The sequence below is a fragment of the Nanorana parkeri genome, unplaced genomic scaffold, assembly GCF_000935625.1.
Source record: "Nanorana parkeri isolate BGI_ZX_2015 unplaced genomic scaffold, ASM93562v1 scaffold202, whole genome shotgun sequence".
NCBI lineage: Eukaryota > Metazoa > Chordata > Amphibia > Anura > Dicroglossidae > Nanorana > Nanorana parkeri.
In genome coordinates this window covers 1618973-1691061 of record NW_017306470.1, presented here as the reverse complement: position 1 = coordinate 1691061, position 72089 = coordinate 1618973, and the positions used below count along the sequence as shown (strand labels likewise).

At 40.9% G+C, this 72089-nt stretch overlaps 2 protein-coding genes across 2 annotated transcripts; both read left to right on the top strand.

Moving 5' to 3' along the window:
* The first annotated feature begins 26638 nt into the window (after window positions 1-26638).
* Window positions 26639-28858, top strand: LOC108786303 (C-reactive protein-like). The gene is made up of 2 exons (XM_018555563.1): window positions 26639-26656; window positions 28235-28858. The coding sequence occupies exon 2, from the start codon at window positions 28237-28239 to the stop codon at window positions 28855-28857; it is 621 nt and encodes a 206-aa protein (XP_018411065.1). The 5' UTR covers window positions 26639-26656; window positions 28235-28236; the 3' UTR covers window position 28858.
* A 10234-nt stretch (window positions 28859-39092) lies between these two features.
* On the top strand, window positions 39093-69804 carry ZC3H6 (zinc finger CCCH-type containing 6). The gene is made up of 12 exons (XM_018555561.1): window positions 39093-39380; window positions 51518-51698; window positions 52384-52488; window positions 52816-53023; window positions 55081-55214; window positions 56745-56861; window positions 57501-57612; window positions 59383-59492; window positions 61775-61857; window positions 64255-64628; window positions 66044-66142; window positions 67650-69804. The coding sequence occupies exons 1-12, from the start codon at window positions 39292-39294 to the stop codon at window positions 69158-69160; spliced, it is 3123 nt and encodes a 1040-aa protein (XP_018411063.1). The 5' UTR covers window positions 39093-39291; the 3' UTR covers window positions 69161-69804.
* Window positions 69805-72089: the final 2285 nt, after the last annotated feature.

Below are 72089 nucleotides of genomic sequence, written 5' to 3'. Positions count from 1 at the left end.
GGGTCTGGTATTAATTGTCAGGGGAACCACACGCTGTTTGTTTTTTTTGTTACATTGGGTCCCCCCTAACATTCCTACCAGACCTGAAGGGTCTGGTATAAGTGGTTGGGGGAACTCCAGACTATTTTGTTTTATTTATATAATTTCTGTGAACAGTTAAACACTTTTGTGTATTCTGTAGCAGCTGTCAGATTCTTTACATTCGGGATCAAGTGTCCGCAAAGAAGCAGAAGCTGTTACAGAATAACACAGATCTCTCATCTTCTTTCTTTATTTACATTTTGTAACAATATTGTGTTACTTTGTTTTCATTCGGGATACAAGTCAGAGAAATCAGAGAGTGGTAAATAACAGATCTCCCGCTTGTTGTGTTTCGTTCTGAATGGAATTTGCATGTATCCGAATTTCGTTATCAAACATTTGGGTTCGTTCGGATTAGTTATTTCTGTCATTCGGAAATTCAGATGCATCGGAATGTCTGAATTTACAGAAATTCGTACATATTTCAATTCTGATTGAAACGAATCGCACATGTCTATTGAAATCCAAGGAGCACTTTGATGCTTTTTCAAAGGGCATAAATTATTCACTGCGCCCACCCTACTCCTAAACAAAATTAATTAATGACAAATAAATGAGTATATAATGAACAAATAATTAACTGAATAAAAATATATATTAAAATATTAGAATAGATATACACAAATAATGAGTGTATAAATTAGGGATTCACCGATATATCGGCCGCCAAAGCATATCGGCCGAAAATGGCACTTTTGGCATAATGCTGAAAGTGCAATTTTCCTGCCGATACAGCGGCGCATCCCAGATTTCTTTCCTCCCCTCTGGGCGCTGCTCTATGTCCCAGCGGGAGGAGAGAAAGTGACAGCCGGCCGAGCGCTACCGGAAGGAAGCGATGTTAGCTGCTTGATTGGCCTCCTGTGACAGCGTGTCAGAGAGGAGAGCAAGATACAAACACTCAGTGATCAGTGATTGCTGAGTGTTTGTAGATAATTGAGGACATGGTATGTTAATTATATCCTCAATTATGAATGAATGGAAGTGATCTACGTCACCTCCTTTTCATTCATAGTTGTGGTTATAGTAATACTCATTGATTAAAAAGTTTATAAAAAATAAATACAAATAAAATATAAAAACAATTTGAAAAAATTAAAATAAAAAACATTTTCAGTATCGGTTTCGGCCAGGCAATTCTTTTTATTTTGGTTTTGTTCCGGTTTTAAAATTTCCATTTCGGTGCACCTCTAGTATAAATCCCTGTGACAAATCTCCTTCAAAGGATACACGAGTGCTAATCAACAAAAACGAACCAATAGAAACTAAATATCCAGCTTGTAATATATACTGTGTAAACAATCAAGTGACTAATTTTACTTTCACAGAGATATTGTGATTCGAACCAAGAAGAGATGTCCGGGAGTTCACACGTTATCCACAAAACTGTCTTAATCTTCAGACTTGTGATAAACATGTAAAAAAACTTGAAATAGTGACACTCTCCCACTTGCATGCAACTTCCAGATCACGTTAGAATTGTACCCCAAAACACATTCTGCTACTCCTCCCCATTATGGGGATACTGCACGTATGAGACTTTTTCACAGCCTAGCTGCATAGAGGTCTCCAAGGTCTAAGGAGCACCTTGAGGCTTTCAAAGGGTATAAATTACACTATCTATAAATGATCTAATTTTCTGACTACCTATCAACATTTTAGAGGCCCTTTTAGCAGAAACATTTCCATCTTCTGAATCAAAGGTGGTTAATAAAATGCTGCTTTCAACAGGTTTATACTCTGAATCAGAATATTGAGAATTTGAAAAGCCTCCTTATTAATGTAAATTTTTTTGACAATTTTTAGCAGTGGCTATACTTTTCTTGTACTTACAGAACTGGTTCTTGCTGGCACTGGATGACTCTGGTACTTGTTCTGGCTTGTGATAAGGACACTGGTTGTGGCTGTAATGATACCTACTGACACTTGTACTGGTATTGCTGGCAATCAGGACACTGGCTGTGGCATTAACTGTACCTGCAGGAAACCAAACTGGTATTCCTGGCAATCAAGGCAATGGTTGAGGCTGTCAATCAAGACACTAGTTGTGTTGCAACAGTAGCTGTTGACAATGCCAACAATCATGGTAACATAGTAGGTAAGGTTGAATGGGGACAAGGATCCATCCAGTTCAACCTATGTGTGTGTGTGTCTGTATTTATCTTGCTCTAACACTTCCCATAATCCTGTAGATTAAGCAAAAGAAGAAACTCATCAAGAGGTTTCTTGAATTTATCAACGCCATCAGCAGATACCACTGCCTGCGGAAGAGTATTACAAAATGTCACTACTCTCACAGTAAAAAAAACCCTAAGACTTCTAAAATTGAACCCCCTATCTTCTATCTCTAGGACACTGGTTGTGTTGTAACAGTACCTACTTACACCACACTGGTACTTTTGGCAATCAGGCCACTGGCTGTGGGTGTAACAGTACTTGCTTGAAACCCTAGTGGTACTGCTGGCAATCAGAGCACTGGTTAGGACAGTAACAGTACCTGCTGACACCATCCTGGCACTACTGGCAATCAGGACACTGGTTGGGGCTGACACTGTGCTGGTTACTTAAGCATTTCACACAACCATGGGCTTAATCATAAAGTATGCTTACTTCCTGCTGTTGGATGACAACTGTCTCCTTATCGTGTAGTCATTGTGTCAAACACACCCCTGATACTAAGAGCAGGCTGACTGCAACAAGCCTTCCATGCCTGCTTTCCAATACCCTGATAAAAAGGTGACCAGTGACCCCCTCAAAATGCGCTGGCTACTTTTTGACCTCTGCTGACATTAATAAAGATGACTGGACCTGTGTCGTGCCCTTGTCTTTTTACTTTATGGCATTCCGCAGTTCCACCTGGGCCAGGCGGCATCTAAAGAGCTACTTTTTCCTGTAATTTTGAAAACTACTCCCCTCAATCTTGAAAGTAACACCCTCAACTACAGTCCAGCACTCCACCATCACCTCTTTCCCAGTAATAAACTTTTTGTCAGGGTGACATCACTCACTCACTGTATCTATAGAGGTTCAGTGTTGTCACCTTAGGACTTAAAATCTCTTACGGCTACAGAATATCTTCCCTCTACTCATCTCCACAGCAAAGGAAGGGGTGTTCTATAGTTCTTAAGAACTGGGCAGAGCAGATATTGCTTCACATAACACTGCAAAGTGAACAGGAACATTGTTTTACACGTATCAAACAGATATAATAAAACAGTTTATATTTGAAAGTTAGCAGACCAGCGGGAAGCAAAGAAGAGAAGTCCATTGCTTGGGTTTGCATACACTTTATTGCTGTTGAAGTCAGGGTTTAACATAATTTTTGAAAATTACAGGAAAACCTTTTAACTGGAAGACCCAATGGTAATGCCTACCCTTTGTACCTTCTTTCTTTGCAACATCTTTGCAGTTTACTTTAAAGTTTGGACTAACAGATACTCAGATTGTGTGGGTGGATCAAATTATATAGGTGGTCAAGCTAATGGTGACAGTGAGATTTACATATGAATTTTCCTACAGTGAAGTCACCATCAGATCCCTTATAATTTAAAGCTCTCCAGTTGAGGATGTTTCCAACTATTGCTTTCCTATTATGAAAGTCTGCAATTTCTTGTGAGGTCAGCACCCTATCCCAAACATGGACATCTGTCACCTCCCCCACCTCCAACTTTGGTTTACCACCTAGGAAAATCTGACCAGGGCCTAAAAATATACTTGGATTTTTAAAGTACATTCCTCCTTTTGCGTATTCTCTCCTCTCAGAAATCTCTCCATTGACCCACAGACACATCACTCCATTAGGAGGGTCCCAACTCAAGCAGATGTTTCTTTGTTTTCTTTTGTCATTGGTAGGGAAGTAGACTTCCACCTTTTGTCCTTCAACCCAGACCAGACCAGCATTGGAGTCAGCACCACTTCCAAGAATGAGGAACAGATAGTTATATTGGAAACCGCTGATAAGGCTTAACATGGTGCTCTCAGTCAGGTTTGTGCAGGATCTTAGGCAAACCGTGAGCTTGGAGCGAGGACCATCTCCATCGTACAGAAGTTGTACAGGCAAGCTGTAATTCTTAGCGAAAACAAAAGACTTCCAAGCCATATCTGAAAAGGAAGAAGTTGATTATGGTGAATTGTAGATAGTAATCCTTAGTTAAAGATGGTGTAGATATAATAAGTCCCTGAAAGCTTTGTGACCACATAAGGGCCGGTAGCTACACATACTGTATGGGGACTGTTATAACTGCCCAAAAAAAACTGTAATTGTGTACAGCCTTGTGATCCAGGCACCCAACCCCAACACGACAGCACAGCCAGCTTGTTAACCTTCACTACAGAAGTACAATTTGGTAAAAAATACATCCAGAACCTGCTGATTGGAGAGTAAAGGAGCAGCACACTTATGAGGGCATTCTCATCTTGTGCCTGCCTGTTCCCAGTCAACACATGTACACTGATCCAAGACTGATTGGCTCTTACTGCTGGTCTGGTGGCTAACATACAGATAATTGCAGGATGCTGATTTAGGTACCTAAACTACAGTAGTTACATTTAGAAACACATTTGATGTATTTTAATGAATAGATATTGAAACTGATTCATGTTTTTTATCTGCCTGAAGTTCAGCTTTAACCTCCCTGGCGGTATGATTTTTTTTCTTTCCTTTTTTGGTTCTATTATTTTTCGTTTTTTATTCAGTTTTTTTAACTTTTAAATCTCCCGCTGGTTCCGCCCTCCTGCGATGCTCACAAGGGGCGGAACCCGGAAGGCCGGAGGACACAGCGCGGCTCGAGGAAGAAGGTAAGAGACGCGCTGTGTATGGCTCGGGGTTACCGCTTATGGTACAGAAAATTAACCCCGAGTCACGCTCGGGAATACCGCTAAGGAGGTTAAAGAACGTTTTAATAAAACTATCCCTTATAGTGTGGCTACCCCCATACTTCAAGGGTTAAGTGCTCGTTTTGGTCTAGGGGCTGATAAAGAAGATATACTCACCTGATTCTCGGTCCTGCTGCGGTTAATCTCACCTCTTTCCCTCTCTGCCCGGCTGCGTAATGTCCCTAGGTGTTCTCACATCCAATGCAAGTCAATAGATCTGCATTAGATGTGATAATGTCAGTGGTCCTTAGACTTCCCGAGCCCAACAGTCAACCAAGGTTTCCTTTGAACTTAACATTTGATTTTGGAATGAATGGCATTCTTCGTAGAAAAAAAAACACATTCATTGTTAAAAATTTGGGGAAATGTTTCCATCCTTTTCCTTAAATTGTTGTTGTCACTCTGGTGATGTGATGTGATAATGTCAGTGGTCCTTAGACTTCCATAGCCCAACAGTCAACCAATGTTTCCTTTTGATTTTAACATTTGATTTTGAAATTAATGGAATTCGCCGTAAAAAAACAAAACACATTCATTGTTAAACATTTGGGAAAATTTTCCATCCTTTTCCTTCAATTTTTGTTGTCACTATGGTAGACAATTATCACAAATTTGATCCCATTAACTATTAGAAAATCAAAGGAATGTTCCGAAAACATATTTTTGGAATTAAATTCTACTGGTGCATGGACAGCTTAGGTGTTAACACCTAAGTGACAATGAGCATGCTAAGCCTCAGATTTATCTTGCAGATTAATGGAAAAGGGAAAGATCTCTTCAGAAGTCATACCAGCTTTAGTGTTACACTTTCCATGAGGCTACGTACATGTAGGTAATTTGTAACTCTGACTTATAAATACAAATCTAAAGTGCATTATACTGAGCTGGCTTTCAGCAAACTTGTGCAGGCACTTACTAAGCAAATAGGAAGAATATGCAGCTCACAGACCAGTTGTCCTCCAGAGCTTGTGCCCCGTTACATCCTGCTTAATGCTTACTAAAGCTTTGTAAACGTCAGTTGATGCCTGATAAACCTACAGCCAACAATCCCATTTGGTTTTGAATTTTCTAAATGTATTTTTTAAATGTATGCAATTTTAAATTGTATATAGTAAAAAAAAATATATCTATCTCTCTCTCTCTCTCTCTCTCTATATATATATATACACTGTCATAAATATATACATACAATTTGCTTGCTTTATAATTAAACATTTAAGTCATGATTCCCAGAGCATTATCACTTAGCAAAACAAACATTACAGCAGACACTACTTGCTTTGAGGCACAATTTGTCTAACTGTAACTTCTGACTGAGCGATATGCTAAGGAATGAGCCACTGGGAAAGAGTCTCTACTTTAAAGCTTGAGTTATAGTTATTAAGCTTTAAAGAAGCAAATTAGGAGGCTTTAAAGCCCAGCTTCAGGCACAGTAATCTTACTGGCATACAGCAAGATGCACAGTGCCTTTTTAATAAACACACCTTTCATATTCAGTAGTTACTTCTCCCCCAAAAAATCATCAGTATACACACGGGTGAAAGTCCAGCTCCCGCGGAACCTCTGTGTCTTGGAGCATGTGGCAGTGGGGATTAGGTAAGTAAAACTGCTTTACTCGGCCAACCTAGACCGAAATGAGCAGTTAACCCTTGCAGCCCCACTGCAAGGTGATTTTTTTTTGTTTCCCTTGAGATAGGCTGTAAAACACATGATAGTCCAGTTTATTGATTGTTCTCATGTCTCCATTCCAAAGTGAGTGTAAGCATTGTAAATACATTATTGACTTTAAATGTCCCCGTGTCCTATGTGCACAGTAATGTTTCATTACCATATCTAATAAAAACAAAGTAAGATAAGATTTGATTTCTATATCAGCTTATAGCAGTTAAAAGGGATTGCAGTGTGAACCACTGCTTTTAAGAAGAAAGTCATGTGTTTCTATTGTGAATAGTGCTGGCACCCAAGTATTCCTACAGTGCTCAAAGATCTGAGAAGATCATTAGACTATCTAGATGATTTTTTTGGCTATTAAAACTTGATCTGTACAGTCTTCCTATAGCGGGGTATTAATCCTCAGAGCTGGTGTTTTTACTCACTAGAACAGGGGTGCCCACGATTTTTTGTGTTAAGATCTACTTTTCAAATGACGAGCTACATGAGATCTACCAACGAAAAAAAAAAAGCTCTCTCTCCTTGCTCATCCTCCTGGCTGTCTCTCCTCTCTCACCTGACTGTCTTTCCTCGCTCTCTCTCCTGGCTGTCTCTCCTTGCACTCTGCCCTGGTTGTCTCTCCTTGTTCTCTCTCTTTCCTGGTGTTCTCTCTCTTTCCTGGCTGTCTCTCCTTGTTCTCTCTCTTTCCTGGCTGTCTCTCCTTGTTCTCTCTCTTTCCTGGCTGTCTCTCCTCTCTCTCTCTTTCCTGGCTGTCTCTCCTTGCTCTCTCCCCTGGCTGTCTCTCTTCTCTCTATTTCCTGGCTGTCTCTCCTTGCTCTCTCTCCTGGCTCACCTTGCTTTATTTTGCAAACGGTGCAGTGCAACATGCTGGGTAAACTAATATTCTTTGATGTAGTACATAGCACTTCAACCACCAGTATCCACCAGAAAGGTGTCAGGGAGCTTGGCTCAGCAGACTCAGGCTAATAGGTGATCATGTGTGCACAGCTAAATAAATATACCAAAATTGAATAAAGGGGCCACCATTCACACCCTTCTTGATCTACCAGCATCAGCTTTGAGAGCTACTGGTAGATCACGATCTACCTAATGGGCACCCCTGCACTAGAACATGTGAAAATTAAATTTACCCCCAAAAAAGATACTGACCTCAAAGCTATCTCTAACCCTTAAAGTTGATCTTTACCCCCTTTCATTATCAATCTCATCAGCATACAGCTCTGCATCCTGATATTAAATCATCTTACATTCATTAGTTAACCCCTTCCCGACCAATGGCAGGATTATACTGTTATGATTGTTCAGTTAATTAAGGACCGGTGACGGGATAATACCGGCATGCGGTACAATGAGCGCTGGTCTGTGGAGGGACCAGCGCTCATTGAGTTACTGCTGTTGCTGGGTTCCTTAGGGTCCTAGGCAGACCCTCAACAGCAGAATAGGTGGTCCCAGCCCTGTGATCACAGCGATAAGTAATCACTGTGATCACAGAGCCGTGACAGTCACAGAGCCGGCAGTAGCTCACAGAGTTGTACAGCTGCGAGGTGGCTGTGTGTTACAAACTGATACACAGTATCTCTGAGGAGAATACTGTATTTTCCTCAGATACTAAGTAGCAAAGCCCCTGTAAATAAAAAAATAACCTCTTAGTGCCCCCTAGTTTTAAAACAAAACAATAAAATGTAAAAATAAAAATTAGTTTTTATTTATTTTTTAAAGGAAAAAAGTATTAAAGTTTAAAAAAAAATCAATTTAATAAACAAATTATAAGAAAATATAGCGCAGAGGAGACAGACAAACATACCCCATTCTAAAATTGTTTCAAACGAAAATTGTATTTGTATTTCTATAACTCCCAAAATAAACTTAAACCCCAGATATATGATATACCCTATAAATCAGGACAAATAAAATAATGTATTATGATTTACTTTCTGTTAGCTGCTCATCTGTTAACTGCAAAATCTCGCAAGATGTCAGGCTCTTTTTATTTGCCCCCTCAGATGATGTGCACTGTCACATGTTCCAGTAGGCAGACCCAGAGTTCCAGATAGATTAATTAAGCTGCCCTTTTTTAAAAACAATGGACACTTTGAGAAGAATGGGGATGAAAAGAAAAAAAGGTATGCAAGGAATAAAAAGCCTGCAATTATCTATCAATATCTGTTTGTAGATTGCCATTACTAAGCATTTCTAAAGATGCTTTTGTTGTCATTTTGAAAATAAGGCTAAGTATGCAGGGTTTGTACATATTTTCTTTATGTATTCAAGCTGTGGGGAGTAAAAAACATATTGTTTAATTAACTCATCATAGCAGTGACTTATCCTTTATCAGAGGCTTCAATAGAAGGTTGTAATCAAACAAATGAGCTGTAAAGCATGCTTTATCTGTTGTGCTGTTCCTTAGTACTTCAGGAATCCTTTGTCATGAATTAAAGGTTTATTTATAACAGTGAAATTGTGTATATACAATAACAGTTTAAAAATGTATAAACTGTATACAAAACTGTATAAAAAAGCAAAAAAGAAACAAAAAACATGTGTTTCTCTTTAAGGTAACCCTAATGCTTTAAGAGACTCTCCTCGCTAAGTTAAAAATGACCACGCAAGCAAGTACTTGTAAAGAAGAAACCAAATATTTACCTCTGCTGCTACTCATGCTGTTCCAATCAAGACAAATCACACCCCAGAAGTCCACAAAGAAACCAAAACTTCCAGAAGTGATGATCTATATGGTCTTCTGCAGCTCTCACAGGTCCATCCTGATGACCTTCATGTCACCACTCAATCTCCTATAGCAGGGGTGGGGAACCTCCGGCCCTCTAGCTGTGGTGAAACTACAAATTGCATGAGGAATTGAAAGATTCTCACAGCCACAGGCATGACTCTCAGAGACAGATGCAGTTTCACCACAGCTGGAGGGCAAGAGGTTTCCCACCCCTGTCCTATAGTGACATAGAGGTCAGCAGGGGTAACCAGTGGGAGCTGCAGGCGACCACGAAGATCAACACACAATGGAAGGTGTTGGTTTTGTTGCATACTTTAGGACACTTTTTCAGGATGTGAACAGCCATGAGCAACATGGGCAGCAGGAGAGGTAAGTATTCTGTTTTTTTGTTGTTGCAGGAAATTGATGGTTGGAGAATGTTTAATGTGACAGGGTCTCTGTATACCTCTTTGACACTCAAACGCTTACACTTGGCCTGATTTCTAAAATGAAGTATCATTGCTGAGAGATACCAGGCCTCTGCTGAGATCTCCTAGCACGGCAAAATATTGATTCACGCTCTGGCCAACTAATCTCAGAAGAAAAAAGATTGCTGTGAATTTTCCTGATCAATAGCTATTGTTTGCCTTAGATCACTTGCATCAAGGGTGCTGCATAGTACACACTTATGTCTCCAACTCTCAGGAAAAATCAATAGAAGCCCCTTCCAAAGAAAGATATGATACTTGGGGGCTTTGGATCCATACCAAAATGATATTATTGGTGCAGTGTGATTATGTTATCTTGCTGTAATGATTTCATCATTGTAGAATAGCCTACTGGAGCAAAATTGTTTTCTTGAACAATATAGTGTACCTTGTGTTGTGTTTTAAGGCTGAGGCTGCATGGAAGTTTATACTTACCAGTCTGACTCAGGACTCCAGAGACACTCGCAAGGATCAACAGTATCATTGTAGTCTCCATTACCTGTGGATAATGCATTTATAATAAGTAATTTAAATGTCATTAGTATATTTAATTTATACACTTCAATCAAATTCAGGGTATTACAATTGACAGCTCTCTACTCTGGTTGCCTTCCAGATCAATTGCTGTTCAGCGATCGCATTCTGGCTATGTAAAACTGCATCCAATAAATTTTTTTCAAATGATTAATTTATTTAACCAAAAAAGGAGCACAGACAAAAAAAGAAAACACACAATTTCAAGTGCAATGTACATAATGCATAAAAGTAACCCATACAATATAAATACGGATCCAATATACATAAGGCAGCATCAGTAAAGAGTAGCATTGACATATTCCAGAAAAGAAGGACCAATGTCAGTCTCCTAAACAATGACCACCTGAGAACTAACAATACTCCTTTTATTTTCCATTTTTCCAGCTTTTATATATCCCAACTAGGGATAAAAGCATTGAAAGACAAGGACACATGGTAGATAGAGAGGTAGCAAAAAGCCAGGTAAGAAGAAAAAGAGCAGGCAAAGAGAAAAGTAGGAAGGGGAGAAACAAAAGAAAAGGGGGACCAGGAAAAAGGAAAGAGCTAGAGGCATTAGGCTGCCCAAACCCCAAGGCATAGAGTAAATAAAGCATCTGGGGATCATGCTTGAGCAAGCAGAGATATACGGTTCCCAAACAAGGCAAAACAGCCGGGAGCTATGCAGAGCCAAGAAGGTCCCTATATTCGATAAAGAAGGTGAATTCCAACCAAAATTATCAGGCGGTCCTAAAGGTTTTTTCTTGAAGCTTGAGGGCTGAAGTCTTCCATAGCTCACAAAGCAATTGTGGGTGGAGAGGTCTGTTTCCAACACAGGGGGATGCATACCCTTGCTGAGTTATCCCATGACATTTTATGGCAACTGTGATGTGTGTATAATAAGGCTGATAGCAGAATCAGCCTTGCAGAAGCACAGGGAGTCAGCATTGGGGATTTAAAGTGTATTTTCACCTTTGCATTTAGAAAACACCACTGTATGTTTGTTATCTGTTACCCTTCACACAGCATACCTAAAATATATGTATAGTTTTAAACATTTCTGATCTTTTCAGTTGTCTTTTTGAGCAAGTTTATAGATAAGACATTATAGGCTTAGAATGTACGGCATGATGAAGCTAAGGTTTTTTTTAAAAGGAGATTAACATACAATCTACCACCCAAACCTTGAGATATTTAACCCTTTGTGAGGACAGACAGCCTTGCATATCTAATTAACAACTGGTAATGGTGATTTTCCAGCACAGTGTAGACAGGATTATTTATGGCAAACATTACAATCCCCACCTTAACATGACATAGAAAAGGAGCGTTAAATATTTTTCAGCAAGTAAATAGGTAAGCAGCATTTTTAAAGGAGAGTTATGACTGAAGGGCAAATAAAAATATGGCTTACCTTTACTGTATTTGCATTCTGCCTAATTTCTTAAGTCGCAGCACATCACAGATAAATTGATCAAAACTCACAAAAAAACGGCCACCTGCAGCCCTGCTCCAAACTCCCTTCCTCTTAGGGGCCTTAACAGTGGATCCAGCCCACCCTCAGCTTTTTTTTTTTATTGTCCCTCTGCTGTGGCTGTGTTTCCTCAGAGGCGGAGTCTCAAGTGAAAAGACTAGCAGCGGCAATAGATGGTAAGAACCGCTGACTCAGCCTCCCTGCACTCTCCCCGCTCTTGCCCCTCTCTCTTCACTGCTCTTTCTCTTCTCTCATCAGCGCTCTTTCCCTTCTCTCTCTTTGCTCTGTGTCACTCTGACATCCTAACCACTGCTGATCGGATGCTTGTCAGCCAGTAGGGATCCCCAGTGACATAATTCACCATATATGGACTTGCCCATATGTGGTAAATGATGCTATACAGCATCTCCAAGCCAGCTGATGCATACAGTCTTCTGTAAAAACAGCAGTAAACAAGATCCTACCTTATTTGAAGATTGAAGGGCAGAAGACCAGCAGGAAAAATTCTACTGAAGATAGAGCTTCTGAAGCGGGAGAAGAGCTTCCCAATGCACTGCTGCATGTGGAGAAGGCAAGTACAGATGAAGGAGAGGAGGAGACATGGAGGAAAACAAGAGCTACACAGCAGCGCGGGCCTGGAAGGTGGGTATAGAGGAAAGGGAAGAAGAGGTAGTGACAGAGCTGCTGCACATGCCCATATATTTGTGGACGCGCAGCAGCTCTCAAGAAGAAGATCAGTGGGGAGGATCCCGACAGTATTGCCAGGATCTCTCCTCATTGTGGCACTTAGCCTCACCCACCATCTTAAAGGAGTGATTAAAGGCTTATGCTGCATTTTTGCTTATAGGAGTAAATTACACTATTTACTCCTTTAGCCTAAGGAATGCAATAATGAAGAAAACATAGAACCCCATAGTTCTCCTTTAAACAAGCTGCAAAAGTAAACATATACTTTAATGGATCTACATCAACATGGTTGTTCCTTGGAAATGAATCAAACAAATACATATAGTAGGGCTGGTAATGATTAAAATGTTTGTGTTCGATTAATCGAACTTTTTAAAAATCGATTAATCGATTAATTTCGATTAATTATAACGCACATACAGATCCAACTACATTGGCCTATAAACATACAGCACAGCAATGAAGTAATAAAATTAACTAGGATCACACTAATCCAGCATGTTATTAATCGCACGTGCCCTACTCAATATGGCCGCCGCTTGAGTGGGGCAACTCAGAATAATAACACCGGACTCCTCCCCCTTCCTTTCGTTAGCCGACGGAGCCACTTAGGGAAGGGGGAGGAGTCCGGTGACGTTGATGTCCGTGACGTCACTGGATCGCCAACGGGACTCCCGCAAGCCGGCTGAGAGGTGAGTGTTTTCATTAGCGATCAAAATAATTTTAATCGATCAAAAAGTTTAACGATTAATCAAGAAATTAATCTTTAATTTCCACAGCCCTAACATATAGGTATTTAATTACCTGTAAACCATAACAATTAACTTATCTTATTTGCTCCATTTAGGTCTGTTGAATACACCATTGACAGTATTTTGTTTACAGTGTCTGTTTGATACGTGCACAAATATACCTGTTAATCTTGCCAGACGTCCAGAGATGTCTTGTATATTGGTCACGCTGCAGTGTTCGATAAAATGCTATAGGAAGTAGGTTCTTACTGCAGAACACCTGTATTATAGACAAGAAGAGAGGGAGATGTGTTCTGTAGTCCAAGCACACTTGCTCAACTAGGGTGACAATGCAGCTCCTCCCTAGATATAGTGCAGCAAGTGAGTGTTGTCACCCAAGGACAGGAGGTGTTTTATTAATTTAACTGCCAAGAACTGGTAAGCTGCAATATATAATATTTTTGTTCTTGGGTTTAGATACACTTTCAGTCTGTAATAGAGACTTTTGATAAAGACAGTTGTTTTGTATTTATTTTTAGCATGTACACTGTCCATGTACAATACACAGAATACGTTGTATACACAGAAGGACTTTAATTATACACATTTCCTACACCCGCTAAAGCATTGGTATAAATGGTACGTGCTATTTAAGCAGCCACAACATAAACCATTGCATGTTTCGTGAATCCTCTCTACAGAAACCACTGTTCTAGACTTTCTCTGATGCCGATCCTAGGTCTAGAGCAACATTTCTCAACTTTTTTTAACATGGCACTTTTTAACAGTATGCAAGTTCTTGAGACGCCCCTATCTAAAATGTAAAAAACATAAATGAAAATTGTAAAAACAACAGGAGTCATCCTCTCCAAAGTCAATGCTGAGGCGTTTTGTAGACATGGCTTGGAGCCAAACACAAGGAATCCTATTGTTTTCTATGGTTCCTGTTCACATCTGAGCATTCTATTGCCTGTACCAAAACGGATGTAGATCAAAAAGTATGAGCTATTGGGGGGGAGGCAATAAAACAAACTCCCTTTCATATCAGAAGCCCCCCTTAACATCAAAGTTCCCCCACCAAAAAAATTTGAAGGCACCCTTGACAAACCCAGAGGGCACCATTGTTTACAAAGCCTTGACTAGACTGCTGATAAGATGATCCTTGCCATATGGGCTTGGGGACTCATGTTCAAGCCAAGCCTGGTTGGCTTGATTTAAACATCGCTCCACCCAAGGTCAGTGACTCTGGCTGCAGTGTTTTCATACTCTCTAGGTAAGAGCATATGACCAGTGCCTATTAGCCAATAAGGGAAGACACTGGACAGGTGCTAGAAGGAGCCAAAATTGTGGATTCATCAGGAAAGGTAATTATTAAGAATCTGTTTAGGCAGCAAGATATGTGAAAGGGATAACATATATTTTACATTTTAGATCCACAGTTTAATATTGAAATGTCACTGCTACATCCCTAATTTTCAGCCAGTGGACAGAGAGCCAACACTTACCTTATCTTGTATGAGAGCTTTTAAAGTAGATCTGGACTCTCCCCAATCCCTCAGAAGAGTGCATATGTGAAAGATAATATCAGGGCATATTTTTTTTTTTTTTAAACAGCGTGTGAACAAAGATTTGGTGATTATTTAATTTAGCTTCCCTGTGTATTTTTAATGGTTCACACCCTCTGTAAAGAAACTAGGGATCTTCTCTAGTCCTTTGGCCTTAAGCAAACAGACAGAAATGTTTGCTTATTGAAAAAAAAAAAGGGACCTATTGACATTAGAAAAACATTGTGCAAATATGGCATGACTGGGTGATAATCACCTTAGGTATAGGTAATTTGTGACTTTCGGAGAAATCCCTTAGTTTAACATTAAAGTAAAACTAAAGCAAAAACTTTTTTATTTTATTCTTAAAAAGGGTAAGGGAGGTTTATAACCCCTGTCAGCTTTTTTGCCATCTGCGTCCCATTGGGGAGATATCCTTTCACTTCCTGTTTGATAACCATGACAGAAAGTGTGAGGAAATTCGTAAAAAAAGAGAGAGAAATCCTTGGTGATCAGGTAGCAGAAATAGTGTCCCCATTGGAAAACATATTTAAGTTCTGGTGACAAGATAACATTTAGGATTTTCTTTCACTTTTGCTTTTAGTGATGATGGTCACCAGGACAAATAGAGAGGGTGAATCTCCCTAATATGGAAACAGACAGCAATAAAACCTTGCCAGGTGGCCTAATTCCTTTTCACTTTATCTAAACCTAAACAAACGTTTTGGCTTTAGTTGCACTTTAAGCAACTGCCAATGTGTTTTAAACTGTTTAGAAACTATTAGCAGGGACTGGAATTTACTAAATTGAAGGAATCATTGTCGCAATAATAAATATATGCTTATGGTGCCCATAAACATTAGATGGAGATTGAATGTGCCGACACAAAATCTGATTACAAAAGGAATTTTTGTACAAAAGATCTTTTCATATGGAACATGGATGCTTGGATCAGCTTAGTGTCTATGTTCAGGGGAAAAAAGATAAAAAGGAAGAGGACACCCCTTACTCTCAAAGAAACAGTTGGTCAGGAGATTTCTAGAGAGGTCACAGAATGCACTCAAACATGCAATGGGTTCCTCATCTAACTATAACCAGCCACATTGGGAGAAAATCTTCTGATGTCTGTAGGCACCTTTATACTCACAACACAAATATTTTCTGTTAATTACTTTCTGCTGGGCTTTCCAAAAGATTGCACTGGCGCCTATAAACAGTTTCATCCTGGACCAGTAACATAGTGTTTGTTGACTCTCATTAAGAACAATGCCCTCAAAAAAGCAAATATATTTTTGATTTGAAAATATAACCCTTTATTAACATACAAGACTTTAGTTAGTGTTAGCATTCACCCACTGTAGGAGGATTAAGGGCATTAAAGTGGATATACAACCCAATCACAACCATTTTATATAAACTTTAATATGCCAATGGAATGTAAAAAAAGTTATTGTCAATAGTTTTATATTTATAGCCTTCCTTAAAAAGCTCCTGGTGATCCTGCCATGGAGGTACTTGTTCAGGTGCTTCCTGTTGTAAGGTGGCAAGGCTCTGTACCTGTCTCCCAATCAAGGGTAGAATGGCCTGCAATTGGGATAAGAGAAGTTACTGGTGGACTCTGAGGAAACAGAGCATACATGCTTAAAAAAGTACTTGGAGAGGGTCCTGTCCCATACCATTTACTAGCAACTAGGGGTGGAGCTGTAGGATCCATATTGTATGTGTACACATACAATTCATGCCATACAGCTCCATTTCCTAGTTGCTAGGATACTGTATGCAGCCAAGTGGCCCAGTGTCAGGCATTGCCATTATTATACCCCTAAACAGGAATTAGACAGGAACATCTATTCCCCAGCCTGTCTTTAAGTGTGGAATTGAAGGATCACCTGCAGCACCATTAGCCTGGAGACTGGCTCCTCTGCAATGGTATATCTCCAGTCCGTGGTTTAATGCTGCTTATCCCTTACACAAATGTGAGTGATTACTTTTCTATGAATAAATATTGTGAGTGATATTGCGCTGGATCAGTGCGCTGTTTGTGTGTCATGCCCAGTTGTTGCTGAGGCACTCCCAATTTTCCCTTCTCCCTTTCCCCTGTTGGCCCCAAAGTCCCAGTTGGCCCCTGCTCCTCACTGTGCTCCTTCATGAGTCAACCTGTGAAATGGACTGTCTATTTCAACAAAGATTACACAGGCATTGTCCACTGTTGTCCCCATCAGAAAACTTGCCCTGGAAAAAAAGCTAATGCATCTCTGTTGACAGGAAATTGCTTTAAGAGACTGCAGGAGGTCAGGAGCACTAAAATGAATGGAAGGATAAAAGAAAGGGGGAAGCAAGTGTTTTATTTAAAAAAAAAAATCATGAATCATTTATGATATAAAGTGCTTTAGCAAACTATTGTCATCCAGGTAGAGTTTGCATCTGCGTTAAAGTGTATTTCCACTTTTGCACTCAGTAAACACCCACTATACATTTGTTATGTGCTTCCATTCACATGCTATGCCAAAACTTAATTGTTACCTTTTAGATGTTTCTGTGGAGAAGGTCTTTGGGCAGACTGCAAGCTATTTTGAACAATTTGAAAGGGAGTCCGTCCCCGAAGATATACTGGGGACACACCACGTTTCCTCTCATTAACATACAATGCTTTAAGATGTATAAACCATTGTTTAAATCTAGTTTAAAACTGATAATGGAATGAGCCACAGTATAGAAAAAGTTTATTATGGTATCATGGCCCCCTTCTTAACATTACACATGGGGGAATTTAGGCAGGATTTCTAAGCAAATAAAAAGCACTTAAAATGGAAGTGGTCATTTTTAAACATTATTTTAAGTTACACTATGTGAATGGAAACATGTAACAAATATAAAGTAGGAGTTATCCCCATTTGGCTGCATGAGTAGAAATACATCTGTTTTAAATACATTTGTTTTACAACAGAACTCAAATCTACAGTGTACAAAAAAAAATGTTAAGTCTCATGAAGTATATGCTACTTTAAATATTGCTGTAATTTCTTTATTATATATTATATACACTTTAATTCAGTTTAGATATTACAGCTCTCGCTATACAGTAATTTGGGCCCACTGCGAGAGTTGTGGCTCTCATACACAGGAGCCGTACTGTCATTTGTTTGGATCTTTCCCCTTGTCCACTCACAAAATGCTTTGTATTCTGTGAACTGTCCAATCCTGAAGTGACAAATCAACGTGCAGATCAAGCCTTTAGCGTGCCACCATAAAGAAGGGACCCTGTCAGGGGCGTAACTAGGACTCACAGGGCCCCATAGCCAAATTTTGTATGGGGCCCCCCAAACCACCCCAACACCCTCCTCCGCAACCTACCCCCACGGCACTACCTGCCTCCAGAACATGTTACTGTGCCTGCGCCGTCTCTGTAGTTACGCCACTGGTCAGAGGGCACAGTGCTGGATATAGTTAGAGGGTACAGTGCTGGGTATAGTCAGAGGGCACAGTGCTGGGTATAGTCAGAGGGCACAGTGCTGGGTATAGTCAGAGGGTACAGTGCTGGGCATAGCCAGAGGGCACAGTGATGGGTATAGTCAGGAGGTACAGTGATTGGTATAGTCAGCGGGTATAGTGAGGTGTATAGTCAGAGGGCACAGTTCTGGGTATAGTCAGGGAGTACAGTTCTGGGTATAGTCAGCGCGTATAGTGAGGAGTGTAATAGAATTGGGTACAGGTAGAGTATGGGAATTCATCTTTTACAGTCAATAGAGGATTGATGAGAGTAGATGGCAAAAATGCAATGAAGATGTGACTGTCACAAGCAGATGGGATCGCTGTGCACACACACAGCCGGCTCTCCTACACACAGGCACACACTGTCACTCACCAATCTTAGCCAGGATGCCACCAGAATCCACACTGCCACCAGGTATGGGGTCTCCACCATGTGCCATTCGCAGTGCACCACCTGCAAGACCAGTGGCGGACCTAAGGAACAAAGGGCCCTGGTGCAAGATTTTTTTTGCCCCCACCCCCAAAAAAAAAACCCACAAACACAGCGCTCTCCTCCCGCAAAGCTCAGCCGGCTGTCACACTTTCTCTCCACCCCGCTGGGACACAGAGCAGCGCCCAGTGGGGAGGAAAGAAAGCAGGGATGCGTCGCTGTATCGGTCGAAAAATTGCACTTTCAGCATTTAGCCAAAAGTGCCAATTTCGGCCGATATATTTTGGCATCCGATATATCAGTGCATCCCTAATATTTACAGCAATGCAGAATGGCAAAGGCTACAGAGAACTACACATCCCAGCAATACTTTATATAACAATGGCATTTCTGTATAAAGTACTGCAGAGATTTGTAGTCCTCTATAGAGGGTGTCATTCTGCATTTCATCCCCCGCCATCCTCTTCCCGATCCTCATGATAAACGGCAGAGCTCTTGTCCCCGGTCTCTCCTCCGACTCCCGGCCGAGCCTATTTGCAGGGCAGACCAGAGCAGAACTCCACACGTCCCTATGTTAATCTGGCCCTGGACCGGGCCCACCTCTGCCCCAGCCCCATAGCGACCGCGTGGGGCCCCATGTGACTCTTTAATCTTTCCTTTAATTCACCCTTTTACTGTGATTTTGCATGGCACTATCCATTGCTGTACTACGAGCACCATCGAGCTACATCGGTCACAGTCCAGAGCTATATTGCTCCAAATGTAAAAGTGACAGCCCAGCCTCACAGATTATACCAGGAGAGCCGTTCTTCCAATGTAAATCGTCAGTCTGACATCGAGTCTTGCCTTGTGATTGGTACAACTCATAAAACTGGTTAAAATTTACATTTTGAGGATTCATAATTGCTCTTGAAATGCATGAATGGTCCAGCTGAATGGAGTTAGAACACTAGAGAAATTATGTGCTAAGCGGCACAAGGGTATTTTCTCAGGAACCTTAAAACAAACGTGAGGGCGCAAGGCTAGAGGGACTATGAAACTAATTAAAACAAAGTGAGGGAAGCAAGAGGAGATTGAACACTTACTTTTAAGTGGGTCTCGGGACCGGATGGATGTAGAACAGTGGAGGAGATTGTGGAGTCCAATGTGTACAATCAGTGAAGGCTGGTGTGTTGCATGTGGGGATAATTCAACAGACTGTGAATGAGGCATTTATGGGAAACGAAAAACAATAGTTTGTTATGAAACTAAAGTGTGAACAGTGAAACTCTGAGTGATTCATTAAGAGCGACATGATAGTCTGTGGTATGACGAACGATCTTTTGAGTCAAGCGGGGATGAGCAGGGCATTCAATAAAAAGGGTTAAAAAGTTCCGTGGTGATGTGCTGAGACTGTGGCTCCAGGTATTGCGTGTGGAATCTATTATATATTGATTCATAGCTTGGGGCTTGTATTGAGGATAATCTGTATAAGGAGAAGTCTATTTAGTATTCATAGTGTAAAGGTGAAGAATTTGGGGGTGAATTGGAGCTTAGATGGTAAAAAATATAAAATTATGAAAAAAATTTATTTCAATAGTTATAATTAAAATTTAAAAATTGTTGGATTTAAAAACATATGTCGATTATGAAAATGGTGGGAATTGAAATATATAGGGGGATTAGAAAAGAAATGGGAAGATGGGGCGGGAGCACTCAAGTGATCAGGTTTCTGTATAGGCATGCGGCTCGGGCTGATAGTAGATGCCTATGAGAGACCTGTGCTCGTGCTGATGGACACGAACATCTATAAGGGGGCGGAGCCAATTCGATCGTGTGTCCAGAGCCTTAGGTGGGCCTCAATGAATTATAAAACAGTTACAATTTCCAATTCCTCATTTAACCCTGTTGGAGCAAGAGTGTTGAGTTTGTAGATCCAAAAAGTTTCTAATTAATAATTTTATATTTTTTACCATCTAAGCTCGAGCATTCACCCACCACCTTACCAACCTGATCCCTCTTCACCTTACCACTATCCCGGCCGATTTACCATCCTACATCATCACCACGGCACGGACACTGGCCCAGTCACGTTCATCTCACAGCTCGAGTTTCTCCACCCGCTGCTGCAGCCCAGCCTGACGCCAGTCTTCACATCACCGGCACTTTACATTGCTTCAGCGGGGACACGGACACATTGTGTGTGCCATCACGTGCACCCCTGTCCACTCCTCTCTTCTCATTTCCCTGAGATGAGCCACCCGATGCAACACACCAGCCTTCACTGATTGTACACATTGGACTCCACGATCTCCTCCATTGTTCTACATCCATCCGGTCCCGAGACCCACTTAAAAGTAAGTGTTCCATCTCCTCTTCCCTCACTTTGTTTTAATTAGTTTCATAGTCCCTCTAGCCTTGCACCCTCACGTTTGTTTTTTGGTTCCACAAGTGCAGGCACTCCTCCTGTCTCCCAGGGCTGCAGGCGAGGTAGAGCTACAGTATCCCATTCCCCCGGCCCAATCCGAGAGCGCTGTCCGTACTATTCTTATGTGCTTTTTTCTCAGGAACCTTCTGGTCTTTGTGTTAAAAATGCTGCACAAAATAGCTATTAGGCTTAGACTGTTAGGTGTTTACCTATGATACTAATTACAGTTAGAAGTTTATCTAGGGCAATCATACAAAGGTGAGCGAACTTCTTTAGAAGAATGAAATCAGATAAAATAGTAACCGCATCCTATTTAATAAAAAAAGTAACTAAACAGAATGACCAATAAGAAAGGCCCTACTCCTATAAATACATGCCGTGACACACTCCAGATTATTCTGTACTGCAGAGACTGAGGTAAGGAACTTCCTGTCCTCTATCAAATTATTGGGCTTAAAGGTGCTCAGTAAACACATTTTTTGAGCCTGCATTTATTGCTCTGGGTGGTCATTTTCTTGCCTGCTGACACAAGTTTACACCCTCTGTGTTACCTAAACACTCACACTCTCCACAAGACCTTTGGCCATTTTTAGTTAAAGTAGATCCAAACCCACTAACCCACTAAACTCACTAACATCTCATATAAGCTCTATCATGTTCGTCCAATCTCAGAAGCTGTTTTCAATCTTTTGAAAGGGTAATTCCACTTTTCCAGGTGAATTTAGAAAAATGGAATTACCCCCTCCAATCTGGCTCCCTCTTCCCTCCCGCTATACTTACCTTTGGGCGAACACTCCTTCCCTTCTGCTGGTGCGGGTATACTATCCATACCATGTACTGCCATGTAGTGCAGCCTTGCAATCTGGATTATAAATTTTACTTGCAAATGGCGAGAACTCTTTGGTCATTGCTAAGAAGTGCTTCTCATTGGTCAGCGCACTCAAATGACCACGCTGACCAATGAGTGCTTGCCATTTGAGAGCGAAATTCAAAATAGAGAGCGCAGTGCTGCGCTACATGGCAGTTCGGGTTATGGATAGTACACCCGCACCAGCAGAGGGGAAGGAGCGTTTTCCCAAAAGTAAGTATTGCAGGGGGAGGGGGATAGGGGGACAGATTGGAGGGGGTAATTCCAGTTTCCAACATGCACCTGGGAAAGGGGAATTACCCTCTAAATATACAGCTTTGATTAAAAGCATACCTGTTAATTGTTCCGTGAAGGTCCTTTTTCAGGCACCTCCTATTATGGGGTGAAAATGATTTCTCAATTGTTCTCTTGCATTGTCACCCTGTCACATACAACCCCAGTGAAGACTGCAGGTGGCTAGGCATACATACATTACACATGCTGGTCAACAGTTGACGCTGGAGCAAATGCATGTATACAGGGAGGGAATAAGCGGGCTGTAGGTGATCTGTTGCACTGAGATGGAAAAAAAGGATGAAAAGAGGTGAAAACAGTATTTTATGAAATACTATGCAATTGTTTATGATCCACAGTGATTTTGCAAACTATATTTAATCAAATTAAGGTTTAGATCTATGTTAAAGGAAACCTTTAAGTTTAGATGTATGTTAAAGGTAATCTTTCAAATTTTGTTTCTAGGTATTCCTGTGCAAGAAATAAGATTAAAGTGAGTAACATTTTCTCTCTTGTTTTTATGTATAAATGGTAAAATATGAGTACAATCATATTACCTCATTACTTATGTCACCTCTGTTTCCTATTTAATAGCCCCGCACTGTAATTATGTAATGCTGATTTTTACATCTAACATCAAATCTACCAAACAGCGTCTGTTAAACGGGCCATACACTTTTCGTTTTTGGTAGGGGATTATCACTGCCACTGAGCATAAATGAAAGGTGGGGGAATTAATCATAACTGCTCATGACCACCATCAATGAAAGAGGTGGGGGGATCAATTATCACTGCTCTGACCACTAATGCAAGAGGTGGGGGGAATAATTATCTTTGCCACTGACCATTAATAAAAGGGGTGGGGGGATCAATTATCACAGTTCTGACCACCAATGAATGGGGTAGAGTGGATGAGGGTTAGTTTTCACTGCCACTGACCACCAATGAAAGGGTTGGAGGTGTTAATAATTACTGCCACTGGTCAACAATGAAGGGGTGATGGTGGGGGATTAATTATTACTACCATTGACTAACAATAAAAGGGGGAGGGATACTTTTTACTGTCACTGACCATCAATGAAAGAAAGGGTTAATTATTTATTACCACCAATGTCTACCAACTAAATATATATAACAAAACAAAATAAGAAATGTGCCACATTATAAGCCCACTTTGGCCACACCACATTTCTCTTATCTTTCCTTTTAAGGTGTTCCTTCTAATTATTTTCAAATGTTGTCAACTATGCTTTGGAGTGTAGTGAAAGGGGATGAAGGGGGTGCAAGGGCTACAGTTCACATTGAAGCAATGGTGGAGCTCCTAAAATGTACACTGCAGTAGCAGTGGTTGAGAAAGAGCCCACAATTTTTGAGGAGTATAGGGGAGGCGGGGATGCAGGGGTGGGAGAAGCAAAAAATTAACATTGGAGTGTAGGGTAGACATAATGAAGAAGCCTACAATCTACATTGGAGTACAGGGGAGTCTGATATTTGGGGATATTAGCACATATGGTGAACACTTTAAGGATGCAGTCCACTTTTTTTTTCTGTTTGAGGGCCTGGTAGCCAACTTTTTATTGAAACAAAAGATCATACATATCTTGGATACCCTTGCAAGGGTTGTTCAGTACAACATCCATGCACTGCTTGCAACATAACACAAGTATAGCCTCCTGGCTTCCACTATAAACATTACCAATTCTAAACCTACTGGCCCTCTTGGAAGTGCTATCCCACACTTGTACTGGTCGCCTCTAAGGCTCACGGCTCTCCTTGCCTCACCAGTTCTCCCCAGACTCCCTGGCTGTCTTCGTGTGCCTCCAGCACACACACCACCTGACTCCACTTTGATTTCTGGGGGAGTCCTCCTGACTCCTGAACACCAACTGTTCCTATGTTCACGATGATCTCACCTGACTCCTCTATGACTTATGGGGGAGTACTCCTGAACATGGTCTGGTCCTATTCTATAGGCGATTCCATAGTCTAGTCTCGGAGGGGCACTGCCAGAAAATAAGTCCCCCCACATCTCCCTCTCCCACCACCATCTCTGTGCCCACTCCCCCCCTGGCTCTTCCACTGCCACTGTGCCCATCTCTCTCCTCTCCCACTGCCACCTCTGTGTCCACTGCCCCCCCCTCCGGCTCTTCCACTGCTACTGTGCCCATCTCTCTCCCACCACCGCCTCTGTGTCCACTGCCACCCCACCTCTTCCACTGCCACCGTACCCATCTCTCTCCTCCCCCATTGCCACATCTGTGTCCCCCCCTCGGCTCTTCCACTGCCACTGTGCCCACCTTACTGCTCTCCCACCACCGGTGTGTCTACTGCCCCCCCCCCCCTCTGGCTCTTCCACTGCTACGGTGCCACCCCTTTCCTCTCCCACTGCTGCTGTTTCCACTGCCCCCCTCCACGGCTCTCCCCCCGGGGTGCATCGCACTCACCTGTCCTCTCCTTCTGGGATCTTTTCTCCGCTGCCAGCGTTGGGCGGTCTGTACTCACACAAATTAGGCAGCCGTGGGCTGAGGTGGCCACCTAATTTGCCTGACTACAGTGCAGCCACTACTTTGGGTCCCGATTGTTCGGTGCGGTTGGAGGGAGGGAGCGATGATGTTCTTGGGAAAAGGGGGGTGGGGTCTACTACTAGTACTGTGCCATTTTGTTTACAATGAACCGCAGTACACTGTGAGAGTGATAGCTGTATGCAGTGCCACTAGTACCGTGGGTGGATCCGCCACTGATTTCCCAGGAGCTAATTTCTCTAGCCACCATCATTTCCTTAAGGACTGTGCACACCTGTGCAATCATTGGGTGTTGGTTACTGCTAAACCCTGGACCCAGGACTGGAGCTTTCGTCCCTCGTGAATCTCTTTAAAACCTCCCAGTTCCAGGATACCAAGCAGAATCCAGACAAACCCTTGCTTCCTAAAACCTCTCAGCCCATGTGGCTGAGTGTCATGGGTGATCATAACATAATTTACATTGGAGAATAGGGGAGAAAGGATGCAGGAGGCAGAGTTAGCCTACAATCTGCCATGTAGTATTGGGGATGGAGGATGTAGATGGTGGAAGGAGCCTACAATCTACATTGGAGTATAGAGGATGGAGAATGCCGGGGTGGAAAGAGCCTATAATCTACTTTGGAGAATAGGGGAAAAGGGATGCAGGAGGTGGAGGCAGCCTACAATCTACCTTGTGGTATAGGAGAGGGCTGTGGCTGGGAAGTGGGAGTGAGTGGAAAGAGTCTACAATTTACTTTAGGGTTTAGGCAAAGAGGGAGTATGAGGGTTGAAGATCCTATCCAATCTATGCCGGGGTACATAAAAGGGGTGGTACAGGGGGTGGACGTAGTCTACAATCTTTGTTGAGGTATATGGGAAGGGGGTGGGAAGAGCCTACAGTCTACTTTGGGTTATAGGGCAAAGGGGAATGCAGAGCATGGGAGGTAGACTCTGGCATCATATAGTTTGGTGGAGAAGAGGTTGTACAAACCGATTGTACAAGATTTTAGAGCTGGTTCCATAATACAATTTTTTTTTTTACATTTACACCTATTTTTATACTTCAGGTTAAAGTTTACAAAAAGGAAATATTATACAAACTGGAGTGCATAGGTACATAGGCACATACATAGGTGATACTGAACCTGCATATTCAATATGTATTTTTATTAATGATATATTTTTATTGATGACATTATTTTGTACTTTATTTTTTGGTTCTAAATTATGTATACAACAATTTAGTGAATAAATGTTTTTCTAAGACTTTTATATACGAGGTCTGGACTGGTTTCTAAAAAGCCCCCTTTTTTCTCCCCACTGGGTCCTTGCGCAGCCCACTGCGGAAACAATCTGTTCCTTTGTACAAGTTGGGGTTTGCTGACACAGTAAAACTGGTCATACACTTTACTTTCTCATTGTGCAGTCAACTAAATTTAGGCTGAATGATGCAAACAAACAACATATCCCACAAAAGAGTAGATTACACAATCAGATTGTAAAGTGTCATTCCAAAGGGTTGGGGATGCTAGCTTTCCTTTCATCCTTAAATTGGGGTATCACTAAAATGGCTCTGTAAAATATCTGATTTGGTAAGCAGCTAATACACTGCAAAGGTATCCCAGAATCCCAGGGTTAGTTAAAGACACGGCCAACCTGCTTGAAAATGGAATTTGTCTAATTGAAAGTTTATACTCATTCACTTGTGTATGTTCATTTGGCTTTTAATAAAATCCATACAAATATGCATTTGGAATGAAACAACAAATGTCTAGATTGCAGGACATGTGTCATGGCTATTTGGATTATGCATGCCATACATGTATTTGTAAAAGTATTTCTTCTGCTTCTAGGCAATGAAGACTTTTAGCACTTTGGTTCTCTTGGCTACAGTCCCAGGAATTTTGGGTCAGATAGGTGAGTTGTGAAGAATATTATCATAAAAAACTGAAAATAATATCTATATGGAGGACAATCTGCCACTGCCATTAGCTTATAAAGATAAGACTTCAAGGATTACAGTAAACACATTCACCAAGTTGATTTCTAAAGTCCTTAATTTAGATATAAACTAGGGCTGATACTGATTAAAATTTTCGTGTTCGATTAATCAAATTTTTTTTAATCGATTAATTTAGTTCAATTATAACGCACATACAGATCCAACTACATTGGCCTATACCCATACAGCACAGCAATGAAGTAATAAAATGAACTACGTGTATGGCCGAGCGATGTGTACAAGCCACACAAAAGAGGCTAAGGACAGGTTCCTTTGAAGCCAGGTGGGGCTCACAGCCAAAATTCAATCCGGTGTGTAAACGAGTTTATTTCTGCATAGGATGCTGTGACTAAAGAGTGTATTTAGAGGCAAGAAGCCTACCTTATATTATGAAAGTAATGGCCCTTTAAGTTAACCTGTGGTTAGATCAATGAAACAGGTTCTCTTAAAAGTCACCCTTCCTACCTGCAGATACTCACCTACCTTTTGCTCCCCCACTGCTCCATTCAGTCACAGCAGGTGAAAAACAGAACTTTGAGCAGAAGCTCAAAGTCACAATTTGGAGCTTACACAGGGCTGGGGGCTCCCCCTCCTTCCCCATGTGTTAGCACTAGGTGCCTCAGGAGGCAATCAGACAAATCAGTACTGTCACATCTGGTGAAGGGGAGGGAGTCCCGTGCCCCCCCACCACCCAAAAGTACCATGTATTTAACTTATATTATGACATTAAATGGAGAAGCAGTGGATCAAAGGGAAGCTGTAGATGGATAGATGGGGAGGGTGGCAATAAAAGTGTAACTAAACCCAAGTTACAAAATGTGCATTCTAGTTGTTTTTCCAATGAGTGTTCCTTTTCCTTTCAAAATTTTGATCAAAATTTTCAGTATGGCACTTTCCGTTTAAGGATGACAACCCTGCCTTTGCAGGGTTCCCCAGCAGGGACTGTGTGGTCACCCCTGACGTGATTTTGCCCTGGAATACAATAGTATCTGGCACAGAGAGTGCTGGTACTAACACCCTCTTCCAATGATGTCAGTAAGTTGCAAGGTCAGCATAGAGACTGACATCCATGAGGCACACTTGCACATTGCATCATGTGAGGGATGGAGTGCACATAAGAAGGATGATACGTGCATTGCACCAGCCCCAGGTTGGAAGTTTGTGGATGCTTCCTTCAAGATTTGTTGGGCAATGAAAAAAACAGAATGAAAAATAAGATATTTCTACAGCACAACTCCCCCCAAAGAAAAAAGACAATGCACTGACTGTTACTTTGTCAATCGACACTTGATTTAATTACACGAACCTGTGCTTCACCCTGATTGGTCAAAGCACAGGTACACTTTTAACAAAGGTTATCCAACTATGCAGGTCATCATATGAAAATTTCTAATGGTACTTTGTAAGTAGACATCTGATCATTTTATTCAACTTTCTAATATTTTCCCTTCCACAGTCACCCATTTACTAGGTGTCATCTTCTTCTTACACAGATATGGATGGAAAAGCCTTCTCTTTCTACCGGAAAGACAGTGGACCTGTAGAAATATCACCCAAAACATTTAACACCTTCACTGCATTCACTCTGTGTCTGAAAACATGTACAAATCTCACAGAGAACATGCTAATGTTCAAACTGTTCGATATGGTCAACATGAATAAATTTGCCATGCTACTTGATGCCAACCCAAGCACCTTCACTGGAGCAGATTTACTGATCTTTTATGAAGATCTGCAACTGAGCTTCCACTTCCCAGACACTGACACTAACAAGTGGAGGAGCATATGTGTGGCGTTTGACTCAAACTCTGGAAGACTACTGTTCTGGCTCAATGGGAAACTGTATCAAAGTGAAGATGTACAGAAAGGGTTGACAGATTTCGTTCCTATGAGTATAATTATTGGGAGGAGTTTTGTTGGTGAAGAAAATTCAGCAGTAGCTCAAATAACAGATGTCAACATGTGGAGCACAGTGTTAATGTCACATGACATAGAGAGATTTATTACAAATAAAGTGACAGGTGATGTGATTAACTGGAGATTGTTAAATTACAAAACCAGGGGTGTAGAAATTATTGAGCCATGCCACTGTTCTGAAAATTCATGGAACCTCTAGAGGCACCTAGAGGGGAATTTATCAAAACTGGAGCAGACAAAAACTGGAGCAGCTGTGCATGACAACCAAGAGAGAAGCTGATTGGTTGCCATGCACAGCTGCTCCAGTTTTTGTCTGCTCCAGTTTTGATAAATTCCCTCCCATATGTTATTAAAATGTAGTGGGCTTGATGCACTCAAGTTCATTAAGGCTTGTGTTTATGAGAAAAAGCTGTCTCTAGAGGCCACGTCCTATGTTTCTTATGGTTTGTAAATTTTTTCCAAATCTCCTGCATGTGTTTTTCAGAACTGTTTGCATTCAACTGAAGAAGAGAGGTGTTTTTGCATGCAAAATAGGTGGTATGCACTGCAGAGAACTTCAGGAGGAACAGCGTAATTCAGTACATGTTAGAAACCAATTAAACCATTTATGTATGTATGCATGTCATTTAAAAACTAGTTGTAAGCAATGTAATATGTGATGATCTGAACTGCAAAATAGGACTTGAAGGCATCAAAAGACGTTTGGAAAAGAAGCTTCAACTGAAGAGATAGTATACATAAAGTCTTCTAAACTCAAAGTTCTCCACATTGAGGAGGTCAACTCTAATCCTTTGCTCCTTACACTTTCAGGTGTGCAGCTTTATCCTGGTTCTTCTTCTGATGGTGTCCTTGCACGACTTCCTCAAACAGCCCAATTTTTTTACCACAAACCATCCATTTTACCCTTCCTTTCACAGGTTAAACTGGAGAGACTTATTTTCACATAAAAAAACCCGTTCATGCAAATACAATCAATAAATCACTATAAAAAGGGAAGAAGACCAGTGGGTCAGGATGGGACAAAAATATGCTGCCTTATGGACAGCATGGTAAATGCATGCAGCTAGTGGTAAAAAGGCTTTGAGGTGTAGAAGTATATGAGTTTCATCAGTAGTGATGGGCCGAACAGGCCCGAGTTCGGTTCGAATTCGAACTTTCGAACATGGGAAAAGTTTGAACTCAAACTCAATCCAAGTCTATGGGGGTAGAACTTTCAAAAACAATTGTCCCCTTTAAGAGGGCTTAATTGCTTAATGAGGGTCCCCCCCAAACAATAGCAGACCGTTTAGGTCTGGTAGGAATGTTAGGGGGGACCCCATTTAAAAAAGAAAAAGCGTGGGGTTCCCCCCAAAAGACATACCAGACCCTTAAGTAGGGAAGCCCTGATACATTGGCTGCTTAAACATATTGGGCAAAACTTTAACTTTTGTCAAAATGCCGAAAGTGCCATTTTCTGGCTGATAGAGCGGTGCATCCATTCTTTCTCTCCTCCCCGCTGGGTGCTGCTCTGTGTCCCAGCGGGGAGGAGGGAAACTGTCACAGGCGGCCGAGTGCTGTGGGAGGAGAGCGCTATGAGCGGCCGCCGTCTCTCCTCCCCGCACCACTCAGCCTCCTGTGACAGCGTGCAAGGAAGGAGATCGAGTACAAACAATCAGTGATCAGTGATCGCTGCGTGTAAATAATTAAGGACATAGTATGTTTACTATATCCTCAATTATGAATGAATGGAAAGTGATCTACATTACCTCTTGTTCATTCATAATTATGGTTATAGTAAACACACTATGTGCACAAGTTATGAAAGAACAGGGACACTCAGTATAGAGGATTCCTGTTCATTTATAACAGGGGCTGCAGAAAAAGAGGACTCTGTTTCCTAAATCTCTTTTTCTATTTTAAAAGGGAAATATCAGGGATCTGTTTAGACCCCCAATATTTCCCCAAAGCCCCTAAATGTAAAGAAAAAAAATAAAAATATTTAATAAAAATGAATAAATAAATAAAAACAATTAAAACGTTTATAAAAAATAAATACATATCAAATTGAAAAACAAATTGAAAAAGTAAAAATAAAACACATTTTTGGTTTCGGCCTGATATTTGTTTACATTTCGGTTTTTGAAATTTTCATTTTGGTGCACCTCTACCCTTAAGGTCTGGTAGGCATATTTAGGAGGGACCCAGTGTATAATAAAACAAAACAAAAAGTGTGTAGGGTTCCCCATTAAAGTCATACCAGACCCTTAAGGTTTGGTAGGAATATTGAGGAGGGACACCATGTAAAAAAAGGCAAAAAAAACAGACTTTGCCCAATCAGGGCTCTTACAAGGGTCTGAGCCCTGATTGGGCAAAGGCTGACCTGTGGTCAGGTGCAAGCCTTTAGCCAATTAGGGCTTCACAAGGCACATTGTCTTGTGGGGCGTTCAGCGGTTGAACAGACCGCCAAACACCCTTAAAGTTCGTGTGTTTGGCGAACACACGAATTAGCGATGTTCGACTCGAACATCCAGCCCATCCCTAATCATCAGTAGAGTTACAGACCAGTGGTAGGAATAAGACCATTGAAAGCAAGCTCTAGGACCACATCTTTGGAAAATGGTAAGCAGACTCAATTGGTACAGACCCAGGCAACCCTACCTGCTCTGCACATAGATCCAGCTTCTCCCAGGGCACTAGGGACTTTATTGAGCAGGTTGGGCTGATGAAATAGACTCTGTAAAAACTTGACCTTTCATGCATCAGGCCCGAGGTATCAGTAGAATATGTGCTTAAGAAGTATGTATATATGAAAACTAAAACAGATTGTTTATAGAATGAAAGTGGATTGTTTGCTCTGGGCTGCAATGTTATGTTACCTCTCATAGTAAGAACTGTGTTTATAAAGGGAGAGCAGTCTATTGTTTTTCAATGGTTCAGTGTCCATATTATACAATGAAAGTGGAATGTTTGCTCTGGGCTGCAATGAATTGTGATTATAAAAGGAAGACAGTCTATGTTTCAGGTAGTTAAATGTCCAAATTAAAATTATTAAGAGATTTTCTGAATTGTTAGTTATTGCATTTTATAATGTTGATCATTTTTAACAGTATTAAGGTGTATCTAGACCTAAAAAGAAAACATAATATATTGCAGCGTATCAGTCCTACAATGTGGTGGCTGCATTTGTTTTCTTTTTTAGGCTAAGAATTTTTTTTGCAAATACAGAAAATATTTGTTGATCTTGCCATGAATGCTGTGTTCTTGTCACGTCCTGTGGACTGAATTGAAAGCACAAACAATGTTCTCTTGTCATCAATCATGCTTAAATACCATTTGGTACAAGATGAACAGCTGTAGAGCTTGTGTTGGTGGGCATCTATTCTACCTCATTGCCAAACAAGTCTATGGGATGGCAGAACCTGCTTCAAGCTGGTCAGATGTAGTTCAGAAGCATATAAAAAGAGAAGAGAAAGACGGGGCTTTATATGTGACTCATAAACAATGCGGTTAGACATAATGTCACATAACTCATTCCTGTATAGTAAAATTCATATTTAATAACATAATTCCATGATTGACAAAAGATACACGACATACCACACATCTAAAAACAGGACCATTCAACCTATAAACAGCATTTCACCTCTAGGAATCCGTACAGATTGATATTGTGCAAAATAGCAATAGTTAACACTCTTATTTTCATTGTAAATTCATAGTAAATTTGATCAGTCAATATATAATTTTTTAAGATCAGTCCACATATTCATGATATATAATTTCATATTGTTAAATGTTCCAATCAAAAATCTGTACGTTTTCATTCTTCGACGCGTTTCGCCGTAGCTTTTTCAAGAAGTTTATAGAGGTGGCCTGTAAAATCCATATAAATATTGTAATAAGCATTCAAATAGTTGAAAATAGCAATTTTGCCATACATAACATTAGCTGACATAAATCAATGAATGCGATAGATACATAAATACCATGTATAAAAGTTGCTGGGGACGAGCAGATTCGCGTCTTGGGGAGTCCCTCCACTCCGCCAGGAAAAGAGAAAAGGGATAACTCAGGGGATGTATGGAAGAGGAGGCATCTCTACCTGTCCTTGTGCGACCTATAAGATTGAATTATAAACCAGGTCCAGGTCTATATATACCAGGTCTATATATAACTTCAATAATTACAATGTATTGCACCTAGCATTGCAAAGCCACCTAAAGATCTATAGGATACACTGGAACGGCTTCTCTGAGCCTTACTGAATCAGTGATATAATGTATCCAAACTAAGTTCGATGCATTGGCCTTCACAATAGGTACAATTGTATCCATAAACAGCAACCACATCCATCAATGTATCTCAGATACCATCTCTGTCACTTGCAACCCTTCATTGAAGTATAGTAAAATAGTATATACAAATTGTCAAGGATCATCCTTATTATAGTTTAGAACTGGTTACTCCATTTAGAAAATCAACTTAAGGGAAAGTGACTAGACATGGTAATACATAAGAAGCACTGAATATATCCCATGACGTGATTAGGGTACCTTATGACTTTATCAAGCTCCTCAAGTGTCCAGGGCCAACCTCTACCATTCTCCCTGTCCCGAGTCTCCCTTGCTCTAGCTGTTATTCCCCGCAGACACACCGGCTGCCTTGATCAGTCGGCGTGTAATGTCTGCGGCCAGGGCGGGCTCTCGGTCCACACCTGAGTTTAGTAACTCACAGATGTTAAAGGGTAAGCTTACTTTCTCACAAATTGCCAAAATAGGAACTTACCCACAGCACCATGCCACCTCCCCTACCCCCTTTTGCACTTACATCATTAAAGTCCCCACCACCCAGTCTGTACACCATACACCAGACTTCCCAGCCCTGCAGTATGGAATACTTGCAAATGGCCAGTGCTCATTGATCAGCATGGTCACATGATCACGCTGATCAATGAGAAGTGCTTTTGAACTAGGGACCAGATCCCTGAGATAAGAAGTGCTTCTTATTGATCAGTGTGGTCCTGTGACTGTGCTGACCAATGAGCCCTTGCCATTTGGGAGCATGATGAACAATCCATACTGTGAGGTTGGGAAGTCTAGTGTATGTTCTGTTACACGCTGGTGGGCACTTCAGACATGTAAGTGCAGTGTGGGCTGGGGGAGGTGGCAGGGTGCTGTGGGTAAGATAATTTTGTCACATTTTGTGAACTTACCCTTCAACAATTTACCATTTGGACTCCTGAAGGCCTAAAAATGTGCAGACATCATCAATCGCTCTACAACATGCAGGCCATTTTAAATGCCTTGAAATATTTATAACTAAATCCCCAATCTATATCTACTCACAATCCCCTACTGGATGTGAAGGGAAATCTTCTAATGGATGTAGTAGAGTCATACTAATAAAAAAGATTTTACTACATTCATTTCTCTACATATTGCATCATTCTATGACTCCATGGGAGATAAACAGTCACATGACCTCCTTCGATTGGGACTTAAGATCTACTAGAGGATTTGTCTTAGACAACTTAGAGGCAAAGCCAGTCTGGCTATGACATATGTTAGCTAATTACCCGGTTCCAGATTTTGTAAATAGGAGACACAATCTAAAATCTTCAACAGCGTGTATCTCCTTCATGAGTGCAGCTCCACAGACCCTATTGCTGGCAAATCCTGGCTGTCATAATGACAGCCGGGACTTGCTATGTGTCATGGGAGCAAATGCAGGAACTCCTGTGTAAAAGAAGAATTTTCAACATTAAAAACAAGTTTTTTTTAATTTTATTGGTAAATAATGTCACAATGGTTCGTACCAGAAATCGTTTTATTATCTTTATAAATGGGATAAATTAGAGAAGATGATGTACACTTGTTATCTACAGAAACATTGCTTCACTGGTCAAACTAGAAAAAAAAAGATTATTGTCCATTAACAGCATTCAAAGTACAATAATTTTTGCAAGACAATATTGTCAAAAGAAGCCTTGTTTGTCTTTCCCAAAAGAACAATATACACATAACTTATTCTCTTAAAGCCCAATTGAGATTGGAGTTGAAATCAACTATAAATACATTCCAGGTGCATCTATACCAGGGGTGGGCAACTCCAGCCCTCCAGCTGTGCTTTAAAAGAGAACTATGAAGTAAGTGTTTTTTCCCCATAGTTCTCTTAAGGGTCGCCAGCCTCCTCCCGTGACCCTACTAGCCTCCTCCCGTGACCCAAAGCTCAGTAGATAGCGAGCTACAGCTCGTGGTATATTGAGACCGCCGCAGCCGGGATGGATCCCGACAATGCTGTCGAGATCCACACAGTTTCATGAGTGACCGCTGGCTCTACCTATCTAGAGGCAAAGCCAGCTGTGCCTGCCCCCTCCCCATCTGTTCCTCCAGTCAGCGCTGGAGGATTGGAACGGGGAGGAGGGGAATCCCTGTGGGGAGCAGTGACTGACAGTCACTGCTCTCTACATGGAGATTATCGAGAAGTGAGCAAGCGACGGTATGCGTTCGCTCACTTTCCGATATATTGAGCCGACGTGTGACAGTTTCATTGTCACACGTTGGCTCAAACTATGAGGATGATTAATTTTCACTCACCTCTTAGTTCTCATTTACCTAAAAATCCCAACATGCCTCTACCTCTGGGAGTCATGCCTGTATCTGTTAGTCTTGCCATGCCCCATGGGACTTATAGTTCCACAACAGCTGGAAGGCCGGAGGTGCCCACCCATGATCTACACAAAAGGTGTGCAAAGTAGAGCAGTTTGTTTTTTTTCCAAATAAAGGCACAGTCTAAGTAGAAAAGCTTGTCCGCTGCCAGCAGGCTGCAGGAAAGAACCCTTGCTCTATGTGTGGATGCAGTGGTCTCTCTGCAGAGGTCCGACAAGCCTCCCCACACTCTCTTAGAGCTAGAGGTCTTTACTCAACATGAGCTTTGCTGATTGCAGACCTGTAGCTCTGACTAAGTAGGGGGAGAGACCACTGCTTCCACACAGAGAGCAAAGATTCTTCTTCGCTGCATACTGGCAGGGGACAAACTTTTTTAATTACTATGGCTTCTTTCAAAAGAAAACAAGCTGCAATACTTTGCACACCATTGCTTTTGATACACCTGGAATGTATTTAGCCTATTTAAATTAAAAGTTGAATTGGGCTTTGAGTAATTACAAAATATTGTTGAATCACTAGCTCCATAGCAAAAAAGTAAAAATAATTCTGGTCCAAAAGGGGAATATAGGTGAGAGAGCTATAGAAACACCCGTTTTGCATAAGAAATTTGTATGCTCCTTGGCTGCATCTAGGCTCAGTACTGCACTGTGAACATCGCTGACTCGCTATACGCTGGGCGAACACGTTATTAATGTTTAATGGCGTTATTACTCACGGCCTAATGCCTCATTCACACTATGCAAATTGGGACTCCAGCAGCAGGAACCTACAAATTACCAAATCTCCTGTTTAGATACGGCCACTGTCACCCGTTCAAGTTAATGACCGGGTGAAAGAAGCTGCATCTGTAATTACATGAGGTTTGGAATCGATCACTGGACCAAGGAAAGATGTGTCCAGGGACAGTGATCTACTCCAAACCACATGTAATCGTATCACATACGATTGTATGCAGAGTGCTGCTTACAGAGGCCACTGTTACCAGGTCATTAACTTAAACGGGTGACAGCAGCCGCACTTAAATGGGAGATTTGGGATTTCCTGCCAGGAATCACAAATTGCATAGTGTGAATGTTTTCTTACAGTGGAAGTTACAATAAAGGCATTAAGCTACAGTCACCTAGGCGCTTAAGATTTTGTATAATACAGTATTAAAGTCCAACAGAATGACTGTTATTTCAAGTGGGTGAAACATGTTTTGGGTGGAGTGCTGCAGATTTTGGCTGGAGTGGAACAATAAGGATTGGTTATAGACCTTTACCTGGAACTCTTTCATTGCACAAGAGCTTTATTAAGAAAACTGGGGAAAAAGATGATGGATATAAACTTGTGAGGGTCTATTTTAATAGGAGGCACAATAAACAGCTGTGTTCATCTTCATCAGACTCTGCAGCTAACCCAGATAATAAATGAACCACTTCAGCTCTGGTACCCAGGGCTGTGCCTGAGAAGGACATTTTTCCACGGCAAAGGTAGCTGCCGCGGCGCTGAATGTTTGTGCGTGTGTCTGCACGCGCACACAAGCAAGCATGCAGTCAGTTCAGTGACGCAGAGTCTGTTAAAGTGAGTAAAAGTCTCTGACTGGCTAGTGCATCTGTCACACAGATAGGAGCAATGGGCGGCAACGCTGTGCTATGTGATGCTGAGCCTGTACTATTAACAGGCTCCATGTCACTGAAAAGTCTTGGCTATTGTGTATGCCTGTGATAAGTGCAATGTCCGGGCACGGAGTTCAGTAACACTGACCCTCATTATGCTCATTGTTAGGGCTCTTACAAATGGCCGCCATTGGCCGTACAATGTAATATCCAGTATTTCCGCTACCACAGAGCCACGGTTGCTGCATACAATCTAGAAGGTATATTGTCCGCACATCATTCTGCTTCGGAATATCATCCTGTGAGGTCCTGTGAGGCTCTGAAACGTTGCATGCATATGTCATGCTAAAGGAATACGCATAAAGATGATATTCTGAAGCAGAACGGTGTGCGGACAACATATCTTCTAGATTGTATACTGTGGCACCATCCACCTGTTGTTCCAGTACCCGTTGGATTCTGGGGTACATCGGTACGGTGTACGAGGGGGATATTACTAAGGTGCTGCATACAGCCTCCTATAGAAATCAATGGCTATACACCTGTATAGGCCAGAATTGCGTAAACACACATATGCGTACAGGAGCAGAAACCCGAATGCAGACAGTGTACCTTTGGAGTTATGCACCTGTAGGCATGCTCAGGTACATATACATCGCTGAGGCAGTGACGCTTCACTTCACATTGCGGCAAATTTAACTCAACATATCATGTATAGCAGGCGGTGCCGCTTGCCAAACATGCCCAGTGAAATTGAAAGAACAACGCTGCAACCGCACACAATTGTGGTATTTTAATGTAATATCCCTCTTGCGGTATACAACAAGACAGGTATTCGGGAGGCAGCAGTATCTCCTCCTGGCCATCTGCAAACCGCCGCTCAATCGTCTCTGAAAAGAAAATCCATTGCTTTATACACCGAAATTTTGTAAAGACCTCATTTACACAGGCTGAGGTCTTTACCACCCCCATGAAAAGCCTTCCATTGTAGACAGTAACTTCTATGGGAGGCTACACACAGTACTTGTGGCTTTCTGGCGGCAGAAATACGCTGGAATTTATGTTGTGAGGCTACAGGTGGCCACATGAAAGAACCCTTAGGCCTGGTTCACACCTGTACGTTTTGTAGCGCGTTCAACGCTCTATGAACGCTCTACAAAATGCTCAAACATGAAAATCACATTGTTTTCTATGGGTATGGTTCACACCTTGCCTTATTTCAGCCCGTCTGAACGCGCTACAAAACGGCCTACGCCTGAAAAGGTACATGAGCTTCTTTGCTGCATTTTTGTCTCGCGTTTCCATTAGGATACAGCCAAGTAGCCCTCAGAAACGCGGTATAACGCACGTCACGAAGCGCGCGACAAATGCGCATATTCGATACGCCTAGGTGTAAACAGAGCCTTAGGGTTAGCTGGACAGAGGAGAGAATATGCATTTTGTCTCCATGAGGACAGCCTTAGTTGGCTTTATTATGACAAGAAGCATCAGTACACGGAGGCAATTAGTCAATATGCGAACATGGAGCATGCTGACAGTAAGAGAGAGCACAGAGATGGAGAGATGAGCTCATCACTGAGTTGCTTCTCCTTTCACTGTCCAGGTTGCTGGAGGGGAAGGGGGGTTTGCAGGACGATCTAGGCTGCTGACATTCAGACTGAGGACATCAAACGGAAGAAAAAAGTACTATGGGGTAAAGCTCAGGACAGAATGTGAATATTTTAGAAAAAAATAGAATTATTATTTATTTTATTAATTGTATCTTATTTTTAGCTAGAGTCCTGCTTTAATATGAGCAAAGTACAGGTTCACCATAAGTATAATATCTGCAGAAAAAGACATTAGCAGAAAAGCTGCACTTTCATTCTGTAGTATCTGTGCTCTAACTCGTCATCACTTCAAAAACCACAACTCCCAGCGTCCTGTAGGTGAAGGCGGGCCAGGAGAGGCGAACGCATCCAATCACTGCTCTTCTCTTATCCAACTCGCGAGCCTTTATATTGAAAACACTACAGACGGGAGGACTGGCTGCTTTCTCAGTCACGCGACCCTGATACCAGCCAATCACAGCCCGCCTCTCCACCACCTCGCGCCCGTCAGAAAGCCGCGCTTCCATTGGACCATTCCACGGCTTCGCGTCGCCTCTTTGGGCGGGAGCTGAAAAAGCAGCCCGGGCGGAAGTAGTTGTTACGATTCTACTATACTGCTTCCGGTGCACCGTATTCACTCGTTTCACGGCAGCACTAATCGCTGCTTTCCCGGCTCCGGCTGTGCAGCTGGGATGTCTGCCGTACACGGTCCCCTCCTGGTTTCGGTGTAAAAAAAATAAGAATAAGCTAAAAAAAAGTCTAATAATAGAGAAACTGAGAGAGTGTGTGTAGTGCAGACATGGCCTTTGAGAGCCTGTTCTCCAGACCCCCCAACTCTGCCCTACTAGACACCCACATGACAGAGTGTCAGCATGCAGGGGACGAAAGGTCGAGTAATATTACCTTCTCTTCTCATTATTCTGATTTCTGATTGATTAATGCTCATTCTGTGCTCATCATGTTTGGGGGGGACAGTTCATCCAGTGCTATTGTGATCCCACTGTCTTCTCATCTGTCTGATCACCAGCTCAGTGCTAACCTGGCTCTAGATGTATATATAACATGCTCTGTATATACATCATTCACTGTCCTCTTCATTCTTTACAATTTGTCCAGTTTGGGCCTAGTCACTGTGCCTGGTGATGACATTTTTTTGTTACTTTTTGAGGTGGGAGGGCACAATATTGCATTATTTGCATGATTATTTGGGCTTAAAATATAACTAGGGGCTTTACGAGATTGTCTGAGAATATTTTTATTTCATAAATATTTTAACATCTGCATTGCCAAATATTGAACGGTCTCTGCTATTTTATAAACTTTGGTATGGAAAATTACCAGCACTATTTTTAATCATATATTTCTTTAGCACTACCAGCAATATTTGACATTAAAAAAAAAAATATTTCAATTATATTTGCATGTAAATATACATGCTTTAAATAGCAGCAACTTCAGTCTGAGAATTAACAGCAGTGATCGTGTAATACCATTTGTTTCTCTTCCAACACTGTGCCTGCTGATGGTATTTTTGTTATTTTTTAAGGGGCGCAATATTTGCATAGATTATATGGGTGTAAAATATCACTCGGAGCATTGCAAGATTGTCTGAAAAATATTTTTGTTCCATACGTCTTTTAAGATCTGCATTGCCATTTGTAGAACGATACTTGCGCGATTTTATAATTGTTTAGAATGAAAGGTACTGGCACTATTTTATAATTATTTCGATGGAAAGGTACCGGTGATATTTTATAATTATTTTGATAGAAAAAAACAGGCTCTATTTTATAATTGTTTTGATAGGTACCAGTGCTAATAATAATTTAGATTTAAAAAAAGTGCTGGCACTATTTTATAGTTCTTTTGATAGAAAGATACCAGCAATATTTTATAATTATTTCAATAGAAAGGTACCGGCACTATTTTATAATTATTTCAATAGTAAGGAACCATACTATTTTATAATTTTGTATATTATTTAGATGGAGGTAGCAGCACTATTTCTTTTTGTACTTATCATTATTATTTTGGACCTGGTCACTGTGCTTGCGGATTACATTTTGTTGTTATTCTTTTAGGGTACAATATTTGCATGATTCCATGGGCATAAATTCAACCAAGAACATTACCAGATTGTCTGAAAATATTTTTATTTCACAAATAGTTTAACATCTGCATTGCCAAATATTGAACGGTCTCAGTGCTACTTTAGAATTATTTATATAGAAATGTAACAACACTATTTTATAATTTATATAGAAGTATATAAATTTAGTCTGCGAATCAATGGGAGGAATTGTGTAAAACCATTTGTCTCATTTCTGCGTCTTCTCGTTTCTATAACCCAACACTGTGCCTGGTGTTTACATTTCGTTACTCTTTTAGGGCACAGTATTGCACTATTTGCAGGATGATATGGGTTTAAAATATAATTTTTATTACATAATCTTTTCCCATCTACATTGCCTTTTACAGAAAGGTACCAGCACTATTTTTTAATAATTTATACGGAAAAGTACTGGCACTTACACTTAGCTCTCACCTGCACAATACCAGGTGATTACATTTTTTGGAATATTGCATTTAATATATGAACTTATACTATCATTAGCAGCAGTACAAAAGATAGTGTAAAAATATTTTTATTCCATAAACATTTGATATCTACATTGCATTTTTAGAAAGGCACCAGCACGGTATAATTCTTTATAAAGAAAAGTGCAGTCAATAGTTAATAGTTTTCTATATTATTTATATAGAAGAACCAGATCTCATTTTTTGATATATATATATATATATATATCATCGATTATTTTTGTATGATTACATTTTTGTACGTTTTTTTTAAGGGCACAATATTGCATGACTATAGGAATGTTAAATATTTCTAGAAGCAATATCTGTCTGAAAATACTTTTTTTTTATTCCATACATCTACAGCGGAGTGTTAGATAAATAGGATACATTTTTGTTAATAGTTAAGGTACTTGATTGTATTTTTAAGGGTTAACTCCTGAACTCCTGAGTTTAGCATTACTTTAAAAGAGACCTAGGGCCCAAACTTTTTTGACCATAGTTCTCTTTTGGGTCACAGGAGGACATTTACTATGTCCTCCTGTAACCCAAAACTCAGCATATAGCAGTGCAGAGCTGTGCTGCAGCCGCAAAAGATGCGAACAGTATTGACGGGATCCACCTCGCTGCATGATTTCCAGCTGTCTCTCTCTCTCTCTCATCCTTGCGGGGAGAAGATCGGGAACTGTAAGATCAGCGGTATGTGAACGCTCAGTTCTTGGAGCCGACGTGTGACAGCTCCAATGTCACGTGTCGGCTCTAATTATGGGGATGAGTGTAATTTTCCTTTTAATCTCTATTATTTGTGCGTGTACATGTAAATATACATGCATGGTTGGATGCTTTATATAGCCAGAATTTCAGTCTGAGAATCAATAACAGTAATCATGTAATAACATTTGTTTTGCTATCACTAGAAGCATTACAAAAGATAGTTTTTTATTTATTTCTTGAATTTTTTGCCATTTATAAAAAGTGCCACACTTATTAAAAACAATTTTATAGATTTATTTAGAAATTACCAGCACTATTTTTCTACTTTATGTAAACATTATTTTATATATTTGTATTATTATTTGGTGTATATGTAAATATACCACACATGGTAGGAAGATCTAAACAGCAACAATTTTAGTCTGAGAGTCAACAACAGTACTTGTGTAATACTGTTTGTTTTGCCTTTCTAAGCGTCTTCTTGTTTTCAACACTGTGCACGGGGATTACATTTTTGTTTTACTTTTGGGCACAATGTCACCACATTTGTGTGATTATGTGAGCTTAAGTATAACGATTAGCATTACAAAAGATTGTGTAAAAATATTTTCTTGTAATTCATAGAAATGCATTCAGGTACCCAACTGTTAACAAACATTTATCATATTTGTGTATCACTCAGCTGTAGATCCTCAAATCATCTCTGAATTGGTGGTGACACTGTCTTTCCTTCTGGAGGGTGGCTACTTTTGTTCTCCATGGTCCCCGTGTGTGTTGTAAAGTAGTAACCACTCCAAGCTCGCTCCCTTGATGGACTGCAATCTCAATACACATTAATTAACAAAATGTGAGATTGTAGTTCATCCCGGGAGTGAACTTGGAGCGGTGACTACTTTACAACACACAGAGACCATTGGGAACAAAAGCAGCCACACTCCAGAAGGAAGGACAGTGTCAGCATGAATTCAGAGATGATTTGAGGATCTACAGCCGAGTGATACACAAAGAAACTACATTTGTGTTTATTAATGAAGGTACTTAAATGCGTTAAGATGTAATTCCTGAGTTTAGTGTCACTTTAAGTTATGTGAAATGCTGTAAAATATCAAATATTGCACAATTATTGATATAGCTGAAAACTAAAAGCTAGGGGCCAGTATCCCTTCTCACCCCCTGCACGCAGTTTCTCTTGGACTGTGACAGTAGTGGGCTAAATGGTACCTAAAGTGAAAACATTTTATTTTTTATGTAGTGGTGCTTTTTGGTTTTTTTTTTTGCATTGTCTGTCCTGGGCAGATTTACTTGTTCTGGTGACAACTATAAGAGCAGATTGACCTTACTTTTGGTTAAAGTCAGAATCGTGTGCCAAAATAAAAGTAAAGACCTCAAACTTGTCCTACTACCATGTCCATTCAGCTGTGTTTTCCTGCTTACCACTGCACATGTATGGTGGGACCAGTTGTTTTCTATGTACCCTATTCACAACATACATGTGTCGTGCTCCATGAGTGTGTTAAATTGTCAAATTTGGTTATATATCCCTGATATTCAGACTTTTCAGATTTCACTGATTGGTTGTTTACTATCCATGACCATCAGTGATTTACTAGGTGCTGAAGCCAGGGTCAGGATGACCTATTGGAGTAAGCACCTTTTTAAAGCAACTTGGCAATGGCACTGTTTATCTTCAAAGAATGCCAATTAGCCGGGTTCATATTGCTGATATATAATTAATTATGCACTGTATAACAGTAAACTATTTGGTGCGAGGTTTAAAATATTTGCTGCAAATAAAATACTGTAAATTGCATTACCTAGGCAGAAATGAAAAGGTGTTACATTTTGAAACGAGATCTATGTAGGGATGCACCGATACCAGTTCAGATACCAGTGCCGATACCTGGCATTTTCATGAAAACTATCAGGGTTGCAGCTGGGACCTGGCTCTGGCGCTCCACCACTGTCCTGAAATCATTAGTTGATATTGTTTTAGAAAAACTGTCACATGACACTGAACAAAAATGTATCAGTACTTGTGTCTATAAGTACTTGGGCAAGTATCAATACTTGCAAACTGATGGTATCGGAGCATCCCTTTATATATGTTTATAAAAAAAAAAAGATCATACATTAAAACAGAGATGTAGAAATCCCAGGAGCTCCGTGTGCTCCTTACGAATGACAGCGGCCTCCTAACTTTTGAATTTTTCTCTAGTCTAGTCTTGGAGCTGGAAAAGTATCTGTACTTGTACTTGTACCGAGTACGGTACTTGGTATCGGTGCATCACTACTTCTATGATATGTCCCCTCTTTGTGTACTTTTTTTTTTCTATTTTGTTCTAAAAAGGAATAATACACTTTAGCAGTGTAGATATGTGTTATTCTGTTTCAGAAAGTGCAAAATTGGGGCCTAGCATAGTTTTCATAGATGTAGCCTGACAACTGATTTATGGTAAAGAGGGGGCACGCGTCTTGACAGCTTTTACTCTGCAGTTGTATGAAGATGTCATGTAGGCTCAGCACCGAGTGTGTACAAGGACGCTTAGAATAGTTGTATTCTAATTATGGCAGTTCAGCTCGTTTACAAAGACTAATTATAGATGTTGACATCTTCTGGCTCCTGTCTGAAGTGGTCTTTATATTGTGTCTTTGGAGGCATATGCTCGGGTGAAATGCAAATAAGACCCTTTTCAGCAGCTTCCTTTAAAATTTGGCACTCGGCAAGACCTCTGCTCCTGAGTGGTAATGGGGCTGGGAATGGTGCGACCCCAGTTCTCCCAAGCCTGTTTATAACTGCGACTGCCGTACATTACTCCTGGCCCAATCAGTTAATGAGTGCCGGCAGGTATGGCGGGGCATTCCCTGCCCTTTGTGACGTAGAGCTGCGGGGCGAGGAATGTCCCTGTTGCAGCTGCCACTGTTGATTGGGCTGGGGGGGGTGTGTTCACAGTTGTTTTGAGTAGATTTGGGCGATCTCAGGCCAACTGGGTTCGTACCAAGCCCTGGCTCATCTCTACTCCTGAGTCACCAGGTTTACCCATCTGCCACAACCACCACAGAGAAATCTCATGTACCCAGATAGATTGCTTAATGTTGTTTTTGTTAGAAGACGACGTAAGACTCCTTCATGGCAGCTTTAGAATGACTCCATTTGTGAGATCTTATTCTTGCCATTTTTGAGAGAGGCGAGAAGCCTTTTACAGTAATGCCAGCACCGGCTCCTATGTAACTAAACCTTTACAATATTTGTAAGCGGCCTTGAAAGTATACATTTCCGGAAAAGGTGTTAGTAACCTCCTCTGCATAAACCGGATTTTCCTGCTTTGATCAGGCTGAAAATTAAAATCTGAAGCTATGAAAACAGGTGTGAGGATACAGCCTTTGTTTCTGCTGACATGCAAAATATTCAGGTTTGAGGCATTTTAATAAATCATGTGAAAATTTACAATTTCTAGAAAGCAGTGCATCTGACAAATTTAATTTGCTGCTTAAGTAATTTGAACAATTTATTTTATTTGCTATGGAAACCCATGATTTCTGTCTGCTCAAAAAACATCCTTTTAAATGATGCTTATTGGCTCCTGATATTCTCCATAATCTATCCACTTGTGTATCTGATCCCTCACTGCTTTAAAGCGTATTGAATATTGTGATTACCAAGCTGAATATCATCTCATATGCACTTTTATGTGTTTGGAAAAAAAATCCAGTGGTCACATGACCGCAAGAGCTTTATTACTATCCCTTTTCTGTAGTGTGGGGACATGGTTGGAAAGGAGTCTAGTCCAATCATGTTGATGTTGGTGCATTTCACACAGAATTGGCTGAGGAGGGTTGGTTGCTTGTCAGCCAGGGTGGGGTATCAACAAGGCTGACTTCTTAACTACAGGAATGGCATCATGTAGGTCCAATTAGTAGATAAAACAATGTAAACTGATCATGAGGTATTAAGTACAAGTTTTATTAGGCGTATATGTAAAAGGAACTAGTATGTCGGTTATGAGGGACAGAGGAATGAAGTGTCAACGTTTTACTATTAAGGGTTACATACAGTTTAATTGTAGAATATCCTTCAAACTGGATTTGTAGTGTTTGCTGACATTTATGTGGCTGAACATTACTGTTTTGAAAAGGGGTTTATGAATCATAAAATATAGAGTTAGTTAGAGCAACTGTAGAGTTGCCAAGGATTGACTTTAGTGGTTGTAAGCTGAGAAGTTTTCTTTTCTTCCTCCCACACTGTTGGCTGCCATCCATGCACCTTCAGCACCTATTAGCAACCTCCTTTTCCTTCTACCTGACTAATGGCACAGGGATTGACAGGCATTGAGAACCTTGTAGATATGATTTTTATGGGCACTAGTGAGTTTAAAAGCACATTTTAACGTCATTTATTCATTGAGAGAGTTCATATTTTGCCAGTAGAGCCATTTGTTTAAAAAAGTTGTGAACCCGATAAATAATAACCCTTGATTAGGCTTTAAAGATCGGCTGAACTCTCAGGTTAAACCTGCTGAATGTATTGCAGGAGAACTCTAGATCTGACCCAGTAGGACTTTTGGAGACAGACCACTGCTTCAAAATAGAGAACAAGGGTCGTTTTCTACAGCTTGCTGGCAGAAAGCATGCTTTCTACTCAGGCTATGACTACTTTCTAAAGAAAACTGGCTGTAAGCCTTTGAACACCTTATGTTTTTGCACCTGTTTTGTACTTATCTGATTTAAACTGAAACTTTAAATCTGTTGATTGTAGAGTTTTAGAATGTATATGTTTTATATTGTTTTAAATCAAGCTACTTGGAATTTTATGTAAAAATAGTTAACCCCCTAGGGTGCCCCAAGCCTGTGGAATGCTTAGGGGTAAAAATATGGAGGCTGGAATTTTTAGGATGGTGAACAGATGTTTACTGATCCTCACTTTTTGTAACTGCGCAAGCACTCTGCTCTGAGCACTTTTGGGTTTGTAGATGTCCCATTCTGGCTACCAGTGACCAGAAATGTAAAATAGAGTACTGTCTGTCAGGAGTGTCAAACTCAATTGTATCGCCTGCCACATCAGCGTTATGGTTGCCCTCAAAGGGCCGGTTGTATCTGTAAGACTATATCAATGTATCTACTCTTTGTTATATTAAATAATTGTCACAGCATTTGATTATTACTGGTTTTGTTAATAACTAGCTCTGAAAGTCAAGGAAAACTAATGGCAATTAGTGTAATAGTGCAGACTCTCAGGTGGGCTATGCGAGGTCTATGGTGGGCCGTGCAGACTCTCAGATTGCTATATGAGGTCTATGGTGGGCTGTGTGGACTCTCGGGTGTGCTATGCAGGGTCTATGGTGGGCTGAGCAGGTTCTCTGGAGCGCTGTTTGGACTTTCAGGTGTCTATGCATGGTCTATGCTTGGCTGTGTGGACTCTCAGGTGGGCTATGCAAGGTCTATGGTTGGCTGTGGGGTACTCTCAGGTGGGCTGTGGGGTACTCTCAGGTGGGCTGTGGGGTACTCTCAGTTGGGCTGTGCGGCCTCTCAGTTGGGCTGTGCGGCCTCTCAGTTGGGCTGTGCGAACTGTCAGAGTATTCAGGTTGTTCTCGGCTCGTGATTCACAGGAAGGCTGCCATGACCTTGCTGGGGACATTAGCAGCCTTCCTGTGAAGCCCGGTGCCTGTTTACAGCGCCAGCCTTTTTTAAAAATGTAAAGCTGTATGAGAGGTGCGAGCAGCACATGAAATGGCCAGGTGGGCAAGATTCAGCCTTGTGTTTGACACATGTGGATTACAGGATTAGGTAAAGGTTTATGAGGCTGCCCCCTTGATTACAGGGTGAGGTTGCCCCCTTGATTACGGATGTTGACAATTTTACCACCTGATCACCATTATGAAAAATATAAATCACCAATCACATTATTGTTCACCCTTTTACAACCTATTTATGTTTTTTTTTTTTATTTTTCTGGCAGCCCCCATTATATACTTTTACTCTGAAGCAGAGCTTTTCAGAACAGTTAGTGGGTTTTTTTTGTTTTCTTTTTTAAAGCAAGCACTGAAATCAAGTTTAAAGTAGTGCATGTATGCACTTGCAAATCTTAGTTTCTTGTGGCTTATTCATGAGGTCTCCCAGCTGCTGTGCAGACGCAGTGCAGGAACCAGGATTCTCTGACCTCTTGGTTTCAGCTCTTGTGCCTGCATAGCCCAGAGGTCCTAGATTTTCCACACCTTCCTCATACTCATTTACGCGTCTACCTTTGCATAAGGGGCAAAGACCATAACTGCACGGAACAATGTCCCTCTTCCCTGTCCTGTCTTTGTTCTCCTTCTCATTTGTTGACAGCTACATTTTCTAAAACAAGTAACAAGGAGCTTATAAAAACAGAAGAGAGGGAAGATTAACAAGGGATAAAACTGCCCTATTATATGCCAAATTCCTGACAAAAAAAGAAAACTATTCCTATGGAGAACTTTTTTTTTAAAGTGACACTAAACTCAGTTAAACTTAAACCTTAACAAAAATGTATCCTTTTTGTGTATCACTCGGCTGTAGATCCTCCAATCATCTCTGAATTGGTGCTGACACTGTCCTTCCTTCTGGAGGGTGGCTACTTTTGTTCTCCATGGTCCCTGTGTGTGTTGTAAAGTAGCCACCGCTCCAAGCTCCCTCCCTTGATGAACTATAACCTCAATACAAATTAGTAAACTAAATGTGAAATTGTAGTCTATCACGGGAGCGTGCTTGGAGTGGTGACTACATTACAACACACAGGTACCATGGGGAACAAAAGTAGCCACCCTCCAGAAGGAAGGACAGTGTCAGCATCAATTCAGAGATGATTTGAGGATCTACCGCCGAGTGATACACAAATAAGATAAATGTTTGTTAATAGTTAAGGTACTTGAATGCATTTTTAAGATTCAACTCTTGAGCTTAGTTTGACTTTAAGGGAATGATTACATCAATTTGTTGAGTTGGTAGCACTTGATTCATCACCTCCCATTAATGCTGATAGACTCTATAAGAAGGCACATAGATAATAAGAACTACTTCAGTTCTGATTTTAAACATTTTTGAAGTGTGTGGAGGAGTTTTAAATTTTCAAGTGATATCTATTTTTCTGAATGCAAAGGATGTATTCAAGGGACCTTTTTGGTAAATTGAAATTGTGCCCAAAGGATATATGAAAATACTGCTAAAGGCTAAGTTTACCTTTAATACCATGTTTTATGTTACTTTTATAGGGTGAAACATGGTTTTAAGGTGAAACATGGTTACATAGCCAGCCTCTCACCACCATCTCACCCCCTTATCTGAAACACAGGGTTTTTCATAGTTATTTCTCAGCGTATGGCCCTGTTAATTGTTTAAAAATTGACCCCTAATCTTCTTTAAAGAAAAACAATCATTAAAAGAATGTTGGCTGCAAATTCCCTGGCATGAATGCTGATCCTCACTTACTGTATGCCTGTTCATATCAGTGGCCTTAAAAGTATTGAAGTTACACAATAGCCAGGCAGCTTGATATTTCAGGAGTTACCAATTGTGGCCTACATTTATCTTCCATTAGAGTTTTCCTTTAAACTTGGAGTACAGCTGGGCACAGCTATTGCACACAAATGCTTGGTGATTGCATGGTGTTATGTGGCTTTTATACAAAGGTTATGCTGCTGCTTCGTTTGTCTCATGTCTAAGCTGACTGATGGGAAGGCCATTAATGGATATAAAAGCTGTAATCAAATCCCAGTGATTTGATTACAGAATAAGATGCCTTGATAAAGATATATCATTGATTTATTCCCTTCATTTCCTGTATATAGCACCAGTGTGCTGCAAGATCTTTACAGCATACATTCACTTTTAAGGTTCCATTGGAGCTTTATTAAATCTTGGAGAAAATCACTGGTGAGCTACTTGAAGCAAACTTGTGTAACAATGGGAGAGAGAACAGCAAAAAAGATCTCTAGTAGCTACTTTTGGAAAGAAGCCTTTGGATAAAGTCAACAATTTTAGTTAAAAAAAACAGACTAACCCTTGGTCAAGGTTTTGGGGTTCTGTAGATCCAAGTTAAAGGCAATAGGAAGCAACAAGTGAAAGCAATTTAATTCATTTTATTTTTATCTCAGTTCTCTGTAATCTACTAAAGCCAAAATCTAGAGATGTCACATGGAATGCACCACTGAGGCCTGTGCTGTGCAGCTTCTTTTTTCTCTAAGTCCTGTGTGACCAATTTTGTTCAAGCACCAGGCAAGTTTAAGATGTGAATGGGGCCTTAAACAAATGCATAATTAAATGGTCAGGGTCAGGTTTTGTTCTGTTGGAGTGTTACTGAGTGACTTTGGATCCCATCTCTAGAAGGGATCTACGAGTATGTGCTGGCACCTCTTCTTCTCTATTTCCTGGTTTAGCCTCTATAGAGTAGTGGTAGGGTTACGTTAAAGATTACTGTATATACATTTTGACATTTTTTTTCTTATATTGTGGAAATATTAAGAAAAAATAAACATTACTTTTTTTAGTCATGTGAAATATGGCATATGAAAATTTCATACAATTATTGTAGCCATCAGGGGAATCTTTGTGCTGTTGTTTCCCAGGCTGATAATGTATTGCTGAAAAATGCCTGTTGATAGATCTCAAGCTCAAATTAATCCTCACAGCTGATTGAGCAACCAATTCTTCTTCCTCTGCCTTCCTTCCTGGAGTGTTCATGCAGACCAACTAGGGAATTGGAGAGAGAGAGTGCCTGAAAACAATCATCTTCTGCAGTGCTCTCTATTTAGGAAATGCATATTGCTCTGGGGCACCAGTGTCTTGCACCCTGTATTTAAAAATATATAAGCAATACTACGGTATATACAAAAATAATATATTACAGCTAATCCAAGACCAATTTAGTTTCCCTTGGCAATTGAGGCTAAAAAGAGATATGTTTAGGTAGCAAATGCTAATTTATAGTGACACTAAACTCAGGAGTTATATCTTAAAAATGCATTCAAGTTCCTTAACTATTCATAAAAATGTATCTTATATGTGTATCACTCAGCTGTAGACCCTCAAATCATCTCTGCATTGTTGCTGACACCGTCCTTCCTTCTGGAGGGTGGCTACTTTTGTTCCCAATGGTTCCTGTGTGTGTTGTAAAGTAGCCAACGCTCCAAGCTCGCTCCCGTGATGGGCTACAATCTCGATACAAATGAGTAAACTAAATGTGAGATTGTAGGCTATCATGGGTGTGAGCTTGGAGCGGTGGCTACTTTACAACACACAGGGACCATGGGGAACAAAAGTAACCGCGCTCCAGAAAGAAGGACAGTGTCGGCACCAATTCAGAGATGATTTGAGGATCTACAGCTGAGTGATACACACATAAGATACATTTTTGTATGTTTTTTTAAAGAGTTTAGTGTCACTTTAGGCACACTTTAGCCATGTTTCAGATGGCAAAGCTTCTTATAATACCAGAACTGGCAACACAAGAAAATACAGATTTTGCAGTTGACCACAAGTGGCCACAATTACTAGAAAAATAGTATAACCAGACAAGTTATGGAATACTAAAACAGCCCTCCGTTAGCGACGTACACTGTACGTCGTCAGTCACGAAGGGGTTAACCAGTATAAAACATTTGCATGTATCCCACCATCCTAGGAAGAAACCCCTTTTTTGCGGACTTGTGGTATAAAACCACAAAATGCCTTTCCTTGATTGCCTTCTTCCTTATGTGACATTTCTTTCTTTCTTCCCACAGAAAGGAGGGAGAGCTGGAGGATGGTGAAATAGAGGATGGAGGATTTGAAGAGGAGCCTGAGCCAGAAGAAGCAAAGGAAGAGACCAAGGAAGAAGAGAAACCCATTATTGAGAAATCACACAAGAAGTCAAGAAAACGCAAGAGAGAGAAGAAGAAACGCAGGCGTAGAGAGAAGCACAAGGTGACCATACCTAGGGGTTTGGTTTGTGTGGTATACAGTTTTAAAAATAAAGGGCTCATAGGAACATTATATGTAAATACACCCTGCCATGTAAAATATATCCATTCTTCAAGCATCTCGCATAATAAAACAACTGCTTTTCAGATACGAAGTGTCTGAACTCGTATGCAGCAACCTAGATATATAGATATAACTTCAGTTAGACACCAATGCCGGGACATTCTGAAGAACAAAACACTGACACTTCCTAGTAATGCTGATGTTTGCTTGCAGCCTTCTGCCTTCCACTGGCCCATCACCATCATCAGCTGCCTCAGTAGTCAACAAGGCAGGAAAGAGCTGGCAAGCTTTTACACTACCAGGAAGTGGCAGAGCTTTGCTCATCTGAACATCCTGTCATTTAGGTGCGGAACGGTGGGGAAGTTGGCGCTGGTGTCCCGAATTTATACCTAACATTATTTTATTTTTTTCATTTTACTGACAGATGTTTGATATTACTTCTTAGTAGATTTCATATAGGGTTAGGGTTTTGTTTGGTTAATTTTATTATGAGAAAGCAGATCTAAGCTGAAGTATGGGAGAGGCAACATTGTTATATTGATTAAATGTGTTTTTGACTTTTCTCAGTTATTTTGTCACTATTGCATTATGGTTTTTGACTGATGTTTATATCTTTGTGTTGCAGCATAGTGACAACAGCTCAGATAACAGCTATGATTCTGATGCTGAGCTTTCAGAGAGGCCTCACAAACCTCCCATGTACAGAGACTACGATTCCCATTATACGCAGGTAAGGTTTAATGTAAAAAAAAAAAGTATCCACAATAACATTTTATTAAATTAATTGGGGAATTATCCTTCCTGTCCATTTGACCGGTTTCAGATAGAACAGGAAACAATGAGAAATCCATTCCAATAGAGACACAGACTGCAAAAAAACAAATTTTCTCATTTACAACCTGACAGAAGTTCTAACCTTTCCCTGCTCTATCCATAACTATATAAAAAAAAAGAAATAAGTTTTGGCTGGGGTTGGACTTGAATATGTTGATTCTCTGTTTAGAACAAACACTGATTTATTAACAGTGGTAACGTTGATTCGTTGACTGTCTTCCAGCATGGCCACGGACCAGGGAATTACATGGGATCCCACAAAAAAAATTCCTCCAATTATGATGACTACACAAATTACAGTGATGGGAACTATAATGAGGAAGACGAGGAGGACTATGCAGAACAGCTGAAACACTACAGACAATCAAAGGAAGGATCGAACATGGGAGAACCCCCTTATAAAAAGATGGGCATGAAAGGGGGAGATCTAGGTAAACCTTTTCAATGCATCCTAAAAATGTGTACAAAGTAGGGATGCACCGATACAAGCATCGGTGGCGATACCGAGTATTTGCATGAGTACTCGCGAACTCCTCCTCCAAGTCCTCAGTCATCTGCTCCATTCTGACCTCTTCTCCCGCTGTTTGGCCGATTGGATGATTGACAGGCTTCCTCACCAGTCAGGAGTGACTGGTGAGGAAGCCTGTCATCATCCAATCGGCCAATCAGTGGGAGAAGAGGTCAGAATGGAGCAGATGACTCGGTATCACAGCCTAGTCATCTGCTCCATTCTGACCTCTTCTCCCGCTGATTGGCCGATTGGATGATTGACAGGCTTCCTCACCAGTCAGGAGTGACTGGTGAGGAAGCCTGTCATCATCCAATCGGCCAATCAGCGGGAGAAGAGGTCAGAATGGAGCAGATGACTAGGCTGTGACACGGAGTGGCTGAAGCAGACGGAGAAGACGACACAGCAGGTTAGTACTGCCGCACCTCATGGGGCTGGGCACAAAAATGCTGTTTACCGGTCATATATTATTTAAAAAAAAGAAAATAACTATGTAGATATTGCTAACTAAGGCTTGTATCCCCCTAGTGGGGAAAATAGACAAGCACATGTTCAGACTCCAGAACACTGTATTATTGTATAGTGTGGCACAGCTATATCCAATTCTGCATACCTGACTTTATATTATAAAGCCAGGTATGCTGAATTGGATATAACTGTGCCACACTATACAGTGTTCTGGAGTCTCTACATGTGCTCATCTATTTTCCCCACTATGGGGATACAAGCCTTAGTTAGCAATGGCATGATAAATATTAATTTCATGTTCATTTCATGTTCTTCATAATATTAAGAAACTGACCTAAAATCATGATTTTGTATTGCTTTAGAAAAAGTGTGACCTGTCCCTTTAAGAAAAAGTATCGGTAATTGGTATCAGTGAGTACTTGAAAAAAAGTATCGGTACCAACTGCAGCTCCTTGACCTTGAAATGTACTCTATTACCTTCCACTGACCACTTTAGTTGGTTGGATTGTTGTAGTATTCTTCCTCATCTAGTGAGGATGATCCTTATCTGGCCTGGGATTTCTTAGAGGTCATTGTGGCCCAGTCACTGCTGTGAATGATACTGCCCTTCCATTCCTGCTCCATCTTATTGCTTACTGTCATTACATTGTGTTGCGTGCTTTGCATGCAGTGTTTCTATTGATTTGGTACAGCCTTATCAAGTGGCAGATAATAGCTGTTTGTGACCTGTGCTGCAGAGCATCTATTCAACTCTGGAACACCTACAAACACCCTGATATCACTATTCTCTAAAAACAATTGGAAGAAAAAAGTTTGCATTTTGAGTCTTGTTTCTGCCTCCTGTTACCTTTTGAGCTTTAAATACTATATCAAAGTGCTGTGTAGAAATGTATAATTATGCAGGTGAATGTTACATTCTATGACAGTGTTCATGACACAGTAACAGCATTTTCTCTGTGACCAGTGTGTCATTTTAACACAAACCTCCCCTGGAGCTGTCCATGGGATTCACAGTTGTATTTATAACTGTGTTGAGAAGCCAAGGCATAGGAATAAAGCACCGCTCCTCCATGGCTTTACCAGGGGAAAGACAGCCGGGTGCTCACTGGCAGGAGTGTGTCCCAACACAGGTATATAGTAAAAGGAGGAGTTCGGTAGCACCCTGTTGTACGCAGAATCAGTTTATTGCAAATTCGTCCTTCACCCAATCCTGGGCTTAGCTATAGCGATCTCTATCTCTCTATACCTGTGTTGGGGAGCCAGACAGCTTAGTCTTACTGTTATGAAGGCACTAACAGCTGGCCAATGCTTTTATCTTGGAAAATGTTTCCCCCAGGTTTGTCGGTTTGGAAATTAAATGAAAGCCTTCATTTATAGTGTTTTGGTATTTAGTAAATATTTTTTTCAGCAAGGTTCTCTTTAGTTTTGCATCAACATATCTTTGGAAAGCTTTTCAAATGAGTTTATGCTTGTGTATTTATAATTACTGTTTACTGTTTTCTTTCCTGTTAGGATCTGAGCAGCAACAAAAAGGTTATTACTATGGTCGGGGGGGTGGTCCACATAAGAAGATGATGATGCGTAAGGATAGAGGTCGAGGCAGAGGATCACATAAAGGATCCTATTATCAAGATGGCTTCCAAGAGGTGAGGTTCAGAAAGGATGCTGATAATTGAGGAACGTATGCAGCATGTTGCTAACGTATGGCGTTTTGTATGCATTTTTGCTTAGTACAAACTATTTACAGAAAGGTGCTTATAACTCTGTATCCCCTGCTTAATTTATTAACGCCTAGCTTGCTTTTCCTGCAAACTCTGCTGAGATTAGTAGAATGAAAACTGCAATCAAGTAAAAACATGCAGGTTCTTATGCATAATGGTTAAACATGTTTTCTACTTAAAATTGTTTCATTTAGGTAATCTGTAAACTTATAATGAATGTCTTATTGCTCATGTTTAACCATTGCCTTGCTGCATGACAGAATTGATAAATGTCCCCCATTGTGTTTATCAAGGTAATTGCAAGCACCTTATGATGCCTGATCTTAGATGTGGCTTTTAGTTTTAAATCATTAGACAGGTTGCCTTTTGAATCATGTTGGATATTATGCTGTCTGCTGCTGGATGGCCTAGCAACCGTTTAGCAGAGACAGACCAATGTTTACATAGGTTTAGTTTCTTTGACCACCAAACTAATTGCGTTCAATAGTGTTGTACTAAGGCGGAGGGGAGTATACCACAGGTAACTAATTAAAATGATTAAAAAAAGGCAATGTACAGTTTTCGTAGCCAGCTGTGACATCTTGTGTCGGACTGTCAGGTTGCATAGCCCTCATCAGCCAGGCCAACTCATCCTTTCATCAGTGGGTCCACCAGCATCCCATCAGCAAGATAGTGAACTCTCATTATGAAGTCTTATATTTATGTACATTCTACTGTTGCCCCATTACCATAACTAAATAACATAATGAAATAAGAATAATAAGAGGCACTGTAAATAAATCCTCTATGCACAGTTTATATATAAACTGACAGTATAACATAACCCAGTAAATTCACAAAACAACGGTCTCTGTGAGAAGGTAGAAAGCATTATTTTATGTCCCTGTGTCTCTAACTTCTAAATTCTGTCTTTAAGGGCTTGTTCACACCATGTCTTGACCAGATCTGTACCAGAACATTTTTTGTCCGCACCTGAAATGCATTCCAATGTATTCTTATGGTATTTCTGGGCTCTGTTCACACCAGTGCAGTCCGTTCCGGTGCGGGGAAAGCAAAAAGGTGCATGCACTATTTTTTCTGGTCTGGAACGCATCAAAATGCATGCAAACACATCTAAATGCATGCTAATGCACTGAACTGCACCTAAAAGCCCATTTTAAGTTAAAAAATAATTAACAAAAAGCACAGGAATGCATCAAAAACATGTAAAAAATGCATTGCACCGTGTTTGCAGAAACACACCCAGATCTGGTCTGGACATTGTGTGAATGAGCCCTCGATCTCGAATAAAGATTGAAAAGATCTCAAATCCTTTCTCTATTATTATGGTGCCCCCTTTTGTTTTTTTCCTCAGCATGTCACAGCTGATCATGTAAACTATCAAATTGGTTTTGAGTCAATCCACTGGTCCTTCATCAGTAAACTGAAAATTGTGATATACTCTTTCTGTGGCAGGATCATAAACCCATGAAGAAATGGGTGACCATGAGTCAGGAGTTCATTAATCAGCACACAGTGGAACGTAATGGAAAACAGATCTGCAAGTATTTCCTGGAGCGACGGTGTGTTAAGGTAAACCAATAGATATAATTTTTAAAACATGAAAGAAATGTATATGGCCCTTAGCAACCAGTCAGGTTCTATGAAGAATGAGGGTATCCTTATTTGCATCTTTGTACATATTTTAATACTAAATCTGCTATGATGTCCTTGGACTGTGTACTCTATCGACAATGCTTGATGCTGGACAATTAGTAGTCAATAAAGCAATGCAGATAGCACTGATAATGTGCTAAATGCAATGACGTAGCTTCTAACAAGAAATCCTTCATGAACAATTTCACCACAGAAAGCTGCATTTTACACACAAGTCAGTACATTCCTCCATGTCATTATATCTTTATATTTATTTTAGTCAAAAATAATCCAGCAAAAGATGTTTTGCTGCATTGTTTCATTGGACTAAAATCAATGTTAAGTTTTACATGAAGAGATGTGCTGATCATTGTGTGCAGAGTATGTAAGGTGGGGACTGTTTATTGTGAACTCCAGAGTTTTGAATGACTGGGATCCTCAGAAAAGGTGGGTGAGCTGACTTGGTTTTTTCTTCTTATCTGAGGGGGTGATAAACTAGTGCAGCTGCATGTGTATTAAGATGTATTATGTTTGCTAAACTTTGATCATATTTCTAAGCTTTTTGTTTTCTTTTAGGGAGAGCAGTGTAAGTTTGATCATGATGCAGAGATAGAAAAGAAGAAAGAAATCTGTAAGTTTTATATACAAGGATACTGCACCAGAGGAGAGAACTGCATTTATATGCATAATATCCTTTCAAGGCACAGCTCCGTGTGTTTATGTATTTTAATGTTAATTCACATATCTATGTGGTGTTAGCACTACATTAGTATGTATTAAAGGGAATCTGCATTTCTTTTTTATCTTGAATAATACCCTAGACTGAAGAAGGGTGAAAACCTTTTCGTGATACTGTGTAGGTTGTCTGAATCAGTAGGTGCATTTTAAAACATGGAGATACCCTTCAGTTAAGGGGGACGGTCAGCCGAGAGAGATTACAAAATATTTAGAGTGGAGACCGGCCTACGGGGCGGATCTTTACACAAAGTTTCTCAAAAGGAGAAACGTCTCTACTGGTTCTACCTCTCTTATCAAGGAAAAAGTATGGAAAAAAGTCACAAAGTTAAAAATATTCCAGCCACTTACCAGCTACTTATGTTCTAGCACTTAGAAGGACAGGCAAGGTCTTCAGGCGGCCTTAGTCCAAGGCCATAGAAATTGGAGAGAAGGACTGCGACTCCCAAATGAGAAATAGACTAGCGTATAATCCAGTAGGGAAGTCAGGTACCCAAAACAAACATGAGAGGGCCATTGTAGGAGGAAATTGCATGAGATCTAATGAGAGAGTGCCATACCTTAAGCAAAGGAGGGAGGGGAAAGGGAAGAGAACCACGTGCAGGACCGGATGAAGGAAGCATCCAGGGAAGGGAAAGGTGAGAGATAAGACTGTCTATTTGCACCCATAACTTGTTAGAATGAAAAAATAGTATCTAGCTGTCTAGTTGCTAACACTGCATAACGCAATCTTGCTGGTTTGTGAGACCAAACATATCCCAAAAGTAGAGCGCGGAAGAAAGATTTTGGAACCCCAAGAAGGACTGCTTGGAATACATATAAAAGGCGTGGAAGAATATCCATTTTAAAGAGGCCATACGGTCCAACTAAGAGTGATTGTGCTTTGAACAATCGCGTAGCATGGCACGGACTTAATGTAAATAAGGTTTTAAAATTAAGATCATAAAGATGTTCTAAACTATCGGAAAGATAAATCCCCAAATATTTGAGACCCTCATGCTGCCAAGAAAAGGGAAAAACACGCGGGGGCAGGGATACCAAATGGGGGGCCAAAGTAACACTCCAAACTCCTCTATCAACGAGGGAAAGGCCACAGCAGGATTGGATATATAAAGCAATAAGTCGCCGGCGTATAGACTCACTTTGAATTCCTGATCGGCAATTTGTATACCCCTGATGTTTGAGTTGTTTATAATGTGGGCAGCCAAGTGCTCCATCACAAGAATATACCTGTAAAGGGACGTTGGGCAGCCCTGTGTCATACAGTTACTAATGGGTAGTGAATCCGATAAAATTCCATTTATACGAACCCTAGCCGTAGGCGAGCAGTAGAGGGAAAGATCAGACAGGATCCCAATATGGATAAGAGCCACCTCCTAAAAATGTGTTCTTAATTTTTGCAATGCCTGCTCCTATATATAGACCAAATACCCAGGGGGACAGAGAAGAGAGGCGTTGTGTGGTAGTCTTAGAAGGTACCATTGAATCATATTACCATAGCGTTATTAGCTGGTACAAATACCCTGATTACAAGTGGTCCTTGGACAAGGATCTGTATAGTAGTAAATGCAGTGTAAGCAGTATGTCATTCAAGTGTGGGATTACCCTTTAAACCATCTAATGCTGGAATGATCTGGGAAATGATAGATATGCAGCAATAATGACACTGCAGGTTGACAGATTTCTTAATACATGTATTTTACTTAACTTTTCTGTCTCATACGTGAATTTCCTTGCAAATTTTACCATACTGGAGCAAAATGCTACCAAGGAGACAACTGCAAATTTTCTCATGAGAATCTTAATGATGACACCAGAGACTTACTGAACAAGGTGAGTAAGCAAACCACCATCAAACAATACTGAGAAGCTGCAGAACTCTGCCACCATTTGTGTTACTATAGAAAAGCCATGTCAAACTGGGACATTTCAACAAGGCATCGGTTTTTTTCTAGTTGATGAAGGCTACAGTTTTGAAGCTGTATAGAGCACGGAGGCCCTAAAAATCCAGCCTCTCCAAATACAACCCCAATTCCAAAAAAGTTGGGACGCTGTGTTAAATCTTTATAACAGAAAGCAATGCTTTGCAAATCTCATAAACCCATATTTTATTCACAATAGAAAACATATCAAATGTTTAAGCTGAGAAAATGTACCATTGTAAGAAATATATAAGGTAATTTTGAAATTGATGACAGCAACACATCTCAAAAAAATTGGGACAGGGCCATGTTTACCACGGTGTAGCATCCCCTCTTCTTTTAACAACACTCTAAATGTCCAGGAACTAAGGAGACCAGTTGCCGGAGTTTTGGGAGAGAAATGTCGTCCCATTCTTGCCTGGTATAGGATTCTATCTGCTCAACAGTCCTGGGTCGTTTGTTGTATTTTTCTTTTCAAGATGTGCAAAATATTTTCAATTGGTGAAAGGTCTGGACTGCAGTCAGACCAGTTAAACACCCCGACTCTTCTACAAAGCCATGCTGTTGTCATAGATGCAGTATACGGTTTACCATTGTCCTGCTAAAATATGCAAGGCCTTCCCTGCAAAGATGTCATCTGGATGGGAGCATATGCTGCTTTAAAACCTGTGCTGTCCTGGAAGACTAATGGAAATAGAGTTACCGGTAAGTCCTAACTCTGAATTTCAGATGTGCAAGCTGCCCATTCCATACACACTAATGCACCCCCATACCATCAGAGATGTAAGTTGAACTGTGCTGAGAAGCTGGAAGGTGCCTTTCGTCCGGAGGATGCATTGTCCATGGTTGCCAAAAAGAATGTCAAATTTTGATTTGTCGAACCACAGAACAGTTTTCCACTTTGCAACAGACCATTTTAAATGAGCTTTGGCCCAGAGAAGACGGCATCATTTTTGGATCATGTTCACATATGGCTTCTTCTTTGCATGATAGAGCTTTAACTTGCATTTTTGGATGGCACGGCAAGCTGTGCCCACAGACAGTGATTTTTGGAAGTATTCCTTAGCCCATGCAGTGAAGTCCATCACAGATTCATGCCTGTTTATAATGCTGTGCCATCTGAGGGCCTGAAGATCACCGGTATCCAATATTGTGTTTCAGCATTGTCCCTTTTGTGCACAGACACTCTCCAGAGTGTCTGAATCTTTTGATATGTACTGTAGATCACTGGTCCCCAACTTTTTTATCCCCGCATCGGTCAACGTTTGATAATTTTACCGCGGCCCGCTGAGGGGTGGACGTTGATTGTTTATATTTTAGATTGGAATCACCTGTCCCGATAAATCCATATTTCAAGTAGGACGCATTGTATTGTCTGTTAAAAGTTACATGTTTCTTTGATGTTGAAGGCCCTTCTTCTGTCTCTTCACTGGGCCTTTTCTTTTTCCCAAGGAAACTTTCTAACGACGTCTGTTTCGTACTCATTTTTGCTAATTTGTGGGTTAAATTTGAGCAAACACAATATACACGTACACCAAGCACTGTTAAACATGAGAAGAGCTATACACCTTCTCTTTACCAAAGCTACAACGCCACTGCCGCTTGCAGCCGCTCAGCTCCAGACGTCACCTAAAACCGCCCCGATATCACGATATTTTGCGCATGCGCAGTATTGGTGCGGCTTTAGGTGACATCTCTCCGCTCCCGGTTAACCTCTCGTCCTGGAAAGTCGGACAAACCCGAGAGAAATACACCACAGTAAATAAAATGGAAATAATGTAATGTTCCTTGGGCGGCCCGGTACCATTTGATCCACAGACCGGTACCGGTCCGTGGCCTGGGGATCACTGCTGTAGATGATTATATATTTAGAGTATTTGCAATTTTACGTTGAACATTATTCTGAAATTGTTCAACAATTTTTGGCCGCAAATTGGCAATAGCCCGCTATATACTGAGTTTTGGGTCACGGGAGTTACTATATGTCCTCCCATGACCCTAAAGAGAACTATGGGAAAAAAGGTTACCCCATAGTTCTCTTAAGTAAGAGAGGTAATCCAAGAACAATATATTCACTGCTGTCTCTTACCCGGATACTGAATGCTGCACATGTTTTTTTAGAAATGGTTGTGTGGGAATATGTGTATTATAAGTGGCCAGCAAATGATTGCAAAAACTGTGTTCTGGTTGCAGGTATTAAACACAGAAGAGGAACAACAGCTGGAGGAGGAGGAGGAGGAGGAGGAGGAAGAAGCAGAGGAGGTGCCACGACATGGGTTGGTATAATTATCAGATTACCCTATTGTGTGTCTGTACATTGCCTACCTTGCCTTAGGCATGCCACATAAGCTTAGGCCTAGTGGTGAGGACTGTTAGGACTATTAGCTAGCAGTTAGTGCTAAAGACAGAGAGTCCAATAGCATGACATCACACTTTCTGTAGGTGTTTGGACACTGATGATGACCCAGCCAAGAATCCCAGACTGCCAGCTAACCATGAATAGAAAAATGAATTCACAGTTTAAAACCAGGGTGTCTTACTTAGGAGCCAGTTTGTATAATAGTACTTCCATTGACTACAGATAATGCCTTTTTTGGAGATTTTTCTATTAATGTTTGATCAGCTCTGCATGCAAAGTCATCTAAACCACGACTGTCCAATTTTCTTTATCATCCGTTCACGAACATAGGAATTCAGATACACTCAGGTTATACTGCCACCTACAGAAGGATGTTGGCAAACAGAAAAATCACAAAACAACAGAGTACCATTCCTCTACCCAGCATGCCTCACGTTCCTGGCTAGTAGCCTCTTGTGGTAACCTTTTTCATCCTGGTCTGGAGCATCTGTTCGATCATCTATGCTCTACCTCTTGGTCAGGTGGCACAGTTGGACTTATCTGGTGGGGTCTCGCCTCATCCTTCAGATTTGGTTGTTGGTCCTTCATCCAGTTTCTGAGCTGCAGACAGTCTCCCAGTCCTCTTGGTAGGTCTGATGGTGGGATATTTGCTGGCATCCCGACTTTGTCTGAATTCCTGTGTCCATTAATAGATTGTAACGAAAATTGGATTTTTGTATTTGCTGTAAAATCCATTTCTTGAGGCCCATGGAGGGACACAGGTCCTGCTCCAGTGTGTTTTTTTTCATACCCTTAGTACTGCTTGACCACAAAACTGAGGTATGTTGGGAAGAGAAGGGGGGGTTACAATTTTTTGTTTGCCAGTGTCAACATCTCGCTGTAGTCAACAGTATAACCCCATCTGCATTTGAATTCCCGTGTCCCTCAATGGACTTAAAGAGATGGATTTTACAGTAAGTAAGTAAAATCTCATTTTATTAATTTTTTGCATAAGGGGATGGCATTGGCTCGTGGAAGCTGGAGAGGTCTGTTTCTGTATTCTTACACCCAGCCTTTATTTCAAACCCACAACTGGTTTTCAAATTCTCTAGTACCATCAACTCAATCCAATCCAGTGATTTTGTACTAGAGTGTCCAACTAAGGTGCCAGTGTGTACTGTTGTCATTGGAAGTAAATGTAACATGGTACACACTGGGTGCTTAAGTTGGGCACTCTAATTTCTAAAATTGTAAATTCATTTGTCCACCCTTCTCTAGTTTACAGTCTGGCATTTTTGGATGATTTGTAATTTGACTCAAATTATTTCCAGAAAGTATGATGAATTTAGGTAGGGGAACAGTGTGCATATGTGTGTGGAATAGCAGCTAAAACAGTTCTGAAAGCGTGTAAGTTTGTGAAGTGCTTAAAATATGGTCTTTTTAGGGGCATGGTTTTGTGACAGACAAAGGGGTCACCATTATTCGAAACTATAGCAACAACTAAGGGTCCCCATGGCACTATATATAGGCAATTGTGGCAATACATGGGTTGCTTTTTTAAAGGAAAAATATTTGTTCTATTGTGTAGTATACAAAAATTTGGATACTATTGCATGTGTCAGATTTTATACATGGGTGGCATTGCTGTGGAACACCAATACTATAGCTTCTGCAAAGGACCATTTCAATATATTATTGCTTAAAACCCAGTTGAACTTTCAGTTTAAATTAGAATAAAACAAAAGGTGTACAACATATTAGTTTATTTTTTTCTTTCTGAGATCGAAAAGTTTGTTTCTTTCCAGCATGGTGCTGAGTGGACCCCTTTTCTCTCTGGAGCAGCAGTGATCCCATTGTATAAGTCTGACATGCACCCTACCGAGTCATTCCTATAACTTTGCCATCTCTGGGGAGCTATAGTTTCCGCACAGAAAGCAACGGTCCCACTTTGCAGCTGCTGGCAGTGACAGGCTTCTCTACCAAGGCTGTGGCGACCTTAGGAAGAAAAAGAAAGTGTCAGACACTGAAAACCTTTTGTGTCGATGCACATGGAATGTACTGTATTTAGCTGATTTAAACTGTTCATTTGGGCTTTCATCACAAATTAGGAACCATCCTTGATTTGTGAAGAACCCTTAGTGCTGCAGTTCACAGCCAAAAGGAAATTCTGAGTGTACATAACTTAACGTTATAGAAGTGATACAGGTAATTTTCTCCTGTCCTCCTTGTTGTCTTTTTGCAGAAATGCTTTTTGTTTCTAATTAGGATTGCAACTGGTCACATACAAGTAGTGTTAGTCACATGACTAAAATGTGTCTTGTTAACTTTATTGTAGAGGGAAGTTTTACAACCTGCCATATATGCCGTTTACTGGAAATCACCCATCAATGTACAACTCAGAGCCCCTCCTAGATCCAGGGCCTATGACACCACCACCACCACCACCACCACCACCGGCTATGCCAATGTATGGCAACCATGGAATGAATGTGCCATTTAACCAGCCTCCAGCACAAGGCCATGGTCAAAACCACCAAAGGGATGGCAGCAGTACTCCTGGTCCCCCTTTTCTCCAAATTGTGGAAGAGAAGATGCATGGCATGCCACCACAAAACAGCTATCAGCACTCACAGAATGCTCCTGGATACTATGACAACTACTACTCCCAGCAGGCTGTTCACCACGTGCAGTCTACAAACATATCAGAATGTGAGTTACATCTTTTCTTTCTTGCATGACATTTTTTTTCTCATCACTTGTTTTGACATTTAGATCTAGTTCGCTAAAAGTGGATCAGAATTTTTAATGTTTTAAATGTGTCCTCTGCTTCGGATCACCTTCCTTTTAGTTCTGGTTTGACCAGGAGCAGAAGCTACATTTCCAGACTTCACCTGCAGTGCCATCTACTTAAAGTATGTGGTAATCCAACTATTCTGTCCTAATAATAGATGTATATTTCTTCTTCAATAGAGCTTGTAAACTCATAGAACGTCACAGATTAATAATACCTTAAAGGAGAACTATGAGGTGAGTGCTTTTCACTCACCTCATAGTTCTAGCCGACCTGTGACAATGAGACTGTCACAGGTCGGCTCAGTAGATCGGGAAGTGAGCGAACACATACCGGCGTTCGCTCACTTCTCGATCCTGTCACGGCTGGATTCCCCCCTCCCCACTCCGATCCTTCAGCGCGGAACGGACGGGGGAGGGGGCGGGTACAGCTGGCTCTTCCTCTATATAGGCAGAGCCAGCTGTCACTCACGCAGCTGGGCGGATCCAGACATAATTGTCGGGATCCGCTTCAGCTGCGGCGTCTCAGTATACCGCGAGCTGAAGCTGGCGGTATACTGAGCTTAGGGTGACAGGAGGACGCTAGTTTGTGTCCTCCCTTTACCCTAAGGAGAACTATGGGGAAAACCCTAACCCCATAGTTCTCCTTTAAAGTGCAGATTGCAGAGGTGTACATTTTACTATAAGCGCCCATGCCCCCATCCCTCCCACGTATAGCACCGTTTTTTAACATAAAACCTGCATTCTTTGGGCAAAATTCACTGGTATGCTTTATTGCTATAAATAAATACCCTTCATGTATAAAAACTGGAGTAAAGGAAAGGAAATTGAGTGTTACTGGCAAAAAGAAACAAGGATTCTTGTGACTACTGCGCATCCTGTGCCTGGATTTGTAAATTCTTGCTATGTTTGTCTCACTTGTAGCCCCTGGCTTCTTCCCACAGTCAGAAGACCCACTTCTAGGTTTGTCAGCTTCCATCTAAAGGCTTATTTGAATGGTTATGTGTCCTTTGTATAAATCCCCAAATAAAATTGGTGCTAAAAAAATAATTAAATTAAAATAAATCCATTCGCCCCTACACTGCTGTGAGCACTCTTAGAGTGTTGCAGTTGCATCATAATAAATTAAACTGGCTTTTGGAACTTGCATGTGTTGTACAAATATTTTCATGTACAGAAACAAGTCTCTACTTAGGTTTTAGCAATGCCTAATTAGGCATGTTTATTTTAGCTTTTGTATAATAAAGGGTTTTGACAGGAAATTGCTTTCACGGTTGTCTGAATACTTGAATGTCGAAAAAGTTTGTAATTATTTGTTACGTTTTTATTTTCAGCTATGTGCAAAGTTTTGTTCTCAAGAATTGGTAAAAACATGGATGGTGCAGAAACCAGCCAGCCTGCTCCCCCGCAAAGAACAGTGAGCAGAGAAGAAGGTATGTACACAGTTCTTTGTATAGGCTCAGCCAGCATAATCTTGGGAAATGCACATTCAGTTATTACAGTATTTGACATAAGATATTCCTTAAAGTAACCCTGTATTACATATTATACCGCATGATACCAACAGTTCCCTTTATTGTGTTCAGCCTTCAATTATCTCCATCTGTCATCTTTTAATTATCTGTTAATAATTACTCATTTTACCAGAGTGAATGAGTGTCTATGATCAACATAATGCCATATAATGACAGAGGGGTTTGCAGACACTGAGCCGTTGGTCAAGTGGATGAGTCTGGCAGGTGCATTATGCATATATGCATTATAATGTTAAAAATGGAGATGTCTTTCTTGATGGGTTTTGTGGCTCTACCTTCACTTCTTCAGAAGTACATTTAGTGCTTCACTTGTGTGTTTTCCCAAAATGTAGCTGCTAAGACATCTGTAGGCAGGCAAAGGGAAAAAATGAAGGGACAGCAGATCCTTTGCCCCACTGTAGACTCCTGTAGTTCTGAAATAATACACTGAGTGGCCAGATTATTATGACCACCCCATCAGTACTTCGTTGGGCCACGAGATGACTCCACGAGATGACTTCGTTGGGCCGCCTCGTGACTCCACGAGATGTTGAAAGGTGATGCGAGGAATCTGACACGGCACTGTTGCCTTTCTGTTGTCTTGTACCAGTCTTGCCACTCTCTGTTCTGCCCTAACATTGACAAGTCGCTGACGGCCACAATTCGCACGTTCAGACCCAGATGTTCGGCTGACAATCCAGTCTTTAAACACTTTAACAACAGCTGCTCTTGAACATTTAACAAATTCTGCTGTTTTGCTGATACTCGCTCCATGGCTCCGAGCGACAACAATCATCCCACGTTCAAAGGCTGTTAAATCGCGTTGTTTATCCGTATCTTCAGAAAAAAATCACTTCTACTGTCGTGGTAAACAACCTGCTTCCCTATTTATAATGGTCTGGCCCTCTAGCAACTTCAGCGCGAAATTATAGCTAATTTGCCTACAAATGTCAGGTGGTCATAATAATCTGGCCACTCAGTGTATACACATGTTTACATTTAAGACAATTCCCATATCTGTTAATATGTGCTTTCTAATGGTGGCCATGACTTCCAATACTGCCTATTATTTTTGTTGGTCATAGCAAAAGGGTATTATTTCTGTCCAGTTTAGCATTTTGAGAGGTCATATTTTCAAAAAAAGGGTAGCTAGAATATTATATAACAATTGACCATTAATACTTAAAGGGGTTCTAAACCCTCTGGTTTTTTTTGCCTATATCTACTGCTATCAAGCAGTAGATATAGGCAAAATGTTTAAATAAAAAAAAAACCCGCTTTAACAGCGGTTTAAACTTACCTTTTTATAGTAACAATGGGACAAAAATAGATAATGAATTTTTATTCTTGAACATATTAGATAAACACCTTATAGTCCTTCCGTTTTTCTTATTTTATTATCATTTCCTGTTTTTTATCTTTTTAGATGAGTTTGCAAACTGGTACAGCAGTGAAGAAGAGGATGGCAGCGGTGTGAGTTCAATCTTGAAAACGTTAAGAAACCAAGCTAAATTGGCACGGGCTAATTCCACAGAACAAAAGCCGATTCCTCAAATTAATGACCCGAGACTGTCAAAAGACAGGGTGGTGGCAGGGCAAGGGCAAATATTTGACCCTCGAGTAAGACCATCTCAGGGACAAAGTCCAGGCCACCAAGGAGATAATGTGTCTGCTGATCCAAGAGTGGCTCGTGACCCCAGAAAAATGAAATCTCGGAGTGAGACCTCTGCTGCCACTCAACCTGTTCATCCTGGGGGAATTGCCAAGCAGCAGAAAGTGGTAGATGAAGATGATGAGGATGCTGAAAGGGAATTAAGAGATAAGGCGGTTATAATTCCATTAGAAATGTTACCAGGTGTGACTCTGAGGGACCCACGACGTAAACTGCGGCAGTTTAGTCACATTAAAATGGACATTATACTATCCAAACCCAACTTTGCCAAACTAATTGTCTGGGCACCAGAAGATTTGCTTCCTGTACCCCCTCCAAAACCTGACCCTGTGTCCTCTATAAATTTGCCATTACCTCCACTTATAGCCGATCAGAGACTTAACAAGTCAAGGAGTCTGAGTGAAGTACAACTTTCTGGCCCTGATCCAAGGTTGGAAAGGTTGGATCCAAGACTGGAATCAAAAACAAAACAAGTAAATATTGTAGCCAGAAGTAGCTTTACAGATCCACCCGATTCACACTTACTTAACAAGCCAAGTGATCCTCGGCTGCAGAAAAGCCTCCAGCCAAGATTTAACCGGTCTTCAAGTTGCGATACCCCATCTGCAGTGATAAAAGATACAGTTCCTCAAAAAGCTGACCCCCGCTTGGCAGCCAGGTCAGCTATGGGGTCATCACCAACATCTGTTAAACCGTCTCAAGATATTCTTCCACCATACACTCCCAAATTGTCCCCATCCAGTAATAGACTAGGGTCACCAGGGTCAATACTGAAGAATATCAGTTTGTACAGCCCCCGTGACAGTGCTGCAACTTCTTCAGAGCCTTTGTCAGCTGAGACAGGCGATAATGAAGACCATCAGAAGAAGCCAGCCAGTGTGAACAGGCCATCTCTTGAGGCTGAAGCAGTGGACAGTGTGCAGCAATCTGTGAGTTCCACAGGAGGACTGCCATTAGATAAAGATACTCAGAGTTCTGCAGATATTGAGAGCAAACCTGAGAACCCTGATGAAAAACTAGCAACAGCAAATCAACCTGCAGCGACACAGTCAACCACTGCACCAGCAGTTCATATCCTGCCAATCCAGGCCTTGTCAGGACTTATCAGGCCTCAGTACAATGATCCAAGGCAAATCAAGTCAACAGGACCTGCCAGTCAGGTATCAGATGCTAACACTGATGCTAACACTGATGCTGAAGCAGATGACAAGCCCCTAAAAGATGTTTTCAAAACCTTTGACCCCACAGCTTCTCCATTTTGCTAACTGCTACCTATACTGGAGGAGTCATATTGTACATAGTTCTTTCCCACCCTCACTGGTTTGTAGCTGGCTTTATTCCACACCCCTATTTATTTGTAAATTATGACCGCATATCTGATCGGCTTCTGATTCATTTCAATGCGGACATAAGCTGCGCCAAGTGCATTTCCTGTGGTGTTGTATTTCAAACTCTCTTGTAATGATAAATCTTGTGATAATGATAATAGTCCTTACAAAATAGGCTTCAGTAAAGCACTTTCACTGTACATAGGACATAATATGCAAATGACATGTACAAACTATCAACACATTTGTATGTCTGTATGGTATAAAGCAATATAATGTAAATTAACTATACTGACTTTTAAGAGTAAAAAAAAAATGTACAGGTCAGTACCATGATATCAAACATGTAAGTACATGAGACAGGGAGAAATTAGCACAACTGTATACTAAACACTGCCATGTGCCATTTGGTGTGACCTACTTACAAATATGATACAAAAGTGCTTTTGTAGACCACAAATCTTCATGCCGCTTGATGTGTATGTACCGCCTGCTTTCAGTAAAATCAGTGTTAAGGAACATCCTCAGCGCATTCTACAGTTCAGTGCAGGGTCTCTCTCTATTAGGGCTAAGCTTCGAGGTTGGAAAAGTCAACATATAAATACTACAGGGCTCCAAGTTTTGAGGGCTCTGGTGCTGTCCTGCAGCAAAACATTGTCTAGCAAGTCATACTGATAAGCACCTGGTATTGCATAGTATTGAATTCTGTGCTAATTTCTACCTGTCGCCTCTAATGGCAGATTAACTTTATAGTGAACCTATCATCAAGAAGCTGACAGTATGAGAAGAGGGTTACGAAGGTAGATACTCCCCCCTTGTTTTTGTGCATTCCCTATTAAGGCTGAACTCTAAGCGAATATTGGCTAATACAAGAGGAATGTGTTGTTTTTTATTTGAATCTTGGTGTAGTTTGTGTTCTGGATCTGTGAAGCAATCCAGTATGAAACTTTGCCTCTGTACTAGAGTTTCCTAGAACTCCCCCAAAAATAAACTTGAATTTGATCCCTAGGGGCCCAAGTACATGTAGCACTTGGTTCTGTTGTAATCCATCATGCTGTTGCTAAGCAGTGGGGGCAAGATAGTTTACCCACCACTGTACGTATATGCTGCTAGCAAGGAGATGGAATTTCCAGTGATAGCACTGGTCTCTGGCAGCAGGGAAAACCTTGGAGACCGTCGCTGCCATTTACAACAGATCACACATCCTGCAGTGTGTGTGTGTGTAGATGCAGATTTTGTAAATACTTAGCCCCTGCAGATCTATCACGCAGCCCTGCTGTCCTGAGTGATTTTTTAAATTATTATGAAATAACAGGCAGTGCTGCGGGGCTGTGTCAGCACTGATCGATAATTCATAAAAGTAAAACATTACTCAGTGCTGCGGGCCTGTGTGATCTATCTGCCAGGGTTGTGTATGTTGATAAGCAGCTACAGATGCACACAACCCCCGCAGCCCTGAACTTTTACTATTATGGATCAGTGCTGCCGGGCTGTGTTATAGACCTGCCAGTTCCCTGTATGATTGCTGGCAGCTCTATCATGGGGCTCGCAAGCACTGATTGTACATTCATAATATTAAACTAACATCTTAGAGAGGGGAAGGGCTCAGTGCTGGCTGTACCTACCCCCACAGTAATGCCCATATATTGGGCTTCACACTGGGGTGGAGCTACAGCCAGCATTAACTTAGGAGGTGATTTTCATCCACAAAGGGGCTAGTGATCGGAACAGGCTTAAGTGCTTTATGCACTTGGTCCGCTGGGGGAATCAAAACATTTTTGGTAAATTTTTCTGAAAGACCAGTCATTGCTGGTTTCTCTCCTTGTACAGGGTTGATTATCTTGTATCTATCCCCTGTACTTTTCTGCAGAAAGCCTGTAGTGGGAGCACCTGCTGGGTCCTTACCACAGCTCTGCAAAGGCTATGTGCAGTGCAATGTTCATGTTATTATTATATTTACATCGTAATTACTGGGTTTGCAGAGACATTTGGTGCATACAAAGTTGATATATATTCTCTGTGGCTATTGAGGAATTTATGTACAGTTTAGCTTGAAGTAAAAAATGAGCTGGGAGTATAGTTTGATGGACTTCAGATTATAATCATGTTCTAGTTATTTGATTTGTGTTACCGTCCACCACTATGTTGGTTGCTTATGATTTCGTATATTTGTCCTTCATGTGGTTTGAACTCTTTGTGCTTCTGTTTTGTATGCAGGTTCCAAGGCATTGCTAGGACTTAAGATTGTGTTAGGTGGAATTAGAATGTGAACAGAACACAGAGGAGCAGAGTAAAAAAAAAAGGAACATTTGTTAATTTCTCTCAGCAGGTCTGGTATCCATTGCCAACAGTATTGGCCATGTGGGCTATGCAGAGGATTTGGGAGCAATAATGTTTAGGCTAAGTGGGTCTATTAAAGACCACGTGACCAGGGAGGGAGCTCTGATTCCCAGATTTGAATTAAGTTACATTTCCAGCATATTTAATTATTAATGACCTTGAACATTCTAAAGAATGGAAACACAGTTTTGTTTTTTCTGTTCAGGACATCTTTAATTTACTGAAAGCTCTGTGAAGTCTAACCCCAGCTTTAAAATAAATGAATTAGCTGAAGAAAACCATCTTGTGATGGAAAATAGTTTTGCTCTGTCCGGGTAAATCTTTTTTTAAACCAGAACTCCTTAAAGTGAACCTATGAGCTCATATATACACAAGAAAATCCTCTATTCTGCACCTCTGTTTACTACTTTATCCTTGTTCAGTGAAAGATCCTGATTGGGCAGTGGCATAAGCTGTTGGCAGGACTTGGTCCTGAAGGGAGGAAAGTCAGACCCTCTTGAAATTTGAAGAAACCCATAGGAGAGAC

Bases quoted from the DNA above. Each gene is read 5' to 3' on its own strand.
- LOC108786303 (XM_018555563.1), top strand. From the start codon at position 28,237: ATGGATGGAAAAGCCTTCTCTTTCTACCGGAAAGACAGTGGACCTGTA.
- ZC3H6 (XM_018555561.1), top strand. From the start codon at position 39,292: ATGGCCTTTGAGAGCCTGTTCTCCAGACCCCCCAACTCTGCCCTACTA. The intron at 61,858-64,254 runs GTTGGTATAATT...ACTTTATTGTAG, and splicing joins GAGGAGGTGCCACGACATGG to AGGGAAGTTTTACAACCTGC. The intron at 66,143-67,649 runs GTATGTACACAG...TTATCTTTTTAG, and splicing joins AACAGTGAGCAGAGAAGAAG to ATGAGTTTGCAAACTGGTAC.